Here is a 72,089-nt window from a genome sequence, read left to right on the forward strand (position 1 = left end):
CTCTGTTTTGAAATGTCAATGAAATTTTCTTATAAAAAAAGGAAGAAGAGGTTTTCCCACTAAGAGTTGTAGTTGCAATGCTCATGAGTGAAAATAGAGAAATCATAGATGAAAATGTACTTTCCTTCCAAAATGAAAAATGTTTGCAGTTGGCATGCTTAAGAGTGAAAATAGAGAGATCAGAAGTGAAAGTGAACTTTCTTTCCAAGATGGAAAATGCTTTAAAATAAAAAAACAGAAAAATTATAGGTTGAAAAGAAACTTTCCTTCCAAAATGCCGAAAATGTATCTATACATTCATAGTACCTATATTATCCATTTCGGTTCCTATATAGCCTCACACTGCCTATCAGCCATAATATGGAAAAGAAATTCATATTGCAGTTTTATGGGCTTTCAAATTCTAGGTCACAAGAGACGTTGTTGTATAATTCTTGCTTGAAATACTTGAAATCTGATCTAATTGAATATCGGTCTGTACACATATCTGTAGTATGGTTATTGAAAAACAAATAATGTGAAAACATTTTAGGTTTCTTAGTGCCATATTCTTCCTTAAGCTTCGTCCCTGGTTAAATTACAACTACTGCAACAAGTCTCGTAACAACTCTAACAGCTAAGTTACACATACCTTTCAAATTCAATGAACTTCTCAAATTTTTATATAATATTCCAGTCACATTAGCATCACCTGCTCCATAAGTGTATATAGGGACGCTCAATTATAATATCCATGTACAAAATAACATCATGCGCATGGGGTCTCTATTCTCCTAAATTAAATCATCATTAATATAAATTATGTCAAATAGTTTAAATACATCGGCAAGTCTAATTGAGGAAAATGTGTGAGTTTCCGTTATAAAAAGATAATAAAACTTTAGAATAAAAAAGGACTTTCGGAAGAAGACTATTATGGCAAGTAGCCCGCAAAAGACTATTTGGCCTTAGTTGCCATCCAAGGAAAACGATTATGGTAGGTAACCTCGAAAGGACTATTTGGCCTTAGTTGCCATCCACCCCTTCTCACAATATTTTTTAGATTGTATGTGCTAAGGAATTTTGAGCAATTGCTTCTTGTTACTAACCTTCAGTGTATTTTAATAACATATTTTGACTAGCTCACACATTCTAACGAAAATATGGGGGGAAAAAACAAAATCTTAAAATATTATTTAAAATAATAAATATATGAGTGGATGTTTCAAATTACCACTTATATGTTTTAATTATATTTGTTATATAAATGTGTTAATTTAAAAATTTAAAAATATGTATTTCAATATATTTATAGACATTAATTTGTGTTAAATTTTAATTAGATATGGATAAAGTTACATAAGAAGCTTGACCTTTTCTGGTTTCTCCGACGCTCTCTCTTGGTTTGAAAATGGTTGTCATTGTGGGTGGTCTCTCGTGGTTTGAAAATGGTTGTCATTGTGGGTGGATCAATCTTGTGACGATTGACTTGGGTGGATCAATCTTATGACGATTGACTTCAATAAGCTTGTAAAAAGTGGTGCTAAGTCTTCAAATTAGTATGGGAGTGAATGACAACATGAACCAACATTGCTACACAATTATCATAATCAAAGGTTTTAGTTATGAACGAAAAATAATAGATGTGGCTCTTTTGTGTGTGTCTAGATATTGAGTTTTCAATTATAAAATTTATCACTTTTAAACTTACTTTTATATTAAAAATATTATCTTGTTTTTTATTATTTAAATTTAGCAAATTACCTTTAATAATTAGTTAAAGATCTTATCTGATTATTTTATGCTTTAGATAAATTTAAAAAAAAAATTAACTCTTAAAAAATTAAGTGTATTAGTCATTTCCTTCCTATTATATTAAATATTAGAGTGAGAAATCATGATTAAATATATTGTTTTTACCCAACGTAAAACACACAGGTAAATTGTAATTTTCTTATATATTTTACTAATATTAATGATGATTTATTATTCATCTTTATTTTTAATTAATTTTTTAACTTAAACATATATATATATTTATAATATTTTATTAATAACAATTATTATTTCAAATTAAAATACAAATTTTATATTCATTCACATTTCAGTATTACATCCCCAGCCTGGATACACATCCATTATCTCCTCTCGCGCTCCTCTACCATGAAATCGGGGTAGTTAACACCCGAAAAGAGTCGAATGGTCTCCTCGGATTACCCGGAAGCGATGCTGAGTCAAACATTCATATCCTTTCAGGAGATCTCCTACGCTCATCGATTCAACATAATCATTCAATAAGTGGAAGAACCAAATGGTCTCTATGAGTTCCCCATGAACAAAGTTGAATCAGATATCGCAACCCCGGTCATATATTTCCATTCCTAGCGCTCTCCAATAGACTGTTGGACTCTGTTACATGCATGACGTTTGAAATGATCTATTCTGATGTCGCAAGATTGAACGCTAAAATATCTTTGAGCCACGATAATTTCTATGAACAAAGACTCCCTTCCGTGTGCTCTACGAACAAAGACTCCCTTATAGTATATACTACAATTAATTTGAATTCAATTCCATATTCAGATTTATTCACCACTTCAGATCTAGAAATTCGGATCCGCCTCCCATCCCCTTCTCCGTCATGTATTTATAGACTATGCCCCTTTGTGAGTATTCTATATTCATGCAATAGTTTATGTACAATTGCAAATCAGACCTACACAGCATTTCTGCCATAATTTTTGTTATGTCCAACCAATAGCTTGGAACCATCTATCGTTATTCAGCATCATCTTTTCGGTGATATCCGATTAAGGGCATAAAAGTTGTCATTCCTGACACATCGTTTTTAATACAGAAGTAAACTGATAATGTCATTGCCCATGCAGATGAAAATCAGTATGTCTGTTATTGTAGATGCTGCTCTCCTCTTATTTGTGATGACGTTGTTGTTAAATGAAGTCTCCGCCACTTGCAGGCCAATGCATGGGATTACTGATAAAAGAATGAATGTTCATTCTTCCATTGAAGCGGCAGTAGCAGTAGAAGGTTTAGCTCTATGGCAATCACTTGCACACGGTCAACCCGAGAGCAATCTTCCAAAACCGCCACCACCGCCTCGAAGGAGTATTGTTGGCTCGTCGTTCGAAGCTGGGTTAGAGGAAAAATCTTGCGGGCCTCATCACGACCAAAATGTTCCATGTCCACCAAGTCTACGAACAGAGAAGTACAAGATGGGTGTGAATGGCAAGGCAGAGATAACAAGGAATCATCGGACAGAGAAGAACAAATCAGCAGATACGCCCGGTTTAATGATTTAATTCTATTATAAAACCCAGGGCACTAGTATATACTATATGCTATATATTGTGATCTTTTGCATGTTCTAGTTCGTCGTAGGATATATTGTGATCTTTGTAGTATTTTCTTTCATATTCCGATACATCTGTTACCTAATCCGCAACCAAATATAGTCTTGTTTTCTTTTGATTATAATGGATTATTTGTTGGAATAATCTAGCCACATACCATTCCTTTCAAATATAAGTGGAAAGAGGCTTGAGTTGAAAACAATTTTTTTTCTAACACAACGCATATTTGTTTTGGGAAACTGATCTCTACTTCTATGTCTTGTACTAAAAATTTAGAGATCAACCTTATTAGGTTAGCTAGGCATATGATAATATTAAATATCTTTTCCCTTAGGTTTATGAAAGTTATGTGGGAGGTATTTAAGTTATATTATAATAATATTATTTTAATATAATAATATTAAATATTTTCTTTCCCTGATGTTTATAAAATTTACGTGGGAGGTATTTGCATTATATTACAATAATGCTAGGTTAACTATTAAGCTGAATAGTTCAAAAATTAAATATTTTTGTAATTTTTATGTATTAATAAATTCAAATATATACAACATTTTGTATATTAAATCTTCAAAGTGGAAGGTTATATATTTTAGCTTAATTCTGCCCAAAAGTGAGTTATTTTTATGTAAAAAAACAATTATCATGAATTTTAATAGAAATAACATTGGTCTTTCCATTAAATATTATTAGAATGTTTGAGGTATAGATTATCAAAGTTTGAAGTATAGATTATCAAATATTGTTGATGTGATTTATACAGAAATTAAAAATATCAAATATGATTCTTCTCTTTGAAAAAATAAAAATAAAGGATGGACATCGTACTAGAAACATAGTGTTGATAATTATTTTTATCATTGTTCCATTTTTTTATTTTCTATTTTTAATATGATTTTAAATATTTTGAGTTGTGACAAGTCTCTAGATAGATTCTAGTAATAAACTATACATACATGTGTGAAAGTCCATATTTAAAATTCCAACCACATCTTCTCTAAAAACACTACAACAAAATAGGCCATTAGTGCCAGAAATAGCATCATAATTGGGGGGAAATATTATGTTTGACTTGTAATATGCTACAGTCCCTATGTTCAAAGGGAAAACATATATATTATGGAGGGAACCCTAACAATTACAAAAATTCACTCATGTATACAATTAATGAGATGGGTGAATATATGATGAGTCTTACTGTTGAGCCTGTTGAAATTTCTAAGTATTTGATGAACGAGGATGAGAGACCTGAGCCTGCTAGTCAATGGAATATTAGTTTTGATATGGCTTCTTCAAAAGATTTTTTTGTGGTAGGTGTTTTTCTAGTTTCTCCTGTGGGCACTCATCATCATTTTTCCTTCAAATTGGAGTTTTAATGTACCAACGTTGTGGCTAAGTATGAATCCATGGTGTTGGGTCTTAAGACTGCTAGGAAGATAGGAATGAAAATGTTGAAGATTGTGGGCGATTCCAAGCTATATATCAATCAGGTGAAAAAAACAATGTTAAGCTAAGCATCCAATACTGAGGTAGTACGGAAATAAAGTATAGGATCTATTTTATTTCTGCATCAGTATATATAAATATGTCATTAGTCATGAGTACACAGTGTCAATCTACAACTGCTCACCCATATTCCCCGATGCTAGCTGCATAAAAAATATGATGATTAAGTGAAACAATCGCATGGACTACATCATAGGTGTGTCATCGATACATCATGTATACACAATACATCAGCAGAGCAGTATAACTTTGAATCCAACCGTCTCCCTCAAGAGGATCATTTGTCAGTATCTACTGCAATCCATACCCTCATCTATATCCCATGCCTCAGAGGGTCATCTGCGATGTCGTCCTCACTCTCATAACTCTAGCACTGCTCACTGTCTGTGACGTCCTTGACCTCTTCCTCCCTTACATGATAGCCTCCTTATATCGCCTTAGATTGGTCTATAGGCTCTCCTTATCTCTCCTTAGCTAGATAATATTCGTGTCCTTAGCTACTAGCATTGTACCGAACAGAGTTATATCTATGCCATAGTGTTTCATGGCCTAAACTGGTTGTTTCTCTACTACACCTATGCCATAGTCACAAGGTCTATGGCCACCTGTCTCGGTGTGTATCCATGTGATCTCAATCACCATCTAAAAAATTAATCTTTGTTGCATCTTGTCTTACCAACTTGGAAAATACATTTTCAACTACGTCCTCTAATTCCACTTGTCAGAGATAGGGTGCAGCATTGAAATCCATTAGCTAGAGTGGTAATAACAATTGACCTTGACTAATCAACATCAGGCACACAAGTATTATTTTCAACTGTTTAAAGCTTGATTCATTACTCTATTGTGGCAACTCCATAGACCTGGTAGATCATCAAAAGAGAAATATGTTGTCTATGACCTGTGAGAAATCTTCCTCCCAGGTATAAGATAGTAAGACATTTAGGCAAGGAAACCTAATATAGAATATAAAAATTTTACAAACCACATCTACAATTTATGTCCTTAGCTATTGTCACACCATAATTGATAATGTTCGAAGAACCGTACTTGCTTTCCAAAACAACATTTCTGCCCTCTGTCCAAGGGTGACTTTGACAAGATCAACAAGCTTGTTGACACCTCAATGCAAGACAATTTGAAAATATTTTCAATAGATGCACAACGAAATGTTGGAATATATGTCATACCAAACCTACATAGAAGCCACACATTAACATCAAATGTACATGCACAAAGAAAGATCTACCACAATAAAGTTTTATGTGAAAAGAACCTTCCTTTAGATGGACTTTTTTTCTCTGACCTACAATTTTTTTGTTGTTGACCCATCTTTGTTGAAGTAAAAATCCTTTGCTATAGCTCTTGGATTGACTACCCACTCTCTCCTATGTAATCTTGTGGTTTGCCTTTTGCTTAATAAATTGAAGGAGATGGGTGAAAAGGCAACAAGAAAATACAATTGTCTGGGATTTTTATCTGATATTGCACCCAACTTCCTCTCCTTTCCAATGTTAACTGGGAGAAAAAAGTGGAAAAATTTTTCATACTACCCATAGCAGAGGCCATCTTCCCTTATTCTGAATAGAGAATTACAATATCTTCGTATTAGGTATTATTTCACAAACATGAACTTCAAAGTAACAAAAAATACTTGTAACTAACAAACTAAATAGGTATTAAGGCTTCTGGAAAAATCTATAGCATCACGACTTACATAGCCTAATATAAACCCACCCACCATCCTCATCTTAAACAATACATATTTCTATACTTGCACAGTTATTTTACACAAATAGACAAAACATGGATAAATTAATACTATAATAGAACAATATCAACCCAGTTCTGATATGCACCCCAAGCTTTCCAAGTGAGCCTAATATGCACCTTCAAGGTTTCCAAGATAAAGTGTAGTCACCAAGATTGAGGTTGCATATTTTTTAATTTCAATATTTTACCTCTAGTCAATATCACCTACAACCCTATTGCCATACTCTAAAGAAAAAATTCAAGGTTTGATTATGTTTTCAAGTGAACCTCCTCCTTAGGGAGAATTCCATACAAAGCCCAATCAAGATGGTACTAAAGGGATGTGTCCTACCTAGCCTCCTATTGCTGGTGACATTTTTGTGATGGTAAATTTATGGAAAACCCAGTAAGTGTTGTTCATTCTATGCCAGTACATGATCAACCCCAAGGGATCTACTCTTCATAGCAGCCTCCTACTAAGAATTTTCATGATCCATTCAGACAAAATCTACACTCATAGACTTGCTCGAGGCCTCAACATCATCCAACTGGAGGGATTCAACCAGGGAATCCTTCTTCTAGGCCATCTTTTCCAAACTCTACTGGATGTTTTCACCAAGTCCAAGCCCTTACTCTTGGTGTGGTTAGTCTTAATTGGAGCTAGATGAATTCCAACCTCATGAGTTTGTCTTACACGCCAATACATTCTACTTTTATGGGAGAACCAACATAATATAATAACATTTATCATATCTTACCCACCAGAACACAATATAATTTTTCAATTTACCCCCATAGATTTAAATATGAATGGTTGTTCACAAGCGCCCATGCTCATTCCTTGGCATTTGATTCCAAAACTACACAATGGTGTGTTGGTTATTAACTTCAGAAATAAACTAGAAGCTTTTCCCAAAACAACGAATTCCACAAGAATGTATATGAACTATAGGTATAATATTCTAGTGAAGTTATAGGTATGATATCACTAAAATGATGCCTGCACTAGTCAGCGAACCAACTAAAAGATTTTAGTGCTATAGTATGATTTACAACTATTACTCAGAGGAATATACCATAATCATCATACCACTAATGGATGACACACTCGGAGTGTGATGGCATTAAACCAAGCAATAAAACAATGACCTAAAGCCCAACGTGGATGAATGCTGCTAATGGAAATGGTCTGAAGTTTCATTATAAATACACCAACAATTCTAGGGTTAGTTGACTCTCATCACTTAACAAATTAATAAGCGGAATGCCCATTCAAATAACGAGGTCGGTTGTGTGTTCACTTAACCTTTGCGATTTTATGAATTGAAGATAACATTGTGATACAACAGTGCATCAAATTAACTAACAAGAGAATGTTGGACACAGAATCCAATGTTGTGGGTGTTAGGATAATATATGGTTGTAGGTAATTGAATGCAAAAGTATTATCCGATTTAGTTTTATATAGCAAAATTCACATCAAATTGAAGATATTTCACAACAAACTCATCCAAGTAGCTACTAACATAGAGAGAATAGATTTTTACTGCGAGAACACAAATTGGAAAACAAAAATTTGTTGGAAACTTTATTTTTCTTTGGAAATGCTTACAAAGAGTAAGATGTACATTGATATTTCATGTATTTTTACTCACTGATAACAGTTACAACTCCTCATGCATTGAGAGGCTCAATTGTCACTTCCTCCTCCAATCATCTAGCAAGATTTTCTTCCTGAGTTTTTTTCTTGCTATTTCCCTTTTTTTTCATTTCCTCTCCATCTTTGTCTTCATTTTTTTTTATAAAACAACATTCTCTACTAATGAGCTACATTAGAAATTGAACCGCCAAGAGGATTCATTTTATTGAGGCCTTTTGGCCTTTCAACTTCAAGTTGGTTGACATTCAGTCCCCAAATCAACCGCAACAACATGCCACATTGTGGTAGATGGAAACACAAAAATAATTTGACACATGTTTTGACCCTTAATCTGGAAATCATAATATGGAAGTTGAAAATGGAAAAAAAATTCAAAACAATTTTATATTGACCTTTACATGAAACATATGGGACTATTGCCATAGCAATTTCTAGCATTTTGTCTGGAATCAATTTCCCTGTGCATGCTATGGAAAGTGAGACAAAAACATGAACTGCTTTTAGGTCTCAAGAAACAATGGATAGCTCCTATCATTCTCTAGGATGTAATACAATCACGTCATGGGATTAAGCCCCAAGGAACTACTTTGATACATAAATCTATTATGCACTCAGAATGGTACAAAGAAGCAATTTTTTAGTAAACGTGTTGAAGTTACAAGCCCCTAAAGGTATTGTCCATAATCATGCTTTCTAATTTATGGACAGGAATGCATACATACAAAACGAGAACATGCTAGAAACATTATATATATATATGTGTGTGTGTGTGTGTGTGTGTGTGTGTGTGTGTGTGTGTGTGTGTGCATTCATGTTTCACTATACCATGCAACCTAGACAACAAAACTTGTCCCAAAGTAAACTAGTGTATTGAAAGTATTTAGAATACATATAAAATTCATAAATAATTTATCCAGTGATAAGACCCAAGGCCCAACAAAAACATGCTACATCAAATACATACATATCATTGAAATCATCAATATCACACTTGAAGCATATTTCAATTACCTATATGGCAGTTTCTTTCAATTACTAATACTGTTTAATTATAATCGTATACTACAGTTAGTAGTTTACCTTTGAAAGGAACTCATCTCCAATCAACTTAGACTTCTCTCATTGCTATAAATATGAGGGCTTTACATCAGGTAACCTTAACAAAAAAGGATATTCCAAAAGTATGTAATGAAATCCCTTCAATAACGACACTTGAGTTCTCATTACCAGGACTCAAAACAACCAACCTCTCAACAACACCATCATTTCCAAGAAATCAAAGGCATAGATCACAAGAATGTAGCAAAGTTAAGCTCAATAACCTCTATAGCACAGTAAAACATGAAGGAAACCATTAGTACATGTTATTGAAGATATTAGTTGTTGTACATCACATTTCAAATGCTACAAAAAAAAATTCTATGCATTTATGCTCTTATAAACCATGAACTAGACTGAGAACCTAATAAATCTCATCCCCTCTTTAACCACGAGGATTTTCATATAAGGCTACATTTCATGATTATACGAATGCTTGTTCCAGTTTGTTTCTTCTTAACATACTTTTCAGCTCCGTGACAGGAAATACATTTACTAGTAAGCATAATGAATAGGATGTGAATATATCCATGCATCAGAATCAGCATGGAAAATGTGGACTTGGCATCTATCAACCAAAGATTCAATTGGCATGAAATTTTCTCAACCTCTATGGTGATATTAGATGCCACACAGGCAAACAAATAAAAATGTACAAGCAAGTGAACATATGAAAGGGCATAGAAATTTTAGCCCTGGAAATTGATTTTAGTTAGTTAACAAACACTTTTTTTTCTTTATAAATGCAATGATTTTATAACATGAAAGAAGTCATAGAATAGAAGTAAAATCATATCCTATAAATAGGGATAAGACCATAATTAATGAAATTGTGGGATTTTTCAAAGAATATGCAAGTTACAAACTTACAGTATCACTTAATGCCAACATATCATATATCCCATTTGTCTTGGAATGAACTCTAAGAAGATGCAAGATGCAACATTTCATGGTTGCCAATATGTGATACCATAGAAAATCTATCTACCACTACTTAGTCAAGAACTTCATATTTCCAAGTTAAGTTTTGTATGGATTTAATTGTCTTAGATATTAAGATAAATTCATTCCATTTAATTGACACAATTTGGAGATGCAACGAGCACATCTACTTCTATCCCTATAGAATTTCAATAAAGAAGAATATACTAAGAACAATCATTGTACCTTAAATAGCATCTCCTAGATCATTCACCTCTATACAATATTATGCAAGCTGAACTTCAAACTTGAAGCTGACATTATGATGCAAGAGCATTAAGCCCAAGGAAAATTATTGTAGTTAAGTAGGCATATGGGGTCACGTATTTTTGGGAAGTTGGATTCGTAAGTGATAAATTAGGCCTTTAAGTGATTTAATTAGATAATGGAGGAAATTGTAAGAGCTCTCAAATAAATGAGAACATTATTTGGAATAAATGACAAGAGTCCAAAGTCAATTAGAACTCTTAAAGTAGTTCATTATTCGACGCATGAGAGAGAGACTTAGGAATTAATTAGAAGTGGACATAATGGACAAAGTTTTTAGGAGTCTGTTCAGTTGACTTAGGAGTCGAACCAAGATAAATTCAACAGAACTCACTAGCATATATGTAAGCCTACGGGTAGAGTCAAAATGGAGGCCACTAACATTTGAAAATAGCCCTGTGAGAGACAGAAGTCTCATTCTGTAATCATTGTTGATATTTATTAATATAGTCAACTTAATTTTAGGTTGAAATGCGTGTTTCGAGTGTTGAATTGTATGTGAACTCGTAGGTTCTCATATAGAGGATTATAGCCAGAGTTCTACAGAACACGTAGAGGGAGGAAATGATACACCGGATGATGATGGATCATTGAATCCATTAGAGCTCTGCAAAAATAGAGATCAAAGGACAATGCAGAGCTTAAGCTTAGAAGAGATAGCATGCGGTGAGAATAGTGAAGGAATTGAATTCTTTGAAGAGGAGTTAACCCATGGAATATTTGAAGACTTAGCGTAAAAACTAAGTAAAAGGGAGAAGTGTGAGGAGAAATATCGACGCTCAGTAACCATTAGATCTAGAAGATCAATGGTCCAATTGATGTCACTGAGGAGGAAGCGGAACATCGCATCGACAGAGTTATTTGTGTAATTTTGGGCTGCAAGGAAGGAAAATCCAAGTTACACTAAAAATTGAGTGCAAAATAGAATCAGGATTGAAACAGGACTTAAACCATTATAAAGGCTTGTTTATACCATATCGGGTCTGTAAAAGATATCGGATTGGCGTTCAAGTGGAAGTCTGGCTAGAGGAAGTGCTGATATGATGACAACGATAAGCGCCAATCGGCGATCAGAGATTATCGTGATCGCTAATCGGAGCTCAGTGGTCAGATAGATCAGAGTTGCGGAGCGAAAGACTTGGAAGGAGCGGACCCAATGATATTCGAAGAACACGAATATATTTCTCGTCTTTCCTATTTGTTATGTTAAAGTGTTGTGTGAGTCTTATAAGACTTAAATATATATGAATGTGGTTGATCATCGCATATCAGAGTGGAAAGGGCATTGATATATATGTGTGTGTGTGTGTGTGTGTGTGTGTGTTGAGTGTTGAAGGAAGCAGAAGAGCCGATTGCAATGAGCGATAAAGGTGTAACCTCGGGGTTTGTGTAGAGGTCATACAAAATGCGGGAAGGTATATTTTGGGAGCATTTCCCTTTGTAAATGGATTTCCTTTGTAATGGCTTATAAAGTGGAAGATTGTCGATAGAAGTTTTTATACGTTAAAACATATGTAACCAATCTATTTTAGGGTTAATGAGAGGGTTTTAATTCTTGATAGAGGGATTTAAGGAGGAAGGCTTTAATGAAGTCTTATGAGAATGTTATGTGAGGTTTTAAGTCTTGATAGAGGGTTTACAGCAGGGTGATTGGGTTCCGATGAAAAGGAACCAGTGCTAAAGGGCCTTAAACATTTATGGCCTGAAGAGTTAACTCCATTGGAGAGTTAAATACCTAAGACAATTGTGTTTATAAAAAAGGGTGGATACTGTGGGTATGTGTGAGGGTAACCCTGCATCACATTATCAATCTGAACCTCATAACATACATAACATGGAAAGCGAGGAACAATCATTCAAGAGAGTTTCTAATCAAAGTAGCTTGCTAAGCTCTTAATAGATATTCATTCAAAGTTGGTATATACTTGCCCACTTCTCTTAGGCATGAGCTAGAAGAAAGCCACTCATAGATGTTATCAGAGAGGGGGGATCAAGGATGGAATGAATTCTATCAAGCTATATATAGATGTTTTTCAGTCTCTTCCTTTCTTTCCATCCTAGCATATAGGCAATAGCCAACAGACCAGATGGACTGCCACTATGGGAAGGATAGAAAATAAAATAAAAATAAAAAGATAAAAATGAGTGCCTAAAATAAGACTTTTGAATCCTTCTTTTGATTTTAACAGGCAATTTATAAACATACCAACTATTTTACATGCATGTACACCCAAACCCCATATATATCCCCTCCCAAAATCTAAATAAGAATTAAAATAAGAATTACATGGGGAATTGGGAGGTTAAGGTTTTCAACTTTGAGGAACACCCTTTGTTTAATTTTGTGAACCCACGTTGTTCCTAAAGCCGTGTATCCGAGAGATGAGAAGGACGTAGTTGTAGAGTCCAGATCATGCACTCTAATTTCAAGCAACATACATAGGCATGAAATAGAGCCTAAAACATCCATGACCTACAAATGGTGGTGAGGCTGGCCCTATCCCTCTAACTAAAGAGTGAAAACAATACAACAACTCAACAAAAAAAATAAATCTCCATTAATTATAACAATTGTTAATATGGCATTAATACTACTAATTGTGTAGTGAGGGGCCTCTAGATGCAACTCCATATTTCAAGCGTCTAATTGCAACACCTTTCCAAATCGAGATGAAAACTCACAAGAATTATTCTTCTTATAGAGTCTTCAATTACGGATTCCAACACCTAGACCCTTGACATTAATTTCTCTCTACAAAAAAGAGATACATTTCCTCATATTTCTTAAAATAAATAGATTTATACTTAATGAACTCAAACTTCTTTTCAGGATTTACCAACATATGGATTATTGTGCAACTGTTGAGCTTTTTATCTTGGCGGAGTTGTTGTTGCTTCCCCAGGTATATATATTTTATATTTAAGAGGAAGGGACTATGAAGCTTGCTTTGTTTAATTATAATTAAGTGATTCCTATGAAACTTGGAAATATTAGTCAACTTGAATGCATGTTGAAGGTAATAAGAGTATGACATGTGAGAGGAGGCCAAATTAAATATTATATATAAATATGACATTTTAAAATTATTTAATAATTTTATATAAAACAATTTAAATGAAATTACTGTTAAATTTTATAAAAGGATTTATCACTAAATTTATAATATCCGAACATACATCATTATCCTTTTAAATATTGAAATTAGATTATGTATTAGTATTTCACTGAAACATTAAAAAGTCCTTACAAAATCCAAAATCTATTGTTATACCTACATGGTATAACCCATTCAATTTGGCTTTGACTAGGTATTAGTTTGTCTTGGACACGCTTATCTATAGTTTAACATTATGAATTCAACTTTTATTATTTTTTAACAATATTGAAATTTAATTAATTGTAAGATGATTGGTTGAAGTCTTATTATGGTTTTTTTTGTAACTTCCATTTCCATTAGTTACTAATTTTTTTGTTTTTAGTTTTATTTCCTTTTCTTTTAACTTTTTCATTTATTTTTTTTATTATTTCTATTTTCATGAATTATATTTTTTTCACAGTATTTTCAATTTAAGTGACTTATTATTATATTATAAAAATATTCTAATAAATTAAATTATAGACAATTATATATATTAATAAAAATAAAACATGCACATATAGTTATATTTGTTTTAATATAAACGATATTAGTTAATCATATTTCTTAATTTTTGGTGATGGCATTTAACAATATAATAGTTTAAGTATTAAGACGCTTTCGCAGTGCATTATATTAGACATCATTTTTTTGGGATTAAACTCTGTTAAGTAAGTTATTCAAGTATGAGCGTTTCTCATGTCATTCATGTATAACCATTTCCATGAGAAATGGTCATACTTGAATGACTTAGTTAATGGAGTTAAATCCCAAAAAATGATATTTAATATAATATTTTATTAGTTGTTTTATTTTTGTGATGAAATTTTTATAGTTGTTATTTTTTTGTTTTATTAAACTATATTTAAACTAAACTACATGAACTAACTATTAAATATCCTTAATTATATTTTAATTTGAATCCAAATCAAAACATATATTAAAACTTGCACCAAAATAATATGAAAAATTAGAAAATTTACTAACTTTAAGGAAAAATACAAATTATTTAAGGAAAAATACAAATTAATTAATTTAAAATTAAATGAATGTATTCCACCACATTTCCATCTTTGTATTTAGGCATTGAGTAAATACTACATCCAACTGCAAACCTTCCTCAAAGAAAGCCTCCCTGTGAGCATTAATTTAATATGATAATACAAAATATAATTAAAATAATTTTTATACTAAAAAAGAGTTGAGTCTTTCTATTATTTATTTAATTTATAACTAACAAGAATGTTCAAAAACATGGATATTGAAACCCCTTTTAGTTTACTTGATTACTTGTGTGTATTTTTTAAAGCCTTTTTAAGTTTAAAAATTCCCAAAACATAGTTGATCCGTTTGTACAATTTATATAAATTATAATCATATTTTTTTCACGCAAAAATAAATTATTATATTTAAATGATTTATCAAATATTTAAGTACTTCTCACATTAATGAATCATTAAATATAATTACGACATTATTTTCAAAAAAAATTCAGCGTATGTGAAATTAATAAATATTAGTAATTATTTTAAAAAGTGTAAAAAGAGGTGGATAGGGTTGTTAATCTGGAAAAGTTGTATGAGAAAGGCATTTGTAATGTATGCCATATATTTTACATTTTCCATAATAGCAAGGTCATTTTTGAAGATGAAAAATTATGCATTAGCTCCCAACTATAATTAAAACTAATTATTACCCACACCCCAATTGAACACTCTAAAAATTGTATTTATGTTTGTTTTAATGTTTATATATTTTAATTTAAAATAAAACTATTGCTTGCTGCTGTTATAAATTATTTTATTTTATGTAAAATAATATACCCTGTTCATTCACTTTGTTTTTTTTCACTTCTAATTTTTATTATAGGATTTAAGTGTTATATTATAATAAATATAAAATATATTTTAAAGAAATCATTTAAATATTCTTTTTCAAAAAAAAATTATCCATCTTTTACCATTTTTGTATTATTATACTAATTAGCTAATTAACATAATATATAATTATTATTTAACTTGTATAGCAATAATATTTTCAAATACTTTCATTGACTAGGTTTTTTTGTTATTGTTTAAATAGGTTTTTTTGTTATTGTTTAAATATGTATACATATGAATAAAATTTGGATGATAAATTAATTAATTAATTAATTTTTAATTAAAATTGATGTTTCATTGATTCACCACTTTGGTATATAACAAATCTATGTTTCTGAAATAGTAAAAACTAAAAAATGGAAATAGTTCACATTTTGAATATGGCTCGGAAAACTTTAAGTCTAAGTAACTTGTTTAGTTTTTAGAAACATAGCATGAAGAACACTAAAAATCTCATAGGGTTGTAAAAGCACATTTGATAGGTCAATTCAACATTGTGAGATAGAGATTGTTGTGCACAGAGATATCATTCATGGGGAGATATCATCCATGCCTCTCCAGGCATTTGTGTGTCACTATTTGCATCAATGTAAATGCTTGCAGTTGGCATGTTCAAGAGTGAAAATAGAGAAATCAGAAGTGAAACTTTCCTTCCAAAATGACGAAAATGTATATGTACATTCACAATACCTAAATTATACATTTTGGTTCCTATATAACCTCACACTCACTATCAACCATAATATGGAAAAAAAATTCCTATTAGACTACCTATCAACCATAATATGGAAAACAGATTCCTATTGCAGCATTTTGGATATTTCCTCTCAAATTCTAGGTCAAAAGAGATGTTGATATACAAATATTGCTTCAAATACTTGAAATTTGATATAATTGAATATCAGTTTGTACATAGTCATTAAGTATCGAAGCTTGACGATGGTGACTGTTGAAGGGAAGAGCTAATGTTTTCAGGCATCTGCAGGTGTAGAAACCCATGGAAGGGTGCAAAGGGGGGAGATGCACTCCCTCCTTCAGGCAGGCAGTAGCTAGCCGAGGCAAGAAACCATTAGAGAGTGTCAGAGGTCCCTCAGGAGAAGGGATAAGGAACATGGAAAAGGAGCAAGAATCTAACAAGTCAAGGGAGAATAACAACAACAAAGAAAATGATGAAGAAGACAAGGAACAGGGAGTGAAAAGAAAAGCACGTAAGGGGCCATGTTAACCCAAAGCTGAGGTTACACCCAGAGTAGTTTTAAATGATCCGGCTCTACAAGCACACAGGGAACACATGGGACATATGCTATCATTTGTAAATTCATGGGATTATGGACCACTGAGAAGGCTTTACAAACATGGATTAAATACAACTGGAAACCAAAAGGAAGCATTGACCTACATCTTGGGTCAAAGGGTTTCTCCACTGTGGTCTTCACAAATATTGAGGATAAAGATAGGGTGTTTGAAGGAGGGCCCTACTACTATGCAGTAGAAGGCTTGTACATGCAACCGTGAATGATGAATTTTGTCCTTGATCGAGAAACCTTCACTTTGGTCCTAGTTTGGGTAAGACTCTACTCTCTACCTCTTGATTACTAGTAACCAAAATCGTTATCTACCATAGGAAACAAATTAGGGTGTTTTGTCAAAACTTATGAGGCCACCAAAAGGGGAAAGTACACTTCCTTGGCACGCATATGTGTGGAGATGGATCTCTTTGGAGCTCTACCAGATGAGGTCATCTTGGAAGTTTTTGATGAAGAATGGGTGCAAACAGGAGACTATGAACATATTCCTTTTAGATGTTGGAGATGCCATGAGCATGGACACCTTGTTAGAGACTGCCTTCTTAGTAAAATAGAGAATAGAAGTAAAGCGACCATAATGAAAGATACTGAAGGCTTTCACAAAGTGGTACATAGAGGAAAAGGGGGCAAGATGGGGCCAAAGCAACAAAAAACAAAAGGGCAACGTGCTATTTTGAATAAGTTCCAAGTACTCAAAGAAGAAGAAAAAATAACAAAAGAAGATCACGTAATGGAAGGAAGCCAAATGGAGAAGGAGAAAGAAGAAGATAGAGCACAAACACAGGATATTAACAAATAGAAAGAGGCTATGCTGAGTGATGTAGAACCAGAGATGGACCAAGAAATGACCCAGAGTGAAATGGAAATGGAGGATCATGAACTACAGGAGATTCTTGACAGGGAACACTTAGATCTGGAAGGGTTCTTGAAACAGGGGACCATGAGGGTGGTAGACTCTTTAGCGCCAGAAGAGTTCAGTAGAGTACAACAGTTTTTCCTTGGAAAACTAAGGACAAAGGGCTGGATAGGCAAGGAAAAAAGGAAAGGTAGGGCAACAAAGGTGTGAAAAGTATGAAAATCACACCTAGATTAGCACCCAGAAACCCAGGTAAGAAGAGAGGTAGGAAAGAGAAGAATGAGTTATTGATGGAATGTGGAAAGCTAATGATAGATTCAGGTAAGATGAAATATCGAACCAGCTACTCCTTTACGGATATTTAATAACGAATTTTACATCTTGGAATATTAGAGGTCTAGGTAGTAAAAGGAAACAAAGAATTATAGTAATAGAATGAAACAAGAAGCTCCAAATATGATCTTTATCTAGGAAACTAAATGTTCCATTTAGAAAATAAAAGAAATTCACAACAAATGGCTCAATAGATTTGAGTTTCTAGAAGTCAAAGGAGATAACATAGCAGGGGGCATACTTCCTCTTTGGAACCCCCAAAATATTGGCATAATAGATGATGAGGCATCTAGAAATTATTTGTCAGTGCTTATACAACTGGTGGGAGATAGGGATACCTATCTGGTTACGAATGTATATGGCCCCCGAAGAATGGATGATAAACTCAGGTGGACTAGATTCTCTTATGGAGCTTAGAGACATACATGTAGATGTACCATGGATCTTGTGTGGGGACTTCAACATGATCAAATCACTTTCAGAGAAAAAGGGGGAACCAGAAAATTAAGTAGAGACTCCAAAGCTTTCCAAACTTTTATAGATAATATGAAGCTTGTTGATACTAATATGAGTAATGGTATCTCCACTTGGAACAATAAAAGAGGAGGATATTCTCAACTAGCTTCAAAGTTAGATAGATTCATAATCTTAAAGGACCTTGTGCTCCCCAACAAGAAAATGATACTAAGAATTCTCCCCTTTGGAGGTTCGGACCATTGGCCTGTTCAACTTGAGTTTTAAGGCATTGGTACCCCCAAGAACAAACCTTTCAAATTTGAGAATATCTGGCTCACACACCTCGACTTCATCAGTAACATTACAAATTGGTGGACATAAGATTTGCATATTCAGGGTACAAGTATGTTCCAACTACACAAAAGACTAAATCACATCAAGCTAAGACTTAAAGATTGGAACAAGAATGAATTTGGAAATATTTTTGCAACTAAAGAAATTGTTGAAGATAAATGTGGGAACTCAATCAAACACTTATCTCAGAGGGCTTTGATAAAGATAGCAATGACCAAGCCACCAAACACCAACAAGACTAGGAGAATTGATGTAAAAAGAGGAAATATTATGGAGACAAAAATATAGAGTTTAATGGCTGAAAGAAGGGGAACGTAACACTGGAATTTTCCACAGATCAACCATTGCAAATAGATCTCATAATAGGACCTCTTCGATCAAGGATGAGGGCGGTCATCTTCTTAACTCCCATGAAGATATAGAAGATGTGTTAGTTCATCACTTTCATGGAGCAGCACAAGAAACCATTTTAGATATAGAGCATTTTATCAGGGATTTAACCGGGCATATTCCTAGACTGGTTACTAGAGAGGATAATTTCAATCTCAGTAGGCCAGTGACAGAAGAGGAGGTTAGTGATGTCATCAAAGAAATGTAGAATGGTAAAGTGGCAGGCCCTGATGGTTTCAATGTGGATTTCTTTAGAGCTTGTTGGAATATAGTTAAACAGGATATTCTAAAAGTAGTGGAAGGTTCCAGGTTGAATAGAACTATTTTGAAGGTGCTCAATACTTCCTTCATCTACCTGATCCCCAAACAAGACAATGTTCAGACACCAGAAAGGTTTAGACCCATAGTCTTGTGCAGTGTGGTTTACAACATCATATCCAAGGTTGTTGCTAAGAGACTCAAACCACTTCTTCCTACTCTAGTTTTTGTAGAGCAATCTAGTTATGTGGAAAGCAGACAAATTCTAAATAACATCACTCAAGAGGATGAGGTAGTCCACTCATTGACAAGAAATAGGAAGGCTGGTATGATTATGCAATTGGAACTAGACAAAGCTTATGATAAGATTAATTGGTCCAATATAAGGAGGGTACTTATTGCTTTTGGGTTTGATCATAAGTGGGTTAGATGGGTCAGGGCCCCAGTAACTTCTTCCAGATTTTCAATCCTAGTTAATGGTTCTCCTTCCAAGAGTTTTACTCCTTCTAGAGGCCTCAGGTAGGGTGATCCGCTCTGTCCCCTTCTCTTCATCCTCATGATGGAAGTTCTGGGTCGGTCTATCAATTATGCAAAAGAAGTTGGTAATATCAAAGGCATCCAACTTTCAGAGACTAGTCAGACTTTTACCTACCAACAATTTGTTGATGATACTATGCTTCAAGGAATCCCCATGGTCAAAGAATCTCTAGTGTCCAAAGATATCCTCTCTGACTTTTCCATCGCCACATTTATGTAAGATAATCTCTCCAAATCTAAGATTTCTTTCTTTAACACCAATATAGCTATTCAGAAAAATATCTCTAGGATTCTAAGCTTTCAAAGGGATGTCGTTCCCTCCAAATATTTGAGAGTTCATCTTATTGATAAGCCTTTTAACAGGGGCATTCAGGAGTCGATGATTAATAAGATGCAGGATAAAATCAGGAAATGGACCTTTAGATCCTTAAACCTAGTTGGTCAGTTAGAGCTTACAAAAGTTGTTCTCCAATCAATCCCCGTCTTCATGTTATCCGTCCTTCCAACTCCAAAACGAGTTTTACAACTTTTTAGAACCATTCAAAGAGACTTTCTTTGGGGTAAGGGGGAGGAAAGAAAGAAATGGGCCTTGGTAGCGTACGAGAAGATCTGCAAACCAAAAAATTATGGGGGTCTTGGTCTGGATGATCCGGAAGTACTAAGTAAAGTTTTAGGGGCGAAATTATGGTGGCGCTGGGTGAAAGACCCAAAGGCGCAGTGGGCTAGAATCTAGAAAGAAAAATATGCCAGTAAGTGGCAAGATAATGATCTAATAAGGATGTTAGGCATTATAAAGGGCTCAAACTTCTGGAATAACGCCTGGGGGAATAGAGGATTAGTTCAAAAAAACATTTTCTGGGAAACCAGAGAGGGTGATGTTTCTTTATTTTTGGAGGAAAAATGGCAACAAAAACCTACACTGTTAAGAGAGAACCTTCTGGACCTCAAGAAATAAATAGATACCAAAAGTTTATTCAAGGTAAAATATTTTTGGAATCAAACCAACAGTGAAGGAAAATGGAGAGCCTGGAATAATTTGGTTCACAGGGAAGACAACCCACTGAAAGCCAAAGCAGAGGCACTTCTAATAATATTGGAACAAAGGAAAACTTTAGTGATAGGGGGGCATGACCAACTTATAAGGGGCAACAAAAATGCAAGCACGTTCAATCTTAAGGAGGAAAAACACATACTCCTTGAGCTGGTTTCCAACGATTTGGACAGGGTTTGGTAGAACATATGGAAACATCAAGGATGGATGAATATTAAACTCTTCCTATGGTTGGTTCATCAAATGAAAATTTTGACTTGGGATAACATTCAGAGGAGGGGTTTTTTGGGCCCTTCGAGATGCCAGCTCTATGAAGCCCAAGAGGAAACAATGGAGCACCTTTTCTGATTTTGAACTTCTAAGCTCTGCATGGGCTTTAACACCAAGCTTCATAATTTGGACTGTCTGGAAAGAAAGGAACAACAAAATCTTCAAGAATGAAAAACGTTCCTCCCAATGCCTTTTCGAGCAAATCTTAAGACAACTTAAGGAGACAGTAAGTACCATAGTGTGAACATTCCCTAAAAATCCACCTTCGGAAGTTGAAACACAAATTCCTCGTAAATTAGGTATGCAGGGGCTTATTCCACAGGGCCTATATGGGAAGCTTTTGGAAAAGGATACTAAGCAGGATTATTGGCATCCTCCCCCTCAGGGTTTTTTGAAGTACAACATTGATGGGGCATCCAAGGATAACCCGGGTATTGTTGGCTATGGAGGGGTGTTAAGAGATGACAATGGCAGTCTCCCTTTTATTTTTCATTGCCATTTAGGAAGAGCCACTAACAATATGGTGGAGATAATGGCTCTGGAGCAATGTTTGGAATTCCTGAAGTAGGATAATCTCCATAATGTTATTGTAGAAGCTAATTCTGAGTTAATTATAAACTCGGTCGAAAGAATCAGCTATGGCACAGAGCCAGAAAAAGTCTCAAAGCAATGGAGGTTTCTCCAGGTCTTTCAAAGAATTCAGCTTCATCTCCATGGTCTTCACACTATGAGTTTTAACCATGTACGAAGGATCACAAACAAATTAGAAGACATCTTGGCCAATCAAGGTGTACTCTGTAACAATAGCAGGGTTGTGATGAATTGGCATGAGATGCCTCTTAATAGTTTAAAGGTGCAATGTCATGACCAAGCGGATGAGGATATAATGGTCTTTCAAATCAAAGACACAGACGTGGGGACAAGTTGATTTGGATTCTTTATGCAGGGGTTTTTCAGAAGCAAGAATATTTTTGGGATTCAGGGCACTGTCAACCCCCCCAACCCTCGATAGTATGAACATAGAAGTTTCAGACCAGAGTTGCTGAGTAGATACAGTTCTGCAGATGATCGGTTGAAATATGGATGTTCACTCTTCACGGGTATATGTGATTGCAAAGAGCTAATGGTAAGTGGCGGAGAATTGATGGTAAGTGGGGCCAGAATTATGGCTTTCCTCGCAGCCTAAAAACCCTCTTCTTCCTCTTTGTGAATGAAATACCACTCGAGAGGTGGTTTATCGTCCATCACAAGCATTTTTGTGGAGTTGGGAGCGATTCCACTCACCATTCAACACATGGCAGTGTACGGTGAAGGAATATTGCCCTCATCGCATGCTAATCTTAGGAATGTTAGGCCTGCACGATATGCACCTCGGTCATCAGATCACACAAGATGGATTAACGGTCAAGAACAATCGAGCATGTTTGTGGCTCCAGGATGGCTATCGCGTGGTTAATCGTCAGGCTACTTGATATTGGGATATTATCCTCTGTCGTTAGATCTGGCGTGGAGGATCGACGGTCAAGGGTAATGACGTTGTTCCCCTTCTGGACCCGAAATCCTTTTAGTGGTGTCCTTAATTCCTCATCAAGGCCATTTCTAATTTTTAAATTGTTTTTGTCTCTAGCTAGAATGGTTTCGACTTGCTTTGTATTTTGAGGTAATGGTAGTTTCCTTGTTTTGGGGACCAAGGCTCAGTGTTTAAGCCTAGGCTGTGAGTAGTTGGTTTTCTTTGGCCCATAATTCCTTTGGGAATGGTGTATATTATGTAAGTTGTTTATAGTTATAATGAAATAGAAAGTTTGCTTCTTGCTTCAAAAAAAAAAAAAAATTATCAGTTTGTAAACACATCTGTAATATGGTTACTAAAAAACAAATAATGTGAAAATATTTTAGGTATCTGAATGCCATCTTCTTCCTTAAGCCTTGTCCCAGGTTCAATTACAACTACTGCAACATCTCTCCCAGTTAAATTACACATACCTTTCAAATTCAATGAACTTCTCAAATTTTCATATAAAATTCTGTTCGCATTAGCATCACCTGCTACATAGGTATATACAAGGACCCTCAATTATAACATCCCTTCAGAAAATAACATCATATAACATCATGGGCATGATGTTATTATTCTCTTAAATTAAATCATTATTAATATAAATTATGTCAAAGAGTTTAAATACATCAGCAAGTCTAATTGAGGAAAATGTGTGAGTTTTCATTATAAAGATGCAAATATCCTTTATAATAAAAAATACTTTTGGAGGAAGACTATTATGGGAGGTAGCCTAGAAGAAACTATTTGGCCTTAGTTGCCATCCAACCCCTTTCAAGATATTTTTTTAGATTGTATGTGATGAAGAGTTTTGAGCAATTGTGTGTTGTTACTAACTATTGGTGATTTACTAATATGTTTTGACGAGTTCACACATTTTAAGGAAAATATGAGAGGAAAAATAAATACCTAAAAAATTATTTAAAATAATAAAAATATAAATTACCTATAAATAAATAGTTCTATATCTTATTCTCCAAAACCCTAAAGAAACCAACTCATAGTCTTGTTTGAGAAGAGTTCCCAGTTAATTTTTAACATGTATGGGAGAGAGTGCATGAAGATACTAAATGGGAAGAGTTCTAAGTTAAGTTTTAACATGTATAGGAGAGTGTATTAATTTAAAAATTTATAAACATTGAAGTGTTGAGTGGATTTTTTTAACTTTATGTATTTTCATTATATTTGTCGTATAAATATGTTAATATAAAAATTTAAAAATATAAAAAGGTAATAATTTGTGTTAATTTTTAATTATATATGGATAAAGTTACACAGGAGGCTTGATTTTTGTTGGGTTTTTCGTGTGATCTCCCTTGGATTCAAAAATTGTTGTCGTTGTGAGTGGTTCACTCTCGTGACGATGACTTCAATAAGCTTGTAGAAAGCGGTACTAAGTCTTCAAATTAGTATGGTTGTGAATGACAGCATGAACCTACAATGCTACAAAATCAAAAATAATAAAATGTTTTAGTTATGAATGGAAAATAATAGATGTGCCTCTTTTGTGTGTGTCTAGATATTGATTTTTTCAATTATAAAATTTATCACTTTTAAAATTACTTTTATATTAAAGATGTTATCTTATTTTTTATTATTTGAATTTAGAAAATTACCTTTAATAATTTCATAAAGATCTCATCCAAATATTTTATTCTTTAGATAAATTAAAAAAAAAAAGTTAACTCTCAAAAGATTAAGTCTATTAGTCATTTCCTTCAATATATATTAAATATTTGAGTGAGAAATAATAATTGAATACATTATTTTTGGCCAAATAAAAAACACACATGTAAGTTGTAATTTTATTATATATATTTTAGTAATATTGAACATGATTTATTATTTAGAATTATTTTTAATTAATTAATTTTTTAATTTAAAAATACATATAGTTTTAATTTATAACATTTTAATAATACACCAAACAACCTAAATCTAATACAACAATTATTATTTCAAACTAAAATACAAATTTTATATTCATTCACATTCCAGTTTTACATCGCCTAGCCTAGAAACACATTTATTATATCCTCTTGCACTCCTCTACGATGGAATAGGGGTAGTTAACATGCAAAAAGAGTCAAATGGTCTCATCGGATTACATGGAAGCGATGCCGAGTCAAGCATTCCTATTCCGTCAAAGAGATCCCCTATGCTCATCGATTCAACATAGTCATTCAATAATTGCAAGATCTAATTGGTCTCTATGAGTTCCCCATGAACGAAGTTGAATTAGATATCGCAACCTCGGTCATATACTCCCATTCCTAGCAATCTCCAATAGAGTGTGTTACATGGATGACGTTTCAAATGATCTATTCTAAAGTCTCAACATTGAATGTTAAAATATCTTTGAGCCACACCAACTTTTATGAAATAAGTAGATATATGGGTTTCTTTCTTTTTTAGGTTCAAGGTTTGCTTCTTTTTAGTATTGAGATTTTCTTCTTAATTAGCCTTTAAATGTTCTTCTTGTTAAGCAACCAATGTAACTTTCCATTTAGATCCAATAATAGCTCTAAGTATGACTACCAATATAAGATCTAATTTTACTTTCATTTTAGCACCACACTATACTTTCATTTTAAGAACTCATGGTGCTTCCTTTATAGATACCATTTATTATTTAATTCTTTTAATTTATATTGAATTAGTTAAGTATATCATGCATATTAAATAAGTTTTATGATTATAAAGTAAGTCATATTTCACTTGAAATATTTCATAGCATACAATTTATAAATATTTTTTAGATAAATGGACATCCATACAAACCAACAACATTTTCTTTTAACTATAACCGATATTTTTATGTTGTTCCTAAACAAAATAATTGGTGGTGACTAGCTACACATATATTGTTCATATAAAAAAAGTTGGTCGTGACTAGCTACACATAATGTAGGCCCATATTCACATCATAGATATTTCTATAGCATAGCCCTTTTAGGTTTCTTATAGTTACAAACCACACCACAACATTGGCATGAATAAAAATATATATATATTTTAAATATAACCAATATTTTTATATTATTAATAAAAAAATTGTTGGTCTTTCACCAGCTACACATAATGCACCCCATATGATATATGTAAAAATGATATATTTCAAAATGATACATGTCAAAATGATACAAATCAATATGGTAATGTAGGTGAAATTGATACATATGATAATCAACATTAAAGGAGACATCACAAAAATTTATGAACAATGGTCCATGATGGAATCTATATGATAAATGTCTCTAGCTATGATAAATTTTACTAGCTACTACCAACTTATTTCTCATCATCATCATCATTATCATCATTTCTATCATGACCATCACCATCATAATCATCATCTTTGTTGCCTACCTCACTGTCCTCTCCATCTACCTCATCATCATTATGTCGAATGTTTGAACCATACACAACATAATCTGGAACGATCTCAAGGTCAACTCAATCTTCTCGAAGAGTCATGTTCTACAAAAAAAACACTCAAAATGAAAATTTAATTATTTCATATAATATTTAATATATATTTTTTATATTTCTAATATTACAAGATATGAAGCAAAACCATAATCATATTGTATCATATCAAAGTGAAAATATATACCATAATAAAGTTTCAATTAAGTTACAACTAATATGTCATTGCAATGATGTAACACATGCAAAAATTCTAATTAAAGTTAGTAAATCATGGAGGAGGATAGAGGATTGAAATCTAGCCACTTCTTTCTGGAGGAATGAGCAGGTGTAGCAACAAGAAGGGGACAAGTGTCAATGATAGACATAGAAATTGGTCATGGAGCAACAATGCTTGGAAGGATTATTTTTCTGAGCATGCCGCTATGGAGAGGAGGGATCTAGCACTCCCCTCCTAGGATATTTTAAGATCTCTGGAGCAACTAGGTTTCGTAACCACCACTAAAACTAGTATACCAACGGCTTGAAGACAACATACATATGGAAAATTGTTACCAAATACATGGGGATAGAAGGGGGATCTAGTGGATCAAGGATGAGAAACATTTTTGTGTTGGGAACCAGTTTGAGCTCAACTTCTTTGTGTCAAATTTTGCTGATACGATTAGGGTTACCTATTGATAAATAATGTAATTTGGAAAACTTGCTACATAATATTCCTAACCTTATAAACTTTTAATATGCATTCTCAAATTATATCACATGAGAATCAAGAGATTCTCATTACGATCTTATCGTTGTAATATGAAATTATAAAGTAATGTGCTCTCTACGCACAGAGATAGACATATAGAAACAAATAGAGAATGATAGAGAGGGAGAGCAGTAAATCAGTATCTACCATTAAATCTCAATCATTCATGGCATCATACCTTTCTATTCACAAGCTTTTGTTGCTTGTAGTGTAATAGCCCTGGCTTGGAAGATAAGGCCCTCCCTCTTAGCAGTGTTTATTGGTTAGGAAAGTATTGTGTATTTTTTATTTACTTCCTCTTAGTTATAATTAATATGTGATTGTTGTTACCATTGTTATTAAATTTCTTGATGCTTTACTGATTGCAGAATCCTAACCCCTGTATTGTGTGAAAACATATGTCTTGTACTTGCCCCTTTGTTAGTGTGACAATTATTTGATTCCCATTACAGTTTGATGGTGTGTTAATTTTGTGTATTTCAACATTTGTTAAGAGAATGATTCTCAGGTGTGATGTTCTTTTTTGAATAAGAGTGACTCTCTAGCAAAGTTGTTTTATTCTGCATTGTGTGTTTATTTCTTGAGAGTGTGAGTGGTGAGCTCTGATATTGTAGCAATGATTCTGCAACTCCTAGCACTCCCTACTTTACTTTTATCAACCCGATAGTTCGTAACAAACTTGGAAGCGATGGTGCTATATGCACAAGTACTAGCTCTTAATGCAGGCTGTCACTTGATCAGCTGGCACAAGTTTGCTAGGAGATTTAGCCAACTTATATGAGTTCTTAGAAGAAGCTTTTAACTATGATGGATGAAAGCTAACTCAAAAGAGGCTAGTCTACTTACAGAGAGAACATGAAAGCTGAAAGGAAATGCAAACCCTAGCAAACCCTAGTTTTACCGACTAACCCTACTTTTGCAAGAAAAGAGATGTAAGCTACTGAAATGGATAGAATTAACTATTGCCAAGGTGAAATTCATGTGTTTAAGCTACTTCTAAAGGAAAATATGGAAAACTCATCTTTTTGTATTTTTGAGCAATTCTACGCAGAGTTATTATACATGTGTTTTAACTATTTTTTACTTTGCAGAGGTTTATTGGCGAAAGGAAATGGAGTGGGCATTTGCAGGAGGTTGGGAAGATGTGGAGAGGACCTAAGGTGTCCCTAGCATGCTTTTTAATATTTCCATCATGCTCAAATATTGAAAAATAGCTCACGTGAACTTCTACAGGAGGCTGTAGGGGATCTACAAGAAATTCTAACGGAAATTCTACAGGAACAAGCCGAAAGTGGTTTTTAAAGGGTTGGTGGTGGAAAAATGGTGGGAAATTGGAAAGGAAGGATGGATAAGGATGTTAAGGGTTCTAGGACCTGGTAAATGAAGATCAGGAGTGATGAAGATGATTGGATTTGTTCAAGGATGAAGAAATCAATGTTGCACAAAAATGTAGAAATTAGGGCAAGTTGGGAAAGTGTGGTGAATGAGGGGAAGAAATCTTGAGTGAGGGATTGGAGGAGGTTGTATAATGGAGGAAGGATATGTAGGAATGTCTTACAGTTGCTATGCACACTACCTTCCAAAAGTGATCCAAAAAAAGACTAAAAAAATAGAGATCTATCTATTTTGACCTAATTTGCAAGAAAGGTATGGAAACTAAGCAAGAATAGATATAAGCATGAAAACAAAACTGATATCAACTTTTACAACTCAAAATCTAACACTAGCAATTGCATTGGAAGGCAAAAACAATGTTTTTTGTGGCAGCAAGTGTGTCCCAGTTCATGGTCCCACGGAGGGAGAAATGGGATCAATGACTACTTGGTAGCCTTTTTGTGGATCTTTCCTGTTACCAAACTGTCAAATCAACTTGAAGCATGAACAATTATCTTAATCATAAAAAAAAACCTAAGTAACAAAGCAAGATTTTAACCTAAATAACACAAATTATTCTATGAATGTAAGAAAAACACATAAAAGTACATAAAGGAGGTATTTGGCACTTGTTTTGGGCCCAACCCTATGAGCTACAAACTCCTAAGAAAGCTTAGAGCAGGTGCAAAGCTGGATTCATCTTCATTAATAAAAAAAAAAAATAGTTACATCACAAAAACTGTATGTAAGAAGAAGCTTGAAAATGTGCCGATACAGGGCTGCACTAAAGTGCAAAAAATAGACTATCAAATGACTAAAATACTAAGTCTTGAATCCTTCCTACTTATGCAAATGAGGACTCCCAACATTCCTCCTTAACTTTAGGAGCTTGGCTACCCAAAACTGCAGTTAATCAGCCACTTCACTAGACGTGCTCGGCTACCCCTGGAAATCAGATTTGGTGGGTTGTTGAACTCCGAGGTGATGGTGGAGAACTCAAGGAAGGGGTCATTTAGTGTAGGAGACACCCCTCCAATAAATCCTTAGTGTTTTTTCTTCGAATTTGGTTGCCAATCTGCTCATAAATACCTGAACTTGGTCCAAAAATGTTCAAAAATCTGCAATAATCACGTATTAGACTTTTTGGTCAAGTGACTATTACCATTCACTGAATTAACATAAATATATTCAAAAGCATGAATAAAGCTATGGATAATGGTAGATTAAATGAGAATAATAGGTAAAATGAGCCCATATAGTTACCCATTTTTGGGGCTCATCATCACCCCTTGCTGAATGTGTTGCTCATCCTCTCAACAACTAATCCAGTTCATCATATTTGATTGCTTTGACTACCTCTCTGACATCCCAAGCCTCTAAGGTGATTTCCTCTTCTCTATCATGAAAAACTACCTTTCTGCCTACTTCCTCCCATTGTCTCTATTCTTCTTCTTCTTTGATCCCTTCTAATAGCCCTAGCAGTAGTTGAGGGCTGAACTTAAGGCCAATCCAATTGGATTTCAAGTTCTGCATTGATTTTTTCTATAGGGGTACTCTTCTCATAGCCTACCTCATTTGGGTTGGGGAGTGATACTCTCTTATTTTCAGACTATGGGACAATGTGTTCCATCTCCTTGTGCAAGCCTGAATGCAATTATCACCAAACAACCTTTCCATCTCTTCAAAGTGGGAAATGGCCTGAGCTTGCCTGTCAACATAGTCAGGTGCAATGTGAGGGTTTTCTGCAAGTTACTTATGGGAATATATAAGAGTTGAGGGATCTTCTGGTTCTTCCCTGATCATGAGTGGCTCACTTAGCTCCCTGGCCATAATCTTATAAATCTCTACTGCCCTCTTTTCCTCATGGCTTAACCAAGAAGCCATGCCCATGAGTTGCAGATCTCCTAATACAGTTTTTGGGTCCCATAGATTCATGTTAGGAAGTGCCAATTTGTGTAAATATAATTCTGCTAACTTGGCCTTATCTTCAGATGAGCTACTGTCACAATTTCATAAACTGATTGTAATTCTGAAATGGAGTGGCACCCCTTTGGGCCAATGTGTTGATCTGAAATTGCAACCATTGGTATTTAAGATATAATGCTTAGGATTTAGTGGGTTGCCTACATTGTATGGCTTCTACTACCCAGCTGGCCATGTAGGACATTTGGGTTTTTTTTTTTTTTTGCAACTGCTATTTTAAAACTTGTACTTCTTCTCCTGTCTGAGACTCCTTTTCTTGCAGCATTTTCTTTAGCATCTCAACCTCAGGTTGTAGCACTTCCTCTCTCTATTGTTTCTTGGTTGTTTCCTTGTTTATTGGAGGGCCTTCTTTCTGCTGGTGCCCTTGCCAACATTTCAGGGGATTTCTCTTCTGTTCTTTTCCTTCTCTTCTTGTAGAAAATTCTATGCCCCCTATTTCTACGTGTGTCACTAATATCTCAGGGTGTGTCTTTTCTTTCTCTTGCTGGGTGCCTGCCTTGGCTATGGTAGTCTTCTCTTGGGCTTTCTTGGCCTTTTCCTTTACAATATTTGTCCTTCTTCCCTTCTATGCTTTTGTTGTTGTCTCCTTTTCTACCTTAGGCTTAGCAGTCTTGTCAAATTCTTCTTTTTCCTCCTGTTCTGCCTCTGTTTTGCCCTCTACTTGAATGTCTTGTGCTCCCTCATCATTGTTATTCTCAATTTCTTTTGTTTGCTCCCCCTCATCACTACTGTATGGGCTAATGTTCTCCGCCAAAGTTTTGATGTTATCATCCCTAGACATATTTCTAAAGATTTCCCAATGTATGGCGACAGTATAGGTGTGTAAAGCATCTTCCACCAATAGTTTGATGAGCCCATGGTGGGGCAACTAATCTAGGACCCCTGCATAAAGCTTTGTACCGCTTTCAATTAAAGACTGAAGGAGGAAATATGGGATGCTTAGTTTTCTATCTGGAGGCATGTCCATCCCATACCTCAATTCATGGAGCAACCTCAAATGATAACCATAGATATTCTAAACCTCCCTTCATGTATGATATACTTCACTATTTGATAATTGACTTCACTTGAGAGAGGAGGCAAGCTTGTCCTTCTGATCCTATTTTTGTCTTCTACAAGATGCTCCTCAGACAGAAAAAATGTTTTCTTAGAAACTTGTCCCAATGAATTCTCCTCTTTGCTCCAAGGGAGCTCCAATGGGAGACCGGTAATTCTACTCATGAAATCAGGGGTAAGTTCTAGGGTCAAACCCCTAAAACTAACTGTGGCATGTGTCTTCGAATGTGGTCTTAGGGACATCAAAAAATCTTCAGTCACCTCCTCATCATAACCTTGAATTCTGTCAAAGTAGGATATCTAGTTTGCCCTCGTGAAAAGGTCCACCACCTCAGGGTGCTCATACAATTTGCTAGAGTTTAAGGGTTCTTTTCTCATGAATCCTCCTGGCATGGTGTTGAGTTTGTGTTTTAACTAGAAAAGAAAATGCTCAGGTGGAGAGAAACAGTCCATCACTGAAGCGGAGGATAGCTGAATTCGGTTTTTTTTAACCCAAGAAGGAATTTCCCGTGTGCTTCCTTACAACATCAAATGAGAATAGTTCCCTTGTTTAAACTTCTGTCGCCCTAAATTTGACTATTTGTTTATGAAAAGAATTCTTTTGTTGAATTGAGGCTTCTCTGATCCATAATAGTTATAAGTAGAGCTTCGGCGTAAATCACATAAAGAGAGACATTTGTTGACGCGTTTCGAACCAACCCATGTGGTTCATCGTCAGGACAAGTTGAAGAAACAGATCTAGCTTTGCATGCTAAATAGTCTGAGCAGAGCCTCCAATGGCTATTTTGACCAATGGTTAATTCCGACTTAGGGACCGAAGTCAAAAAGTCAAATTGATAATTTAATGGAAGTTAGTTATCATACCTTAAATTATATAAAAGAAATATTTATAGATGGTGTTTACGTTATTAGTTAGTTAAAAGATTACATTAAAAATTGTAAATTATATGGGAATTAGTTATATCAAACACCTAACTTCTATATATATATATATATATATATATATATATATGGTAATTTTAGGATGATAGTTAGTTATAGTAACTATATATTACTAGAAAGTTAAAATTAAATAGATAAAGATAACTTTCGATGGTGTTTATGTTATTAGTTAGTTAAAAGCTTTAATTTAAAAATGTAAATTACTGGGAATTAGTTAGATTAAAGACCTAACTTTAGTGTTTTCATATATATATATATATATATAAGGTAATTTTAGGATGATAGTTGGTTAAAATAAATATATATTACTAATAAGTTAAAATTAGATGGATAAATAACGGAAAGATACATAAAAATAAAAATGAATAAAATTCAATTAAGAAGGTTAAAAATAAATAAATAAAATAAAAGTTAATAGACCTTAAAAAATAATAATAATAATAATAATAATAATATATAATAGTTACAATTATATTCATTAATATCTATCAGGAAGAAATAATTAGAAAGAGCGACCTAACATAAAGATAACGAGAAGGACTGGAAAAAGTCCAAAACAAGAAGGATAAACCCTAACGAAAGCAAAGAAGATGAAGGGGGGGCGGGGAGAGGGAGGAAGAGAAAGACTAGGATGAAAGGGCAGGGATCCAACATCTATTGATCTTCCAGCTGCCATCTCTATTGAGATTGTTAGGCCTTCTTTCAATCTCAATAGCTTCCCTGAATTTACGATGATGGAACTGAGCAACATTGGCAACAACCTTGGCCTCCTCTATACAAACCTGATGCTTGGTATTTTCTACATGTTCTGCCAATGATGAAGATGTGGATCTCCCATGTCTTAGGTCAGCTGCATGTTCGCTGATCCTCTGATGGATGGAGCACCCTATTTCCCCAATATAGGGGGTCCCACAAGAACAAGGGATCAAGTAGACACCCTTCATGTCCTCAGGGTTAATGGGATCTTTCACCGATCAGAGGGAATTAAGAATTCTTTTTTTTTATATAGAACAGAGCATAAGGACACAAGGTCTTTTCTCAGCTCATAGATAGATATGCAAATTCAGTTTTTATTACACACACATAGGATGGCCTCTACTACTACATGTATCATCCTTATAGGAGAAATTGAAAAATGATGAGGAGATTTTCGATGCAGATAAAGAAAGAAACTTTGTAGACTCAGTGAAATATGCAAGCACGCTTTAACATTTTTCAATGTGCTGGCGGACTTTTACCCTCTTTGTTAATCTAATGTTGTGCTCAATTCACCACCTTACTTAAAAAAAATCATGCATAGAGAATTTTTCCCAATCCTACGTCGTTTTGAGCTTGAAATACTATGAAAATGCCAGGTTTTCTTTCTGCAGGGCTATTCTCTACCTTTCTTGTAGAAGCCTTCCGGAAGAAGTCACCCGGCTCCTGTAGAATGAAACTGTGCTTCCTGTAGGGCCTGATAGGTGGGAGATTTTTGAAAAATAGGCATAAAACTGGCAGAGGACGACTGGTTAGCTGCTCTAGAAGTGGTAGGTGCTTATTACAGTCGAGAGCGTTATGAGTGAAGAATGAACAAGGGATGGTGAATGTCTTAACTGAGCTGTCTTTTATCTACGGATGTGATTTGTGGTGAGGCGATGAGGTGGCTAAACCAGAACATTGATCCTACGTCATGGTAATAATGTTTCTGCATGTTGTCTGACCGCTGTCACCTCCCTTACTCTCGTTATCTGCCGCCACCACTACCAGTCCTGAATATTTCTTCCTGAATGGACATACCACACATGTTGGCTGCATATCTAATTGGCAGTTTTGAATTTGACGAGGCTTGTTTAAATTCCATGAGGATGTGTAACTGAACTAGGGTGGCAAGTTAACTGGCCATTGATTCCATTCAATCAGAACCATTACCATAGTCACATAGCCTTGAAATATGATTCATGTAATTGGGGAATAGGTTTAGGAACTTACCTGTGTAGTCGCGTCCGTGTTATGCATTTTTTAGATTTTGGAACCCATTTCTTCATTGTTGTTGATGCTTGCGCTCTGCATGCTTGGACTCGGCTTTTACTGATGTTCACACATTCAAATAGAGATCATTGCATATTTCATATGCCATACATTATTTTCCCTGTCTCTAGAGTATGTTTTTCACAGGGATCAGCTGCTACAGGAATCCTATAATATTTCCTGTAGCTACTTCCCCTTCTGAAATTCAAGCTGAAATGAGTAGGGCTACAACTGCTGATGAGCGTATTGATTGACAAGGAATCACAGATGGAGGGTATCAAGTATGGTGAGTGAAAAGGCTACCGCTTTGATTTGTCATTAATTTCTTTTTGTTTTGTTTGCAGCATGACAAAAACAGGATTTTTGTGTGTGACTATGCAGGGTCATAAGAACGAGTGCAATCGAGGTGTATAGAGATGGAAAAGGGTGAAATATGGTAATGGATGGAAGAAAGAAGGTTTACAGGCCTCATAGACATATTCCCAACCATCGGGTCCTCTTCTGATATCGATTTTGGCTTTTTTGTAGATTCTACAGGATCCTCCTGTACCTCCTACAGAAGATACATAGCTTGCTATAGGATGTGAAATTTCGGACCAAATGAGACCAATATTAGAAAAGGGTAATGGTGATGGAGGAATGGACTATGAGGGATGCATGAAGCCTAGTCATGTCCTCTGTCTTTGTCTTGTGCAATCCTCCTAAAACCTGTAATGACCTTCCTGCAACCTACAATTTATTCAACAGAAATTAGGTTTAGTTTTTTCTTTTTTCTTCTTTTTTTTTTCTTTTTTTCTTCTTTTTTTTTTTATCTCAGATAGTTGGGGCACCTCCAGGAGGTTTTCACCCTCACTGTCTTCCCTGGGCACCTCCAAGACGTTTTCACCCAAGGATCTTTTATTCGTTTTTTCTTCTTTTTTTGTGTTTTTTGTGTTTTTTCATTTTTTTTTTTGTTTTTTTTTGTTTGTTTTTTCATGGTGTAGGTGGAGTGGAGACAGGAACTTGCTCTACTACCAACACTGATTTACCAAGGGTCTCAATGAACTCCTGCTTGGAAAGGGGCTTCCTATAGATCTTCAATCTATGCTCATTGACGAGCATGGGGATGGCTTCTTCGTCAATGGTCTGAATAAGAGCTGAACCATTGTCATTGCATGTTTCCACTTTATAGGGTCCCATCCATCTTGTCCTCAGCTTGCCCTTGAGATCCTTGTATCTTGAATCATATAGTAGCACCCAATCTCTTGGCTGAAACTACTTTTCTTTGAGGTGTCGGTCATGCCATATCTTTCTTTGAGGTTGGACTACCTCTGAGTGGAGAAGGGCCTGCATTCTCTATTCATCTAATCCATTCAGTTGAAGCGATATTTCCTATTGTTCATGGCTAAGATCTAGGTCCAACTGAGTTGCCAACCTCAATGTGTTATATTCAAATTCTATGGACAGCAAAGCCTTCTTCCCGTAAACCATCTCATAGGGTGTGAAACCTGTTGTAATTTTCCAAGTAGTGTTATATTCCCAGGTGGCCTCAACCAAGCGATCTGCCCAATATTTCTATTGTTGCTCACTACCTTAGTCAAAATCCCTTCCAAAGCCCTGTTAGTAAACTCCACCTATCCATTTTCTTGCGGATGATAAGGGGTGGAAGTTATATGCTTAATCTTGTGATGAGTGAGCAGGTCTTCAATCAGGTTAGAGGTAAACTAACTTCCTTGATCTGTGACTAGCTCTCTTCAGTAGCCAAACTTGTAGAAGATATTGTCCCTCAAAAACTCAGCTACCTTTTCTTCTGTTGCTACTTTGATTGCCTTTGCTTCTGCCCACTTTGTCAGGTAATCCATGCACACAATGATGTAGGACTTCTGTTTTGAAGGATAGTTGATAGGACCCACAAAGTCCATGCCCCACTTCTCAAATGGCTCGAAAGTCACTTGAGGCTGCAAGGGCATCTCATTCTTTGGAGTAGGTTTCCCCATCCTTTGACATATGTCACATTGGCTCATGTATCTCCTGACATCTTGATGAAGAGTGGGCCAATAGTACCCTGCCTGTAGAATTTTGAAGGTGGTTCCCTTTGCTGCAAAGTGGCCTCCACAGGGCCCATCATGACAAGTTACGAGGATGTCAAAAACTTTCTCCTCGCTGACACATCACCTCAAAATCTGATCTGGACCAAGTTTAAAAATATTGCCCACAATCCAAGTGGATGGGGAAGTTTTGCTCACGATCTTTCTCTTCCCTTTTGAGGACAGGTATGGCAGAAACTGTGCTGAAACCAAATAATTTGCTATATCAGCAAACCATGGGGAGAGTAATAAAATAGAAAATAGGTGTTCATCTGGCATTTGATCATCAACCATCCCTTCTTCACCTGCAGGAAAATCTAGTCTAGACAGAAAATTAGCAACAACATTTTCCTTACTTGGCTTATCAACAATGGTCAAATCAAATTGCTGCAATAAAAGTAACCATCTAATGATACGAGCATTTACATGAGGTTTACCCATTAAATACCTAATTATAACATGATCAGTATGCACGAATGCTTGATAGCCAGTGATGTAGTGTCTGAACTTGTTTAGGGAATGGACTACATTGAGGAGCTCTTTCTCAGTTACAGTATAGTTTAACTCTGCATTGGACAAGTTTTTACTGACAAAATATATGGCATATAGTAACTTCTCTTCAACTTGTCCTAAGGATGCTCCTATGGCTTTGCTCGAGGCATCAATGTGAATGTGGAAAGGTAAGGCCCAGTTTGTACCTCTCAAGATTGGGGCGGTTATCATCTTACCTTTCAAAGCATCCAGAGCCTCTTAACAATTCTTAGTCCATATCAACTTAGCATCTTTTCCCAAAAGACCAAACAATGGAGAGGCTAGCTTACTAAAATATTTAATGAATCTTCTATGATATCCTGCTAAGCCTAGAAAACTCTGCACATCTCTTACCTTTTGAGGAGATGGGGCCCTTTGGATAGAAATATTGTTGGGATCCACCTGTAAACCTTGCTGAGAAATTGTATGACCCAACACGGTCCCTTCAGTCATTAGGAATTCACATTTATCTGGACTGAGGGACATGTTCATTTCAATGCACTTGGATAGAACTTTCCTTAGGTTAGTCAGAGCTTCTTGGAAGTTATAACCATAACGGGTAGAGTCATCCATATAGATTTCTACTGGATCATGAACGAGCTCAGCAAATATACTCAGTTCCGCTCTCTGGAAAGTGGCAGGAGCATTGCATAACCCAAAGGAAAGGACCCGATAAGCAACGATACCCCATGGACAAGTGAAAGTGGTCTTATCTTGGTCTTTCGGGATGATTTGGATCTGATTGTACCCGCTAAAGCCATATAAGAAGGAAAACAAATTTTTCCCTGCCAGGCCATCTAACACTTGATCTATGAAAGGCAAAGGGAAATGGTCCTTCTTGGTGGATTTGTTAAGTTATTGATAATCTACACAGATTCTCCACTTCCGATTTTTCTTGGGCACAAGCACTAAAAGAGAAACTCACTCACTATCAGAGATGGGGTAGATGAATCCTGCATCCAACAAATTTTGCAGTTCTTCTTTGACAATGTCCTTAAGGGTTGGATTCATCATCCATTGAGGCTGCGTGACTCGTCTACGATCCTCTTTAAAGTAAATGTGATGGGTATATACGGAAGGGTGTACTCCTTTCATTTCCTTATAGCTCCAAGAAAAATCATCCAATTGGTTGTTCAATAAGCTACACAACTCTTTTTCCTGAGAGGGGGATAGGGATGAGTTGATCTTCAAGGTTCTTTCAGGAGAAAATTCCACATTATTAACTTGGAGAGAGGTCAGATCAGCCATACAGAGATTAACTAAAGCATTGGCTTCAGTTTCTTCCACCAACTCTTCTAATGGTAGCACACTAGGGATTGGATTTTGAATCAAATTCTCAATAAGTTCGTCCTCGGTTAGAGGACCTCCCTTGGTGGCTTCCACTGTGCACAATGGTGTAGGGTAGACTTCATCTTCATCTTCCTACTCCAACCATAGAGGTAAGTCATGTTCTAGCAGATGTTGGGCAGGAGGATATAAGAGTAGATGTTTGGACATATGCCCATTCTTGATGGTCATGCTCCCAGCTCAACAACTGATGTAAGCATCTGTAGTAGCTAACTAAGGCCTTCCCAAGATAATGGGATACCCAGTGAGTTTTTACTTTGGCTGAAGGACCAAGAAGTTTGCAGGGTACTCGTAGGAATTAATGGAGACCGTGACATCTTCCACAATCCCCTCAAGAGTCATAGCGGAGTGGTCTACCAACTGCGGTACTTTGAGGTCTTTCTTAGGGAACTCTGAAGGTTGAGCTTAAGCATAGTGTCCCTAGTCCTTACGTTAATGACAGCCCCTAGATCAATCAAAGTGTCGGGGATTATGGTGCCATTGATGTGGACATCAACTATAGGACTCACAGGGTTCAGATATTTTTGACAGATTACCTGTCCCAACATTAGGTCAGATAGTTGTCCTATGACATTGATAGCTGGGACATCTCTCTTGCACCTACCTGGGTGCCTAAAACATTTCTCTTTGATTAACTTATTATATATTGGTACATATTTTATGGCCTAGAGAAGTGGTATTTTCACACATAACTGTTTAAGTTCTCCTAGAAGTTCAATTTCTTCTGGGTTTGGCTGCGTGGTTCCAGTTAGTCTCTCAGGAAGGGGTGGAATGGCTTTGGGTTCACTTTCCTATTTCTCTTCCTCATCCTCATTAGGAGGAGGTTGGCTGTCTAGGAGGACCTTCCCAGATCATAAGTTGATCTCCTAAGTCTCCGCAGAATAGGTAGGGCATGTTGTTTCTCTAGTATATACCTACTGGGCCTGTTTGTTATTGGGGTTCAGGTTCAGTTGAGATGGTATCTGGGGTTGTCTTGGAGGAGCAGGAGGTAATGGTTGTGGTTGAGTAGGTGGTGGAGGCAAAAGAGCAGGCGGATAATTGCGTTGGGCCCTCCAGCCCTAATGAGGTGCATTCCACTGAGGTGGTGGCTGAGTGTGAGAATGAAATTAGTGAGTAGTGGGTTGAGTATGGTATTGAGGAGGATACGACCAAGGAGGGGGTGTGGACCAAGAAGGATGAGCAGGGGGACCCCAAGAAGGCATGAAAGTGGGATGTCCCTTGCATTCCCTGCTAATAAGGTTTGGTTCCATGTGGCCTCCTTTGGTTCATGAAGTAGAGTGGTTCAGTGGCTCCTTCAGCCCCTTGCTACATAGCTTTAAATTCGAGAAAGCAATGTCACTGATTTGTAGGATGGTCTTCTTCATAGACAAAACACACTTCTACAGAGTGAAATGGACATTCGTTCCTAGGATTCTTTCTGGTGCACCTGGGACAAAAGATGGCCAAAGCCCTATCAGCTTCCTCTTATTTATTTTAGATTTGCAAGGTGTCCATTTGCATGGAAATGGTCTATCTCATCTCACTTTTGAAATCTTCCATTTGGCTTGCAAACTCATTTTTAAGGAATGAACTAGATAAGGGGGTACTGACTAAGAGTTGAATTCCCCTACCTCTCTTTCTGGCTGCCCTAGAATGGTTTGTAAACATAGTCTTTATGTCATCATAAGGTCACTGGTAGATGTCTCCCCCGGCCAGCAAATGGACAGTATCTAGAAGGTCTCTAGGAACTCCTTTGAGTAGAACCAACTTCAGAGATTCAACGTCTAGTGTGCACTTGACACTTTTATAACTGAGTTGAAACCTCTCTTCATAGTCTTCTAAAGATTCATCAATTACCATGGTCATTTGAAAGATTTCTTCTTTTGTATCCTTTGACCTACAGTAGTCCTGGTATTTCTTTTTAAAGGCTTGCTACATTTGAGCCCAAGTTGTGATATTGTTTCTAGGTAACCCCATGAACTAGTAGAGTGTTGCATCCTTGAGGGTAGAAGGAAAGAGTTTCAACTTTTTCTCGTCTTCTGCATAGTCATAAGTTCGACAAAGGACAACAAACTCAAACAAGAACGTATCAGGGTATTCAATAGTCAATCATGGAAGTGAGGTAAGGTTGACGGACTTATGGTTTTCATTTTTGTGTCCCCATTGGTCTCTCAGATGGGAAAGACACCTTCTACTCTCTCCCCTTTTCCTCTACCATTTCTTCTTTCAACCATGGTCTCCGGAGGAATGGTTTCTTGCTCTTCTTCTATTATAGGATCTTCACATATCTCTGGAGGTTCACCTATAGGTTCTTCAGGATCACTTCCACCAAAGAAGAGAGAAGGGTGACCCAGTCATGTGGTGGGGGTGTTGCGTACGAATTTTCTTGAATTGTCTCTATTCCTACGAGACATGAAATGTAATATCTTTTTTCTTGGTGATTTTTGTTTCTTTTTTCTGCTTGTACCTTCAAAACTGAAATTATTGAACAACAAATTCCATCTAACTGAAATCTATCTTGCTAAAGTGAAGATGCAGAATTGAAATGAAAGAAGGAAAGGACTAATGTATTTTCCTGAAATGAAGTTGCTGAATTTAAATGAAAGAAGTAAAGGACTAATCTATCTTGCTAAAATGAAATTGTTGAATTGAAATGAAAGAAGGAAATACTAATGTACACTTGCTGAAATGAAATTGCTGAATTGAAATGAAAGAAAGAAATACTAATATACGCTTGCTGAAATGAAACTGAAGAATTAAAATGAAAGTAGGAAATGGTTTAATCTACTTTTATAGAATTGAAATTGCGGAATTGAAATGAAACAACTACTTTACTCTTGCTGAAATAAACTACTTAGCAGAAGGTTGCAATAGAAAATATAAGAAAAGCACTAATCACAAAATACTCTAACGCTTCCCCGACAACGGTGCCAAAAATATGGTGAGCTCCAGTATTGCAGCAATGATGGTGTAACTCCTGCGACTCCCTACTTTACATTTATCAACCCGGTAGTTCGTAGCAAACATGGAAGCGATGATGCTATATGCACAAGTACTAGCTCTTACTACAGGCTGTCACTTGATCAGCTGGCACGAGTTCGCTAGGAGCTTAAGCTAGCTTCTATGAGTTCTTACAAGAAGATTTTAACTATGATGGATGTAAGTTAACTCAAAAGAGGCTAGTCTATTTGCAGAAAGAGGATGAAAGGTGAAAGGAAATGCAAACCCTAGCAAACCCTAGTTTTACTGACTAACCCTACTTGTGCAAGAAAAGAGATGTAATCTACTGAAATGGGTGCCATTAAGTATTGCAAAGGTAAAATGCATTTGTTTAAGCTACTTCTGAAGGAAAATATTGAAAACTCGTCTTTTTGTATTTTTGAGCAATTTTATGTAGAATTATTATACATGTGTTTTAACTATTTTTGATTGTGCGTAGATTTATTGGTGAAAGGAAATGGAATGGGCATTTTTAGGAGGTTGGGAAGGTGTGGAGATGACCTAAGAGGTCCCTATCACCATTTTGGAGATTTCCACCGTGCTCAGATCTTGAAAAATCTCTCCCGTGAACTTCTACAGGAGGCTGCAGGGAATCTACAGGAAATTCTATAGGAAATTCTACAAGGACATGCCAAAAGTGGTTTTTAAAGGGTTGATGGTGGAAAAACAGTGGGAAAGTGGAAATGAATGATGAATAAGGATGTTAATGGGTCTAGGACCTAGTAAATGAAGCTCATGAGTGATGAAGAGGGTCGGATTTGTTCAAGGATGAAGAAAGCAATGTTGCACAAAAAATATAGAAATTAGGGCAACCTGGGAAAGTGTGGCGAATGAGGGGAAGCAATCTTGAGTGAGGGACTGGAGTAGGTTTTATGATGGATGAAGGATAGGTAGGAGTTTCTTATAGATGCTCTACACACTACTTTCCAAAATTGATCCAAACAAAGACTAAAAAAACAAAGATTTATCCATTTGACCTAATTTGCCCTAAAAACCAGAAATGTGATGAACAGAAGTTCATAGACATGAAATAATGCAAGAAAGATATGGAAACTAAGCAAGAACAGATCTAAGCATGAAAACACAACTGATATCAACTTTTCCAACTCAAAACTTAACACTAGCAATTGCATTGGAAGGCAAAAACAGTGTTTCTTGTGGCAGCAAGTGTGCCTTGGTTTCAGTTCATGGTCCGCAGGAGGGAGAAATGAGATCAAGGACTAATTGGTAGCCTTTTTTTGGATATTTTCTATTACCAAACTATCAAATCAACCTAAAGCATGAAAATCTAACTTAATCATCAAAAACAACCTAAGTAACAAACCAAGATTTTAACCTAAATAACAGAAATTTTTCTATGAATGCAAGAAAAACACATAAAAATACACAAAGGAGGTACTAGGAACTTGAGTTGGGCCCAACCCTAATAGCTACAGCATCCTAAGGAAGCTCAGAGCTAGTGTAAAGCTGGATTCATCTTCATTAATCAAAAAAATATTAGTTACATCACAAAAACTGTCTGTAAGAAGAAGCTCGAAAATGTGTTGATACAGGGCTGCATTAAAGTGCGAAAAATAGACTATAAAATGACTAAACTACTAAGGCTTGAAGCCTTCCTGCTTATGCAAATGAGGACTCCCAACAGTCCTCCTTAACTTTTGGAGCTTGGTTGCCCAAAGTTGTAGTTAATCAGCCACTTCACTAGACCTACTCAGCTGCCCCTAGAAATCATATTTAGGGTTGTTGAACTCTGACCTAATGGTGGAGAACTCAAGGAAGTGATCATTTAGTGCAGGAGACACCCCTCCTATGAATCCTCAGCCTTGTTTCTTCGAATTTAGCTGCCAATCCGCTCATAAATGCTTTATCTTGGTCCAAAAATCTGCAATAAGCACGTATTAGACTTTGTGGTCAAGGGAATATTCCCATTCACTCAATTAACATAAATATATTCAAAATCATGCATAAAAATATGGAGAATGGTGTATTAAATGAGAATAATAGGAAAAATGAGCCCATATAGTTACCCATTTCTGGGGCTCGTCAATAAGCAAGGTTTGAGAGTGTAACAATGAGATTGTTGACTTGTTGAGAGTATGATTGCAATGATTGAGATTGATATTCATTAGAAATAGTCATCATTTTAACTTCCATATCTTTTGCGTAATATTATTGCAATAATAAGACATACCTAGATTGACAATTAATGTGAAGATTTTGAATTATTTCTTTGAATTAGAAGGACAAGTGTTCTACACAAGGACAATGTGAGTAAAAACATATACACAAATTTCACATAATTAAAGTTGAAGTAAAACTTGGAATTTCATATGAAATTTGGATCATAATTATTTAAGGGTCAATGTAAACATATTATAACTCAAAAGTGTGTAAAATAATTAAATAAATAAACTACAATTTGAGTCAATTAAATTTCTTAATAAATGAAGTCTGGGTGTCAATTTTAGTGAAGCAATGAAATTTTAGCCTACTTTACAACAATGCATGCCGAACCTTCATTTCAAGGCCAAATTGAATAATTCAACTTGGAGAGTACTTTTTTACTCACAACTAACAATAATTTTGTACATAGAAATTTTTGTTGTGCTAAAAAAGTATGCCAAATTGGATAGATTTCGTAGGGTTCAAGTCCAGGTTTATGTGCCTCAAATAAATGCATACTAGGACATATACTTAATTAACCCTGAGATAATGATCATTCAAATCTAAATATAAAATCATTTTATGCAACATGCCATAGTCAATTTCATTAAGGAAATTCTATACACTAAAATCCAATTTTGTTTGAGTAGCGGTTGATCATATGTGCCAATGATCACAGTGAGAACAAATATGTACTCCTAGGGAAAACCAATTACACTCTTTGTAACAAAATTCAAAATGGGACATGATTGTACAAATCCTAACATTAGGATATAACCTTGCAACATGTCTTACAAATACCCTAGATAACTATGCTTCCCATGTCTTACAAATACCCTACATAACTATGCTTCCCACTTATACAAAAGTTTCACAAAAGGCAAGTCAAAGAAAAACTTAAAATGTTGTATGAAATCTATATTGTACATATTTAAGCTAAAGTAAAGATAAAAAATGTACAAGTGTGTAAAATCATTAAATAAATAATATCCAATTTTAATCAATCATATTGGCCAATAAATGAATCTTGTTCATGCATTTTAGTGAAGAAAGATAATTTTGGCATGCTTCACAAAGATGTAGGCCCAACATTCATTTCAAGGCCAATATTTTTCCTTATGAGGATATTTCTCATGAATTAATAAGGCATGGTATTACTTTCAACCAAGTACATTTTGTTCCTATAGAAAAAAGGGTATCTTTTTAAGCTAGAGAGGACTTTAGGTCCATTTATTGTAAACAAAAGAAAATCCCTTATAGAGGTGGACGTGATGATGAAGCAGTTTGGCTTTGAGAAAGGAGAAAAGTTGTAATATGAACCTCACCATATAATTTCTCATAAAAAGGTGGAAATTAGTTTTTCACCTTAAATTCATGAAGGTAGACCAGAAATTGAAAAGATGGAAAATGAAGATACTTGGCCATATTGTTGGGTGCAACGGTTAAAGGATGTTGAAACACCTATGGTAAATGAGAACACTTTGAATGGGACTAATCCTGAACAGATAGATGTTAAGATGGGATACGCGAAGTCACAAAAGAGGACTAAAATACCAATGGAGTATGAAGGAGAAATACAAATAAAATTAACAGAAGTACCTTTAAAAGAGCTTGGGTTTCAAACGTTGTTCAGAAATCCATGGCATACTACTTCGTCTTCTATCTCCACTCATTTGGCAGCATTCACGATAGAAGTGATTCCTTTTTCATTCAAACTTTGCAAATGAATTATCAACAAATTAAAGAAATAAGTTACAAACTGAGAATTAATAGGGCATAAGAGAATCAAGATGTTGCTGCAAATCATAGAATATGAGGTGAAATCATTACAGAAGAACTAAAAATGCCTAGAACTCATAATACTCAAACAACTGAGTTGGCTTAAGTTGGGAAAAAAGAGCTACTAATAAGATAATTAGTTGATAGAAATAAAGACATATTTATTTTATAGGAATAAGTGCTGATTACAACAGTAAATTAATAATCATCTTTGCACGATTATGGTTTGAACTGAATTAGATGAACCCTCAGTGAAATTAACAAATGCCATGGAAGAGCTTAGAATTTCATAAGTTGAACTAAAGAAAACCCAAGATGATTTGGTTGTGGTAAGGGAGTAGTTGAATGTAAAGGAGAGGTAATAGCACATATTATATGAAAATAACAATCAACTTCAAAGTAAGTATAAGCAAACCCAAGATGAAATCAAAGAGTTGAAAACCAAGTTTGAAGGTAATTTTCTTTAACTGATGATACACAAATGTTTTGGGATGAAATTGTTCAAGAAGTTCATTCTATATGGGAGTATATTATTATAATTCCAAAACAAAATATTATGGAAATAGGATCATATATGTGCATTGATTTATGCAAGAAATAAGTACAAAAAGAAGCACTCAAGTCCAAGGGGATAATTAATTATTCAAATGAAAAATATTCAACAAAATTAGGGGTGAGAGTCACAATATTTTGGACCAATCACACCATTGATGTCGTACTTTAACATGTGAAGGTGTGGAAACTTGGGTGAAGGTCAAGACCATGTGCTGGGATTTCCACCAAAGTATTGATTCCCTACATCGTAATCTTTGTTGAAGTGAAATAAAGTGGCTTGGTAGATTATTAGATATATTTTTGTCACAGAGGAGATCATTAAGTAGTCAAATAAACGATGGAATTACAAGGTGATGAACACTAATGGGTCTAATAGAGAGGTCAAAGAATAAGATAGGGTAATATTTTCTAGGGCGAGACAACTAGCATGTCTGAACCATCGTATTGATTTCATGTGAAGGAATATTGTAAACTAAGTTCATGAAGACTCAAAGTGATACAAATTAGCAAACCGTAATCCTAGAGTTGAGGTCAGAAGCAACGATGATGAATGAGCACGAATTTTCGAACACCATAAAATACCACCCAAGGGACGATTGATGAAATGAATAATTAGTGAAAGGAAGTCTTCGAGTAAGAGAGTATGAGAGAGGAATTTGTAGACATGTATGCCACATGTTTTACATTTTCAAAGATAGAAATATCAACCTTTGAAGATGAAAATTCATGCATTAGGTCACAGATATAATTAAAACTAGCTATTACCCACACCCTAATTGAAATCTATACAAATTATATTTATGTTTTTTAATGTTTATATATTTTAACTTAAAATAAAACTATTGGTTGGTCGTGTTATAATTTTTTTTACGTTATGTAAAATAGTATACCCTGCTCATTCTCCTTTTTTTTCATTTCTAATTTTTATCATAGAATTTAAGTTTCTATCATTCAAATATCATTTTTCTAATTTTTTTAATGCAACTTTTACCAATTTTTTATTATAATAATAATTACCTAATTCACATAATATATAATTATTATTTAAGTTGTATAACAATAATATTTTTAAATACTTTCACTGACTAGGTTTTGGTTATTGTTTAAATATGAATACATATGAATAAAATTTGGATGATAAAGTAACTAAGAATACATCTTTTTAATTAAAATTAATTAACACAAGCAACTCTCCTCCATCCCAGATTATATCATGGCTCTAGTGATGCTATCTCATGCTTCTAGTGATGCTAATAGAGATTGTTTCATTGATTCACCAATTTGGATTATAACATATATAAGTTTAAAAAACAGTAAAAACTAAAAAATGGAAATAGTTCACATTCTGAATATGGCTAGGAAAACTTGAAGTCTAAGTAACATGTTTAGTTTTTATAAACATATCATGAAGAACACTAAAAAATTCAGAAGGTTGTAAAAGCACATCTAGGAGATGAATTCAACATTGACAACTATAGATTGTTCTGCACCCAATCCCAAGAGATATTATTCATGCCTCTCCCTGCCATTGTGTTTGTTTGTTACTATTCGTTGAACTCCCCTTTCAAATATCAATGCAACTTTTATTATAAACAAAAGAAGAAGAGGTTTTCCCACTAAGAGTTGCAGTTGGCATGCTGAAGAGTGAAAACAGAGAAATCATAGATGAAAATAAACTTTCCTTCCAAAAGGAAAAATGCTTGCAGTCGGCATGCTCAAGATTGAAAACAAAGAAATGAGAGGTGAAAATGAGCTTTCCATCCAAAATGCAAAATGCTAAAAAAAACTGAGAAATTAGAGGTGAGAAAGGAACTTTCTTTTCAAAAAGTGGAAAATGTATTACTTTCGCAGTACCTAAATTATACATTTTGGTTCCTATAGAGCCCAACATTGCCTACCAACCATAATATGGGAAACAAATTCCTATTGCGCCTTTTTGGATACTACTCACATTCTAGGTCAAAAGAGACATTGTTGTACAAATCTTGTTTCAAACACTTTAAATCTGATCTGATTGAATATTGATCTATACACATATCTGTAATATAATAATTATTGAAAAAAAATAACGTGAAAACATTTTCGCTACCTCAATACCATCTTATTCCTTAAGACTTGTCCCTAATTGAATTACAACTACGGCAACAACTCTCACAGCTAAATTACACATACCTTTCAAATTCAATAAACTTCTCAAGATTTCATATAAAATTCCAGCCACATCAACATCTCACCTACTCCACAAGTATAGACAGGGATGCTCAATTATAACATTCCTACACAAAATAACATCATGGGCATGATGTTATTATTCTCCTAAATTAAATCATCATTAATATAAATTATGTCAAATAGTTTAAATACATGAGCAAGTACAATTGAGGAAAATGTGTGAGTTTTCCTTATAAAGAGACAATTACACTTTAGAATAAAAAAAGACTTTTGGAGGAAGACTATTATGGTAGGTAGCATGGAAGAGATTATTTAGCCTTAGTTGTGATCATATTTTTTTAGATTGTATATTCTTTAGATTTTTGAGCAATTACTTGTTGTTACTAACAATGACTGTATTTTACTAAGATATTTTGACTAGCTCACACGTTTTAAGGAAAATATGACGAGAAAAACAAAATCTTAAAAAATTATTTAAAATAATAAAAATTTGTTTTAAGGAAAATATGAGGAAAAAAACAAATCTTAAAAAATTATTTAAAATAATAAAAATATAAATTGCCCATAAATAAATAATTATATATCATACTCTCCAAAACCCTAAAGCAACCAACTCATTGTCTTGTTTGAGAAGACTTCTTAATTAAGTTTTAACATGTAGAGGAGAGAGTGCACAAGGATACTATGAGAAGAGTTCTTAGTTAAGTTTTAACATGTACAAGAGAGTGCATTAATTTAAAAACTTATAGATATGGAAGTGTTAATATGTTTTAATTATATTTTCTATATAAATGTGTTAATTTATAAATTTATAAATGTGTTGATTAGATATGGATAAAGATACATAGGAGGCTTGACTTTTAAGCTTGACAAAAGTGGTACTAAGTTTTCATATTAGTATGGCAGTGAATGAGAGCGTGAACCGACATTGTTACACAATCATGATAATAAAAAGTTTTAGTTATGAATTCAGAATAATTGACGTGCCTCTTTTGTGTGTATCTGGATATTGAGTTTTCAATTATAAGATTTATCACTTTTAAACATACCTTTATATTAAAAATATTATCTTATTTTTTATTGTTTAAATTTAACAAATTACCTTCAATAATTTCATAAAGATCTTATCTCGTTATTTTATGCTTTAGATAAAATTTGAAAATGGAAATTAACTCTCAAAAGATTAATTGTAATAGTCATTTCCTTCATATTATATTAAATATTAAGTAAAAAATAACGATTAAATACACTGTTTTTGGCCAAATATAAAACACACATGTAAATCCTATTTTTCTTATATATATTTTAATAATATTAAACATAATTTATTATTCGTTTTTATTTTTGATTAATTAACTTTTTAATTTAAAAACATATTTATTTATTTATAATATTTTAATAATATAAACTAAACAACCAAAATCTAATACAACCATTATGATTTCAAACTAAAATACAAATTTTATATTCATTCACATTTCAGTTTTACATAGCCTAGCCTTGAAACACATTTATTATCTTTTCTCGCACCCCTAACCTTAAATTGATTGCATATTCTCAGAATATTGTTAGGGAGGACAGAAATAAGCCTAGTCAAAAAATTGACCATGCCCAAATCCATCTGATTCCAGAATATTCGGGAAATCATATCTATAGACTTAACATGCCTCTGGCACTCATCTATGATGAAATCGGGGTTGTTAAAACACGAAAAGAGTCCAATGGTCTCCTCCGATTACCCGGAAGGGATGCTGAGTCAAACATTGCTATTCCTTCAGGAGATCCCCTACGCTAATCGATTTAACATATTCATTCGATAAATGGAAGATCCAAATGGTCTCTATGAGTTCTCCATGAACAAAGTTGAATCAGATATCGCAAGCCCGGTCATATAGTCCCATTCCTAGCTCTACGAACAAAGACTCCCTTCATAGTATATACTATGAATTTGAATTCAATTCCATATTCAGATTTATTCACCACTTCAGATCTTGAAATTCGGATCCGCCTCCCCCCCCTTCTCCGTCATGTATTTATAGACTATGCCCCTTTGTGAGTATTGTATATTCATGAAACAGTTTATGTGCAATTGCAAATCAGCCCGACACCGTAATGTATTTATGGACTATGCCCTTTGTGAGTATTGTATATGCATGAAATAGTTTATGTGCAATTGCAAATCAGCCCCACAAAGCATTTCTGCCATAATTTTATAGACTATGCCCCTTTGTGAGTATTGTATATTCATGAAATAGTTTATGTGCAATTGCAAATCAGCCCGACACCGTAATGTATTTATAGACTATGCCCCTTTGTGAGTATTGTATATTCATGAAATAGTTTATGTGCAATCGCGAATCAGCCCTACACAGCATTTCTGCCATAATTTTTTTTATGTCCAACCAATAGCTAGGACCATCTATCGTTATTCAGCATCCGATCTTTCGGCGATGTCCGATTAAGGGCTCAAAAGTTGTCATTCCTGACACATCGTTTTTAACACAAGTAAAATGATAATGTCTGTTATTGTAGATGCTGCTCTTCTCTTATTTGTGATGACGTTGTTGTTAAAGGAAGTCTCCGCCATGTGCAGGCCAATGCATGGGATTACTGATAAAAGTTCTTCCGTTGAGGCGGCAGTAGCAGTAGAAGGTTTAGCTCTATGGGAATCACTAGCAGATGGTCAACCGGAGAACAATCTTCCAAAACTGCAACCACCGCCTCAAAGCAGTAAGGCTAGCGGGAAAATCTTGCCGGCCTCATCACGACAAAAAATGTTCCATGTCCACCAAGTCTACGACGTGCATGGCAAGGCAGAGATAACAAGAAATCAGCAAAGTTCCATTATGGCTGGAAATAACGAATCAGCAAATACGCCCGGTTTAATGGTTTAATTCTATTATAAAACCCAGGGCCCTCTCGCACTAGTATATACTATATATTGTGATCTTTTGCATGTTCTAGTTCGTCCTACGATATATTTTGATCTTTGTAGTATTTTCTTTCATGTTCCGATACATCTGCTACCTATTGCGCAACAAAATATAATTTTGTTTTCTTTGGATTATAATGGATTATTTGTTGGAATAGTCTAGGCACATATCATTCCTTTTAAATATAACTGAAAGAGGCTGCGTTGCAAACAATTTTTTTTTTCTAACACAACGCATGTTTGTTTTAGGAAACTGATCTCTAATTCTATGTCTTATAAAAGTTATGTGGGAGGTGTTTTAGTTATATTATAATAATGCTATTTTAATTATTACGCTGAATAGCTCAAAAGTTAAATATTTTTGTAATTTTCGTGTATTAATAAAATCAAATATATACGAGATTTTGTATATTAATTTTCAAAGTTGAAGGTCATATATTTTAGCTTGATTTTATCGTAAAGTGAGTTATTTTTATGTGAAAAAATGATTACGATGAATTTTATTAGAAACAACATTGTTCTTCAGATGAATATTATTAGAAAGTTTGAAGTACAAATCATCAAATATTGTTGATGTGATTTATACTAAAATTATAAAATTATATTAAAATTATGAAAGGAAATTATTGTTATAAAAATTGAATAAAATTTAAAATTAGGATATTTTTAATTTAGAAAGTTAAAAGTGTTTTTTTATTTTGATCCATGTAAAAAAGATAGCTTTAGTAAAATAAGAACAAATTGTTATGAGGTTAAAAGTTAAACATGGTATTGAAGTACAAATATTTGGTAAAATAAGAACAAATTGTTATGAGGTTTAAAGTGAAACATGATATTGAAGTACCGACGTTTTATTTCATTATCCTTTCAAATATAGTTCCTTCACTTTGGTATGATATATCACAAATAGTTTAAGTGAATGCTAATGATGATTATGAAGGATGAGTTCAACTGTTTTATTTTATAGATGAAAATAAATAAAAATAAAGTGAAAATGCACAAGATTAAAGAAAAACAATGATTTCAATGTTGATTCTTTTGGGTATTTAGAAATTTATTTTTGTATATAGTTATGCCAAAAGACCTACCTATTTTGGAGTGGGAGGTAAAAAAAGTTATTGTTTCTTCAGTAATAAATAATACATGGATGACTCACAATTAAAAATATCAAATATGTTTTTTTTTTAAATAAAAATAAAGGAAGTCATCAAATTAGAAACATAGTGTTGATGATTATTTTTATCTTTTTTTATTTTGTAATTTTAATATGATTTTAAATATTTTTGGTTGTGACAAGTCTTTAGATAGTTTCTCGTAATAAACTATATATACATGTGTGATATTCCATATTTAAAATGCCGATCATATATTCTCTAAAAACACTACAAATAATACGCCATTAGTGCCAGAAATAGCGACATAATTGAGTGCTTTTTAGCATGTGAATTGGCTTCAATTTCTGGCGTAAACTTGAATCTTCATCTAGGCAGCGTGAATATAACTAGAATCTTCACATGGGGGGTGTGAATTGTTCGAATAGTGTGGGAAACAATTTTTTCTATTCTTGAAACAATTGTTGTGTCCATTTGTACTTGTAGTTTTGCTCCCAATTGTGCTTATTGTTTTGTTTCTGGTATGGCATGGAAAATCGACTATTTTATGTCTTCCTAATTAATGCCAAGTTTCCTAATTAACGCCGAGTTATACTTTGATTATAACATCCTTTGTTGCATCAATTTTTCTTCTAGATTTGATTCCATTATGGCATCTTCTTTAGCTTCTAAAATGGATTCCATTGTAGTGTCTTTTATTTCTTTTAATATTTCTTCTTGGTTTTATACCTCAAGGGCTTCTTTGTGTGTTTGTTTAGGAAGGTCAAGTTTGGCTTCTAATATTGTGTCCATTATTACATCTTTATTTGTTACATTATTTGGTTATGTTTTTTCTTCATAGATAATTAAAAGTTTGCTGACTAGTATTGCTTAAGTTATTACTTCTTGATTTTCTACCTGAATGACTTATTTATTTTTCTTCTCAAGGAATGCCAAGTGTGGCTTTTGATATTTCTTTCAATATTACTTCTTTATTTGCTACCTAAATTTCTTTAGTATTTTCTTTTGAGGTTAAGCCATGTTTGGCTACTAGTATTGCTTCCATTATTACTTCTTTGTTTACTACCTAATTGCCTCTTTTTTTCCTTCTTAGGTAATGCCAAGTTTTGCTTCCTTGATTGCTTCTAGTGTGCTTCTAGTTTAACATCTGTTGTTGTTTCCTTTCTTGCTTCTATAATTGGTTCCATGTTAGCCCTATTATTTCTTTCCTTTTAGTTGGAGGGTTTGCTTCATGTTTAGTGCAATGGTTTGCTTCTCTTTTAGGTTCAAGGTTTGCTTCCTTTTAGTGTTAGGATTTTCTTCTTAATTAGCCTCCAATTGTTCTTCTTCTTAAGCAACCATTTTAGCTACTGATTTAGAGCCAATAATAGCTCCAAAGTATGGCTCCCAATTTAACATCTAATTTTACTTTCATTTTAGCACCACATTATACTTTCATTTTATGAACTCGTGATTCTTCCTTTATATCTACCATTTATTATTTTTTATTTTTTATTTCAATTAAATTAGTTAAGTATATCATGCCTATTAAACATGTTTTATTATTATAAAGTAAGTCATATTTCACTTGAAATATTTTATAGCATACAATTTATAAATATTTTTTAGAGAAATGGACATCCATATAAACCAACAACATTTTTCTTAACTATAACTGATATTTTTATATTGTTAATAAACAAAATAGTTGGCCATGACTAGCTACACATAATGTAGGCTCAGATTCACATCATAGAATTTCCATAGCATAGCCCTTTTAGGTTTCTTATAGTTACAAACCACCCCACAACATTAGCATGAAATAAAAATATATTTTTGAAACTATAACCAATATTTTTATATTATTAATAAAAAAATTGTTGGTCTGTCACTAGCTACACATAATGCAACCTAATATAATATATGTGAAGATGATATAATTCAAAATGATACATGTCAAAATGATACAACTCAATCTGGTAGTGTAGGTGAAAATTATACATATGATAATAAATATTAAAGGAGACATCACACTGATTTATCAACGATGATCAATGGTGGAGCCTATATGATAAATATCACTAGCTATGATAAATTTCACTAGCTACTACCTACTTATTGCTCATCATCATCATCATCATCATCATCACCATGTCTATCATGATCATCACCATCATAATCATCATCAATGTCATCATCGTCGTCGTCTACCTCGGCGTCCTCTCCATCTAACTCATCATCATTATCTCAAATGTTTGAATAATACCAAACATAATCTGGAATGATCTCAAGATCAACTAAATCTTCTGGAAGACTAGTGTTCTACAAAAAAGACATTCAAAATGAAAAGTTATTTATTTCATCTAATATTTAATATAGATTTGTTATATTTCCAATATTACAACATATGAAGCGAAACCATAATCATATTGTATCATATCAAAGTTAAAATATATAACATAATAAAATTTCATTTCATCTACAACTAATATGTCATTACAATGATGTAAAACATCTAAAAAATCTAATTAAAATTAGTAAATGATGGAGGAGGATTGAGGAACGAAATCTAGCCAGTACTTTCCAAAGGAATGAGTAGGTGTATCGATAAGAATGGGACAATTTTCAATGATAGACATAGAAGTTGGCCGTAGAGAAACAATGCTTGCAATGATTCTTTTTCTGAGCATACTGCTATGGAGAGGGGGGATGTAGCATTACCCTCCTAGGCTATTTTAAGAGATACGAGCAACTAGGTTCCCTAACCGCCCCTACAAATAATGTACCAAAGGCTTGAAGATAACCTAAATATGGAAAAAGGTTACCAAATTCATGGGGATAGAAGGAGGACCATGTGGGTCAAGGATGAGAAACATTTTTGTGTTGGGCACCTATTGGAGGTCTATTCTTTTTTTTTGAAATTTTGCTGAAACAATTAGGGTTTCCTATCTATTACTAATGTAATTTGGAAAAATAGTTACACAATTTCCCTAACCTTATAAATCTTTTATATGCATTCTCAAATTAGATCACATGAAAATCGAGAGATTCTCGTTATGATCTTATCATTTTAATATGAAATTATAAAGCGATGTGCTTTCTATGCGTGAAGATAGACATATAGAGACAAATAGAGAATGATAGAGAGGGAGAGCATTGAAACTGTAAATCTGTATGTATCATTAATTCTTAATCATTCTTGGGACCATACCTTTCTATTGAGTAGCTTGTGTGTTGTGTATTGTACTAGACCTGGCTAGGAAGATACGCCCATCCTTCTTAGCAGGGTTCATTGGCTAGGAAAGTATTATGTATTTTTTATTTATTTCCTCTCAGTTATAATTAATATGTGATTGTTGTTAGCATTATTATTACACTTTTTGATTCTTTAGTGATTGAAAAATCCTAACCTCGTATTGAGTGACAACATATGTCTTGCACAGGTCCCTTTGTTAGTGTGACAATTATTTAATTCCCATTATAGTTTGATGGTGTGTTAATTTCTTTTGAATGTGTGTTTCAACATATATTAAGAGAATGATTTCCAGGAGTGACGTTTTTTTCTGAATAAGGGTGACTCTGTAACAAATTGGTTTTATTATGCATCATGTGTTTATTTCTTGAGAGTGTGAGCAAGGTTTGAGAGTGTAAAACTGAGAGTGTTCACTTGTTGAGAGTGTGATTACAATGATTGAGCTTGAGATTCATTAGAACTAGTCATCATTTTCCCTTTCATATATTTTGCATAATATTCTTGCAATAACAAAACCTACCTAGATTGACAATTAATGTGAAGACTTTGAATTATTGCTTTGAATTATAAGGACAAGTGTTCTACACAAGGACAAGCTAAGGAAGAACATATGCACAAATTTCACATAATTAAATTTGATGTAAAACTCGCAATTTCATATGAAATTTGAAGCAGAACTATTTAAGGGTCAAAGTAAACATATAATAACTCAAAAGTGTATAAAATAATTAAATAAATAATCTATAATTTGAATCAATTATATTTCCCAATAAATGATGTCTAGGTATCAATTTTAGTGAAGTAATGCAATTTTATCCTACTTCACAAAAATCCATGCCCAACCTTCATTTTAAGGAAAAAATGAATGATTCAACTTCAAGAGTACTTTTCTAATCATAGTTAATGCTAATTTTGCACATAGAATTTTTTTTGTGCTAAAAAAATATGCCAAATTGGATCGGTTTCGTAGGGTTAATTTCAAAGTTTGTGTGCCTCAAATAAATCATAGTAGGACATATACTTAATTAACCATGAGATAACGATCATTCCAATCTAGATATAAAATCATTTTATGCAACAAGCGATAGTCATTTTCATTAAGGAAATGTTATACACTGAAATACAATTTTGTTTGAGTAGTAATTGATCATATGTGCCAATATCATAGTCAGAACAAATATGCACTCTCAGGCCAAACCAATTATACTCTTGGTAAAAAAAATCAAAACAGGACATGATTGGACAATTCCTAACCTTAGGATATAACCTTGCAACATGTCTTATAAATACCCTACATAACTATGTTTCCCACTTATACACAAGTTTCACATAAAATGAAATTTTAGCCTACTTCACAAAAATGCATGCCCAACCTTCATTTCAAGGAAAATTTGAATGATTCATCTCCGAGAGTAATTTTCTACTCATAATTAATGTTAATTTTGGACGTAGAAATTTCTGTTGTGCTAAAAAAATATGCTAAATTGGATAGATTTCGTAGGGTTAAAGTCATGGTTTGTGTGTCTCAAATAAATGCATACTAGGACATATACCTCATTAACCATGAGATAAATATCATTCCAATCTAAATATAAAATCATTTTATGCAACATGTCATAGTAATTTTGATTAAGGAAATGTTATACACTGAAATCCAATTTTGTTCAAGTAGCAATTGATCATATGTGACAATGATCACAGTCAGAACAAATATGCACTCCTAGGCCAAACAATTTACACTCTTGGTAACAAAAATCAAAATGGGACATGATTGTACAATTCCTAACCTTGGGATATAAACTTGCAACATCTCTTACAAATACCCTACATAACTATGTTTCCAACTTATACACAAGTTTCACATAATATACAATTTTAGTCAATCATATTGGCTAATAAATGAATCCTGGTCATACCTTTAACGAAGAAAAATTTTTTTGGCTTCCTTCACAAATATGGATGCCCAACCTTCATTTCAAGTCTAGTATTTTTTCCTATGAGGATATTTTCTCTTGAATTTGAAAGGCATGGTCTTAGTGTCGACTAAGTAAATTTTGTTCCTATAGAAAAAATGGTATATTTTTAAGCTACAGAGGACTTTAGGTCCATGTATTGTAAACAATAGAAAATCCCTACACAGTTGGAAGTGATGATGAAGGAGTTTGCCTTTGATAAAGGATAAAAGTGGTAATATTAACCTCAATGTATGATTTCTCATAAAAAGGTGGAAATTAGTTTTGCACCTTATATTCATTTGCATTCCAGTTTTACATCGCCCAGCTTGGAAACACATTTATCATCCCCTCTTGCACTCCTCTACAATGAAATCATGGTAGTTAAAACACGAAATGATTTGAATGGTCTCATCAAATTACGTGGAAGGAAGGCGGAGTCAAACATTCCTATTCCTTCAGGAGATCTACTACGCTCATTGATTCAACATAATCATTCAATAAGTGCAAGATCCAATTGGTCTCTATTAATTCCCCATGAAAAAAGCTGAATTTGATATCACAACCCTAGTCATTTACTCCCATTCCTTGCACTCCCAACAGAGTGTGTTACATGGATGGCGTTTCAAATGATCTATTCTAAAGTCTCAACATTGAACACTAAAATATCTTTGAGCCACATCAACTTCTATGAAATAAGTAGATATATGGGTTTATTTCTTTTTTAGGTTAGGGTTTGCTTCCTCTTAGTGTTGGCATTTTCTTCTTAATTAGCCTCTAAATGTTCTTGTTAAGAAACCAATGTAGCTTTCTATTTAGAGCCAATAATAGCTCCAAGTATGGCTTCCAATTTAAGATCTAATTTTACTTTCATTTTAGCACCACATTATACTTTCATTTTAAGAACTCATGATGCTTCATTTATAGCTACCAATTATTATTTAATGTTTTCATTTCAATTAAATTAGTTAAGTATATCATGCCTATTAAATAAGTTTTATGATTATAAATTAAGTCATACTACACTTGAAATATTTTATTTCTTTAGCATACAATTTATCAATACTTTTTAGAGAAATGGACATCCATAGAAACCAACAACATTTTTTTTAACTATAACAGATATTTCTATATTGCTCATAAACAAAATAGTTGGTCGAGACTAGCTACACATAATGTAGGCCCAGACTCACATCATAGAGATTTCCATAGCATAGCCCTTTCAGGTTTCTTATAGTTACAAACCACACCACAACATTGGCATGAAAATATATATATATATATATATATATATATATATATATATTATATTTAACTATAACCAATATTTTTATATTATTAATAAAAAAATTATTGGTCTATCACCAGCTACACATAATGGAGGCCCATATGATATATGTAAAAATGATATATTTCAAAATGATACATGTCAAAATGATACAACTCAATATGGTAATGTAGGTGAAAATGATACATATGATAATAAAATTTAAAGGAGACATCACAACGATTTATGAACGATGATCCATGATGGAGTCTATATGATAAATGTCTCTAGCTATGATAAATTTCACTAGCTACTACCAACTTATTGCTCATCATCATCATCATCATGTCTATCATGACCATCATTTACCTCGATGTCCTCCCCATCTACCTCATCATCATTGTCTTGAATGTTTGAACCATACCCAACATAATTTTGAACAATCTCAAGATCAACTCAATCTTATCGAAGAATCATGTTCTACAAAAAAACACATTCAAAATGAAATTTAATTATTTCATCTAATATTTATTATATTTGTTATATTTCTAATATCACATCATAAGAAGGAAACCATAATAAAATTTCAATTAAGTTGCAACTAATATGTCATCACAATGATGTAAAACATGCAAAAATTCTCATTAAAGTTAGTAAATCATGGTGGAGGTTAGAGAATCGAAATCTAGCCACTACTTTTTAGAGGAATGAGCAGGTGTAGCAAGAAGAAGGGGACAAGTGTCAATGATAGACATAGAAATTAGCCCTGGAGCAACAATGCTTGGAAGGATTCTTTTTCAGAGCATGTCGCTATGGAGGTGGGATGTAGCACTCACCTCCTAAGATATTTTAAGATCTTTGGAGCAACTAGGCTCCGTAATGGCCCCTAAAGCTAGTGTACCAACGACTTGAAGACAACATAAATACGGAAAAATGTTACCAAATAAATGGGAATAGAAGGAGGATTGAGTGGCTCAAGGATGAGAATCATTTTTGTGTTAGGTGCCTGTTGGAGCTCAATTTTTTTGTGTCAAATTTTGCTGATACGATTAGGGTTTCCTAGTGATAATTAATGTAATTTGGAAAAATTGCTACATAATATTCCTAACTTTATAAATTTTTAATATGAATTCTCAAATTATATCACATGAGAATCGAGAGATTCTCGTTAGGATCTTATCATTGTAATATGAAATTATAAAGCAATGTGTTTTCTACGCACGAACATAGACATATAGAAACAAATAGAGAATGATGGAGAGGGAGAGCACTGTAATTTTAAATTAGGATCTATCATTAAATCTCAATCATTCATGGCGCCATACATTTCTATTCACTAGATTGTGTGGTTTGTAGTGTACTAGCCCTTGCTAGGAAGATAGGGCCCTCCCTCTTAGCAGGGTTCATTGGTTAGGAAAGTATTGTGTATTTTTTATTTATTTCCTCTCAGTTATAATTAATATGTGATTATTGTTAGCATTATTATTAGACTTTTTGATGCTTTAGTGACTGTAGAATCCTAACCTCTGTATTGTGTGACAACATATGTCTTGCACCGGTCCATTTGTTAGTGTGACAATTATTTAATTCCCATTATAGTTTGATGGTGTGTTAACTTTGTGTATTACAACATTTCTTAGGAGAATGATTTTCAGGAGTGACATTCTTTTCTGAATAAGAGTAACTCTATAAGAGAGCAGTTTTATTCTACATTGTGTGTTTATTTCTTGAGGGTGTGAGCAAGGTTTTAGAAGTTAACGACGAGAGTGTTGACTTGTTGAGATTATGATTACAATGACTGAGCTTGAGATTCATTAGAACTAGTCCTCATTTTAACTTGCATATATTTTACGTAATATTATTGCAATAACAAAACATACCCAGATTGACAATTAATGTGAAGGGTTTGAATTATTTCTTTGAATTAGAAAGACAAGTGTTCTACACAAGGACAAGCTAAGGAAAAACATATACACAAATTTCACATAATTAAAGTTGAAGTAAAACTTGGAATTTCATATGAAATTTGAATCAAAAATATTTGAGGCTCAAAGTAAGCATATAATAACTCAAAAGTGTGTAAAATAATTAAATAAATAATCTACAATTTGAATTAATTAAATATCTTAATAAATGAAGTGTGGGTGTCAATTTTAGTGAAGCAGTGCAATTCTAGCCTACTTCACAAAAATGCATGCCCAACCTTCATTTCAAGGCCAAATTTAATGATTCAGGTTGGAGAGTACTTTCCAACTCACAATTAATAATCATTTTTCATAGAGAAACTTTTGTTGTGATAAAAAAATATTCCAAATTGGATCGATTTCGTAGGGTTCAAGTCGAGGTTTATGTGCCTCAAATATATGCATACTAGTACATATACTTAATTAACCATGAGATAATGATCATTCCAATCTAAATATAAAATCATTTTATGCAACATGCCATAGTCATTTTCATTAAGGAAATACTATACACTGAAATCCAATTTTGTTTGAGTAGTGATTGATCATATGTGCCAATGATCACAGTCGGAACAAATATGCACTGCTAGGGAAAACCGATTACACTCTTCTTAACAAAATTCAAAATGGGACATGATTGGACAATTCCAAACCTTAGGATATAACCTTGCAACATGTCTTACAAAAACCCTACATAACTATGTTTCCCACTTCTACACAAGTTTCACAAAAGGCAAGTCAAAGAAAAACTTAGAATGTTGTATGAAATCTGTAGTATACATATTTAAGCTAAAGTAAAGGTAAAACAATGTAAAAGTGTGTAAAATAATTAAATAAATAATATCCAATTTTAATCGATCATATTGGCTAATAAACAAATCCTGGTCATGCATTTTAGTGAAGAAAGATAATTTTGGCCTACTCCACAAAGATGCCCGCCCAACCTTCATTTCGAGGCCAATGTTTTTTCCTATGAGGATATCTTCTCATGAATTTGTAAGGCATGGCCTTAATGTCAACCAAGTACATTTTGTTCCTAGAGAAAAAAGGTATATTTTTAAGCTATAGAGGACTTTAGGTTCATTTATTATAAACGATAGAAAATCCCCTACACAGGTGGATGCGATGATGAAGGAGTTTGGCTTTGAGAAATGAGAAAAGTGGTAATATGAACCTCACCATATAATTTCTCATAAAAAGGTGGAAACTAGTTTTGCACCTTATATTAATGAAAGCATACCAGTAATTGAAAAAGTGGAAAATGAAGATACTTGGCCATATTGTTGGGTGCAACAGTTAAAGGATGTTGAAACCCCTATGGTAAATGAGAATACTTTTTATGGGACTGATCCTAAATATATAGATGTTGAGATGGAATACGCGAAGTCACAAAGTGGACTAAAATCCCAATGGAGGATGAAGAAGAAATACAAATAAAATTAACAGAAGGACCTTTAAAAGAGCCTGGGTTTCCGATGCAGTTGGGAAATCCATGGCATAGTACTTCCTCTTCTATCTCCACTCATTTGGTAGCATTCACGATAGAAGTGATTCCTTTTTCATTTGAAACTTTGCAAATGAGTTATCAACAAATTAAATAAAGAAGTTACAAACTGAGAATTAAGATGGAAACAATGGTTCAAGACCTTGCTGCAAATCATAGAATATGAGGTGCAATCATTATGAAAGAACTAAAAATTCCTAGAACTGAGAATACTAAAACAACTGAGTTGGATGAAGTAGAAAAAAAGAGCTACTAATAGGATAATTAGTTGATAGAAATAAAGACATATTTATTTTGTAGGAATAAGTGCAAAGCTTAGAACAGTAGATTAAAAATCATGTTTGCACCATTATGGTTCGAACTGAATTACATGAACCCTCATAGAAATTAACAAAGGCCATGGAATAGCTTAGAATTTCATAAGTTGAACTAAAGAAAACCCAAGATGATATGGTCGTGGTAAGGGAGTAGTTGAATGTAAAGGAGAGGTAAGAGCACATATTATATGAAAATAACAATCATCTTCCAAGTAAGTATAAGGAAACTCAAGATGAAATCAAAGAGTTGAAAACCAAGTTTGACGGTAATATTTCTCTAATTGAGGATACACAAATGTTTTGGGTTGAAATTGTTCAAGAAGTTCATTCTATATGGGAGTATATTATTACAATTCCACAACAAAATATTATGATATGAGGATCATATATGAGCATTGATTTATGTAAGAAATTAGTACAAAAAGAAGCACTCAAGTCCAAGGAGATAATTAATTATTTGAACGAAAAATAATCAACAAAATTAAGGGTGAGAGTCACAATATTTTGGACCAAGCACACAATTGATGTCGTACTTTAAGATGTGGAGGCGTGGAAGCTTGGGTGAAGGTCGAGACCGTGTGATGGGATTTCCACTAAAGTATTGATTCCCTGCATCATAATCTTTGTTGAAGTGAAAGAAAGTGGCTAGGTGGATTACTGAATCAAATTTTGTTGCGGTGGAGATTATGTGAGTTGCCAAATAAATGACATAATTCCAAGGTGATGAACACTGATGAGTGTAATACAGAGGTAAAAGGATAAGATAGGGTAATATTTTATAGGGCGAGACAATTAGCATTTGTGAACCATCGTATTGAGTTGATGTGAAGGAATATTGTAAAGTAAGTTCAAGCATACTCAGAGTGATACAGATCGGAAAACCATAACGCTCGAGTTGAGGTCAGAAGCAATGATGATGAATGATACCACCCAAGGGATGATTGATGAATTGAATAATTAGTGAAAGGAAGTCTTCGAGTAATAGAGTATGAGAGAGGCATTTGTAGACGTGTATGCCATATCTTTTAGATTTTCAAAGATAGAAATATCAACCTTTGAAGACGAAAATTCATGCATTAGCTCACAACTATAATTAAAACTATCTATTACCCACACCCCAATTGAAATCTATAAAAATTATATTTATGTTTGTTTTAATGTTTATATAATTTAATTTAAAATAAAACTATTGGTTGGTGTTGTTATAAATTATTTTATTTTATTTAAATAGTATACCCTGTTCATTCTCTTTTTTTTTTTACATTTAAATTTTATCATAGAATTTAAGTTTTTATCATTCAAATATCATTTTTCTATATTTTTTTATCCAACATTTACCAATTTTTTATTATTATAATAATTAGCTAATTAACATAAAATATAATTATTATTTAAGTTTTATAACAATAATATTTTTAAATACTTTCATTGACTAGGTTTCGGTTATTGTTTAAATATGAATACATATGAATACAATTTGGATGATAAAGTAACTAAAAAAGATTTTTTTAATTAAAATTGATGAACACAGGAAAGTCTCCTCCATCCCAGATTATCTCATGCTTCTGGTGATGTTAATAGAGATTGTTTCATTGATTCACCACTTTGGTTGATAACATATCTAAGTTTATAAAACAATCAAAACTAAAAAATGGTAATAGTTCACATTTTGAATATGGCTAGGAAAACTTGAATTCTAAGTAACATGTTCAGTTTTTATAAACATATCATGAAAAACACTAAAACTTTTAGAAGAATGTAAAAGCACATCTGAGAGATGAATTCAACATTGACAACTAAAAATTGTTCTGCACCCAATCACAAGAGATATCATTCATGCCTCTCCCTCCCCTTTTGTTTGTTACTATTCGTTGAACTCCCCTTTGAAATACCATGCAACTTTTACTATAAAAAAAATAAGAAGAGGAGGTTTTCCCACTAAGAGTTGCAGTTGGCATGCTAAAGAGTGAAAAAAGAGAAATCAAACTTTCCTTCCAAAATGCAAAATGCTTGCAGTTGACATGTGCAAGAAGGAAAATACAGAAATCAGAGGTGAGAATTAGCCTTCCATCCAAAATGCTAAATGCTAAAAAGAAGCCTTCCATCCAAAATGCTAAATGCTAAAAAAAGCCTTCCATCCAAAATGCTAAATGCTAAAAAAAAAGCCTTCCATCCAAAATGCTAAATGCTAAAAAAAACGGAGAAATTATAGGCGAAAAAGGAACTTTCCTTTCAAAATGCTGAAAATGTATTACATTAGCACTACCTAAATTATACATTTCTTTTTTTATACAGCCTCACATTGCCTACCAACCATAATATGGAAAAAAAATTCCTATTTCAGCTTTTTGGATACTACTCCTCAAATTCTAGGTCAAAAGAGATGTTGTACAAATCTTGCTTCAAATACTTGAAATCTGATCTGATTGAATATCGATCTGTACACATACGTGTAATATAATTATTGAAATTAAGATAAGATAAAAACATTTTCGCTACCTCAATGCCATCTTCTTCGTTAAGACTTGTCCCTAGTTGAAATACAACTACAACAACAACTCTCGCAGCGAAAGTACACATACCTTTCAAATTCAATAAACTTCTCAAAAGTTCATTTAAAAGTCTGGTGAGATTAACATCTCACCTGCTCCATAAGTATATACAGGGACGCTCAATTATAACATCCCTACACAAAATAACATCATGGGCATGATGTTATTATTCTCCTAAATTAAATCATCATTAATATAAATTATGTCAAATAGTTTAAATACATGACAAGTCTAATTAAGGAAAATGTATGAGTTTTCGTTATAAAGAGGTTATTAGACTTTAGAATAACAAAATACTTTTGGAGGAAGACTATTATGACAGGTAGCCTGGAAGAGACTATTTAGCCTTAGTTGTGATCCACCCCTTCTCGGGATATTTCTTTAGATTGTATGTGCTTTAGATTTTTGAGAAATTACTTGTTGTTACTAACCATGACTATGTGTAAGATATTTTGACTAGCTCACACATTTTAAGGAAAATAGGAAGGTAAAAACAAAATCTTAAAAAATTATTTAAAATAATAAAAATATAAATTACCCATAAATAAATAATTCTATATGTTACTCTCCAAACCCCTAAAGAAACCAACTCATAGTCTTGTTTGAGAAGACTTCTCAGTTAAGTTTTAACATGTAGAGGAGAGAGTGCATCAGGATACTAAATGAGAAGAGTTCTCAGCTAAGTTTTAACATGTACAAGAGAGTGCATTAATTTAAAACTTTATAACATGGAAGTGTTGATATGTTTTAATTATATTTGTTATATAAATGTGTTAATTTATAAATTTATAAATTTATAAATATGTGTTAATTAGATATGGGATAAAGATACATAGGAGGCTTGACTGTTCTTGGGTTTTTCTTGAGCTCCTTCTTGGTTTCAAAAACGGCTTCAAAAATGGTTGTTATTGTGCATCGATCAATCTCGTGAAGATTTACTTCAATGGGCTTGTAAAAAGTGTTACTAAGTCTTGAAATTAGTATGGGAGTGAATGACATGAGCTTGTAAAAAGTGGTACTAAGTTTTCAAATTAGTATGAGAGTGAATGAGAGCATGAGCCGACATTGCTACACAATCATGATAATAAAAAGTCTTAGTTATGAAATGAGAATCATCGATGCCTCTTTTGTGTGCATTTGGATATTGAGTTTTCAATTATAAGATTTATCACTTTTAAACATACTTTTCTATTAAAAGTATTATCTTATTTTTTATTGTTTAAATTTACCAAATTACCTTTAATAATTTCATAAAGATCTTATTTGATTATTTTATGCTTTAGATAAATTGGAAAAAGAAAATTAACTTTCAAAAGATTAATTGTAATAGTCATTTCCTTCATATTATATTAAATATTAGAGTAAGAAATGTTTTTGGCCAAATATAAAACACACATATAAATTTTAATTTTCTTATATATATTTTAATAATATTAAACATAATTTATTATTCATCTTTATTTTTAATTATTTAATTTTTTAATTTAAAAATATATATTTATTTATTTATAATATTTTAATAATATAAAATAAACCACCTAAATCTAATACCACTATTATTATTACAAACTAAAATACAAATTTTATATTCATTCACATTTCAGTTTTAGATTGCTCACCCTGGAAACACATTTATTATTTCCTCTGGCACCCTTGAGTTAAGTCGATTGCAGGTTTCCCAAATATTCGGAAATAGGATGGACATAGAGGCGGACAAAAAATTAACGGCGAATCAGAATCCTGGGAAATGTGCAACCGCCTTAAAGATGCCACTCTCCCACTCCTCTGCGATGAAATCGGGGTAGTTAACACGCGAAAAGAGTCGAATGGTCTCCTCGGAATACCCGGAAGCGATGCTGAGTCAAACATTCCTATTCCTTGAGGAGATCCCCTACGCTCATCGATTCAACACAGTCATTCCATAAGTGGAAGATCTAAATGGTCTCTATGACTTCCCCATGAACAAAGTTGAATCAGATATCGCAACCCCGGTCATATAGTCCCATTCCTAGCTCTACGAACAAAGACTCCCTTCATAGTATATACTACAATTAATTTGAATTCAATTCCATATTCAGATTTATTCACCACTTCAGATCTTGAAATTCGGATCCGCCTCCCCTCCCCTTCTCGTCATGTATTTATAGACTATGCACTATTGTGAATATTGTATATTCAGGAAATAGTTTATGTGCAATTGCAAATCAGCCCTACACAGCATTTCTGCCATAATTTTTGTTATGTCCAACAGATAGCTAGGATCTTTTCGGCGATATCTGATTAAGGGCTTAAAAGTTGTCATTCCTGACACATCGTTTTTAACACGAGTAAACTGATAATGGCGATGCCCATGGAGATGAAAATCAGTATGTCTGTTATTGTAGATGCTGCTCTTCTCTTATTTGTGATGACGTTGTTGTTAAAGGAAGTCTCCGCCACGTTCTCCGTTGAAGCGGCAGTAGCAGTAGAAGGTTTAGCTCTATGGGAATCACTTGCAGACGGTCAACCGGAGAACAATCTTCCAAAACCGCCACCACCGCCTCAAAGCAGGATTGTTGGCTCGTCGCTCGAAGCTGGGTTAGCGGGAAAATCTTGCGGGCCTCATCACGACAAAAATGTTCCATGTCCACCAAGTATACGAACACAAAAATACAAGATGGACGTGAAATAACAAGAAATAACGGATCAGCAGATACGCCCGGTTTAATGGTTTAATTCTATTATAAAACCCAGGGCCTTCTCGCACTAGTATATACTATATATTGTGATCTTTTGCATGTTCTAGTTCGCCCTAGGATATATTTTGAACTTTGTAGTATTTTCTGTCATGTTCCGATACACCTGTTACCTATTGATCTTTGTAGTATTTTCTGTCATCCTTCGTAGTATTTTCTGTCATATTCCGATACACCTGTTACGTATTGTTGTTTTCTTTGGATTAGAATGGATTATTTGTTGGAGTAATCTAGGCACATATCATCCCTTTTAAATATAACTGAAAGAGGCTGAGTTGCAAACAATTTTTTTTTTCCTAACACAACGCATATTTGTTTTAGGAAACTGATCTCTACTTCTATGTCTTATAAAAGTTATGTGAGAAGTATTTCTGTTATATTATAATAATTCTATTTTAATCATTAAGCTGAATAGCTCAAAAATTAAATATTTTTGTAATTTTCGTGTATTAATAAAATCAAATATATACCAGATTTTGTATCTTAAATTTTCAAAGTTGAAGGTTATATATTTTAGTTTGATTTTACCGTAAAGTGAGTTATTTTATGTGAGAAAACAATTACAATGAATTTTATTAGAAACAATATAGGTTTTCAGAATGAATATTATTAGAAAGTTTGAAGTATAGATCATCAAATATTTTTGATGTGATTTATACGACAATTATAAAAGTTTTGAGTGATAAGTTTATATTATTATGTTTAAATGTGAAAAGAAATTATTGTTTTATAAAAATTCAATGAAAATTAAAATTAGGATATTTTTAATTTAGAAAGTTAAAAGTGTCTCTTTGTTTTGACCCATGTAAAAAAAAAAAAAAAGGGTTAGTGTTGGTAAAATAAGAACAAATTGTCATGAGGTTAAAAGTTAAACATGGTATTGAAGTACAGATATTTGGTAAAATAAGAACAAATTGTTATGAGGTTTAAGGTGAAACATGATATTGTTTATGTCATTATCCTTTCAACTATAGTTCCTTAACTTTGGTATGATATATCACATATAGTTTCAGTGAATGCTAATCATGATTATGAAGGATGAGTTCAACTATTTTATTTAAAGATGAAAATAAATAAAAATGAAGTAAAAATGCACAAGATTAAAGAAAAACCATGATTTCGATGTTGATTCTTTTGGGTATTTAGAAATTTATTTTTGTATATATTCATGCCAAAAGAACTACCTATTTTGGAGTGGGAGGTAAAAAAGTTATTGTTTCTTCACTAATAAATGATACATGGACTACTCAGAATTAAAAATATCAAATATGTTTTTTTTTTTAACTAAAAATAAAGGAAGGACATCAAATTAGAAACACAGTGTTGATGATTATTTTTATAAATTCTTTATTTTGTATTTTTAATATGATTTTAAATATTTTTGGTTGTGACAAGTCTTTAGATAGTTTCTAGTAATAAACTATATATACATGTGCGATTTTCCTTATTTAAAATGTCGATCATATATTCTCTAAAAACACTACAAAAAATACACCATTAGTGCCAGAAATAGCGACATAATTGAGTGCTTTTTAGCATGTGAATTGGCTTCAATTGGAGTCGAGAGATGTAAACTAGAATCTTCATCTAGGCAACTAGAGTCTTCATCTAGGCAACTTGGATAGAACTAGAATCTTCACATGGGCAGTATGAATAGTTCGAATAGTGCAGGAATTTTTTTTTTCTATTTTTGAATCCATTGTTGTGTCCATTTGTACTTGTAGTTTTCCTCCCAATTGTGCTTCTTGTTTTTTTTTTGGTATGGAATGGAAGATCGAATATTTTATGGCTTCCTAATTAAGACCAAGTTATACTTTGATTATAACATCCTTTGTTGCATCAAGTTTTTCTTCTAGATTTGATTCCATTATGGCACCTTCTTTAGCTTCTAATATGGCTTCCATTGTAGTGTCTTTTATTTATTTTAATATTTCTTCTTGGTTTTCTACTTGAAGGGCTTCTTTGTGTGTTTCTTTAGGAAGGTCAAATTTGGCTTCTAATATTGTGTCCATTATTACATCTTTTTTTGTTACCTTAATTGCTTTTGTTTTTTCTTCATAGCTAATGAAAAGTTTGGCTACTAGTATTGCTTAAGTTATAACTTCTTGGTTTTCTACCTGAATGACTTATTTATTTTGCTTCTTAGGGAATGCCAAGTGTGGCTTTTGATATTGTTTTCAATATTACTTCTTTATTTGCTACCTAAATTTCTTTAGTCTTTTCTTGTGAGGTTAAGCCATGTTGGTAACGCCAAGTTTTGCTTCCCAGATTGCTTTAGTGTGCTTCTAGTTTAAAATATGTTGTTGCTTCTAATGCATGGGTTTGCTTCTCTTTTAGGTTCAAGGTTTGCTTCCTCTTAGTGTTGGGATTTTCTTCTTAATTATCATCCAATTGTTTTTCTTGTTAAGCAACCATTTTAGCTTCCAATTTAGAGCCAATAATAGCTCCAACTATGGCTCCCAATTTAACGTCTAATTTTACTTTCATTTTAGCACCACATTATACTTTCATTTTAAGAACTTGTGATTCTTCCTTTATAGCTACCATCTATTATTTATTATTTATTATTTCAACTAAATTAGTTAAGTATATCATGGCTATCAAACATGTTCTATGATTATAAAGTAAGTCATATTGGACTTGAAATATTTTATAGCATACAATTTATAAATATTTTTTAGAGAAATGGACATCCGTACAAACCAAAAACATTTTTCTTAACTATAACCGATACTTTTATATTGTTAATAAACAAAATAGTTGGTTGTGACTAGCTTCACATAATGTAGGTCTAGATTCCCATCACAGAGATTTCCATAGAATAGCCCTTTCAGGTTTCTTATAGTTACAAACCACACCACAACATTGACATGAAATAAAAATATATATTTTTAAATTATAAGCAATATTTGTATCTTATTAATAAAAGAAATTGTTGGTCTGTCACTAGCTACACATAATGCAGCCCGATATAATATATGTAAAAATGATATAATTCAAAATGATGCATGTCAAAATGATACAACTCTATATGGTAGTGTAGGTTAAAATTAAACATATTGTAATAAATATTAAAGGAGATATCACAATGATTTATCAACAATGATCGATGGTGGAGTCTATATGATAAATTTCACTAACTATGATAAATTTCACTAGCTACTACCAACTTATTTATCATCACCACCATCATCATCATCATGTCTATCATGATCATCACCATCATAATCATCATCAATGTCATCATCGCCATCGTCTACCTCGGCGTCCTCTCCATCTACCTCATCATCATTGTCTCGAATGTTTAAACTATACCAAACATAATCTGGAATGATGACAAGATCAACTAAATCTTCTGGAAGACTAGTGTTCTACAAAAAAGCATTCTAAATGAAAATTTATTTATTTCATCTAATATATAATATATATTTGTTATATTTCAAACATTACAACATATGAAGCGAAACCATAATCATATTGTATCATATCAAATTTAAAATATGTACCATAATAAAATTTCATTTTACCTACAACTAATAGGTCATTACAATGATGTAAAACATGTAGAAAATCTAATTAAAGTTAGTAAATCGTGGAGGAGGATAGAGGATCTAAATCTAGCCACTACTTTCCAGAGGAATGAGAAGGTGTAGCGACAAGAATATGACAAGTATCAATGATAGACATAGAAATTGGTCGTAGAGCAACAATGATTGCAAGGATTCTTTTTCTGCACATGCTGCTATGGAGAGGGGGGATGTAGCACTACCCTCCTAGGCTATTTAAAGAGCTTTCTAGCAACTAGGCTCCCTAACTGCCCCTACAAATAGTGTACCCAAGGCTTGAAGACACCTAAATATGGAAAAAAGTTACCAAATTCATGTGGATAGAAGGAGGACCAAGTGGCTAAAGGATGAGAAACATTTTTGTGTTAGACTCCTATTGGAGCTCAATTTTTTTATTTTTGAAATTTTGCTGAAATGATGAGGGTTTCCTATTGATTATTAATGTAATTTGGAAAAATTGTTACACAATTCCATAGCCATATAAATTTTTTATATGCATTCTCAAATTATATCACATGATAATCAAGAGATTCTCATTATGTTCTTATCATTGTAATATGAAATAATAAAGCGATGTGCTTTCTATGTGGGAAGATAGACATATAGAAACAAATAGAGAATGATAGAGATGAAAATCACTGAAATTGTAAATCTTTATGTATGGTTAATTCTCAAACATTAATGGTGTCATACCTTTCTCTTGACTAGATTGTGTGTTGTGTAATGTACTAGCCACGGCTAGGAAGATACGTCTGTCCTTCTTAGTAGGGTTCTATGGCTGGAAAGTATTGTGTACTTTTCATTTATTTCCTCTTAGTTAT

Source organism: Pinus tabuliformis, chromosome 3_2, assembly GCF_031772625.1.
Source record: "Pinus tabuliformis cultivar Carrire ecotype Pingquan chromosome 3_2, CPIR1, whole genome shotgun sequence".
In the NCBI taxonomy this organism is placed as follows: Eukaryota; Viridiplantae; Streptophyta; class Pinopsida; order Pinales; family Pinaceae; genus Pinus; species Pinus tabuliformis.